The 72,089-nt window shown below is 47.6% G+C and overlaps 1 protein-coding gene across 15 annotated transcripts; it reads left to right on the forward strand.

Moving 5' to 3' along the window:
• The first annotated feature begins 26,607 nt into the window (after nt 1-26,607).
• Nucleotides 26,608-47,152, forward strand: LOC123038668 (putative F-box protein At3g10240). 15 transcript variants are annotated; one of them, XM_044462233.1, is made up of 6 exons: nt 26,649-26,991; nt 27,166-27,305; nt 32,564-32,677; nt 43,699-44,198; nt 45,725-45,928; nt 46,055-47,152. In XM_044462233.1, exons 4-6 carry the CDS (start codon nt 44,067-44,069, stop codon nt 46,835-46,837), a joined length of 1,119 nt encoding a protein of 372 aa, XP_044318168.1. In that variant the 5' UTR covers nt 26,649-26,991; nt 27,166-27,305; nt 32,564-32,677; nt 43,699-44,066; the 3' UTR covers nt 46,838-47,152. The 15 variants fall into 15 exon arrangements, 13 of the variants coding, with proteins under 13 accessions (XP_044318162.1, XP_044318168.1, XP_044318158.1 ...); XM_044462205.1 differs by having other exon boundaries at nt 26,653-26,991; nt 43,699-43,900; nt 44,033-44,198; nt 45,725-47,152; XR_006417934.1 differs by lacking the exon at nt 43,699-44,198 and having other exon boundaries at nt 26,610-26,991.
• Nucleotides 47,153-72,089: the final 24,937 nt, after the last annotated feature.

The raw sequence follows: 72,089 nt of genomic DNA on the forward strand, positions 1-72,089 counted from the left end.
TCTGGCTGGAGGTCAGGAGGTCAGAAGGTGCGTCGTTCACACTAAATCGTATCTGGAGTTCTACAATTACGGTAATTTCAGTTTTGTTAGTAGTAAGTGGTCAATTTAGTGTTCATTGGCAACAAAAGGAAGTGAATGATATCATGCCATAATTTAGTGTTGCTTCCCGGTCCTGGATAGATGATGTATTGTACTTCTGCATAAGCTAGCACTAGTAGAAAAACAGGCCTTTGGTCACAACGCAATATACATATTAGTCCCGGTTCGAGCGGCTAAAGGCATTAGTCCCAGTTCAAATGGAACCTTTAGTCCCGGTTTGAGATACGAACCGGGACTAAAGGGTGTGATGCACTTTATCCCGGTTCGTATGTTAAACTAGGACTAAAGGGCCCATTTCTCAAACTCTATCCCCCCCCCCCGCCCGGTGTATCATCATTTCAGTTTCGAAAAAACCAAAAGAAAATGGTAAGAACTTCAAAAAATAAAGTCATTCGAGATGTAGTTATATTACTACATCTACTAGTTAGGAAAATTAAAAAACTTAAATTTGGACATGTTTTGCAAAAAAGTGTTATGAAAAAGTAAAACGGCTATAACTTTTGCATATCATGTCGGAAAAAAATATAATATATCGCACGAAAATCCGCATCCAATTTTGACGGCCGTAGGCATGTTTGCAAATTTTTAGAATCCTTCTAAAAGGAAAAAGTTATGCTCAAATATCAGTTTTTTGAATTTTGGTTAAATCTGGTCAAACTGTGGTCAAACTACTCATTCAAGAAGTATTAGTGTTAGTAAATAATTATTCAAGAATATTAGTGTTACTAAATAATTATTTTAGTTTTCTAATTTTGGTTATATCTGGACAAACTACTAATTCAAGAAATATTAGTGTTACTAAATAATTATTGTTTTTTAGAATAATAGTTTCAAACTCAAACAGTGAAACGTGTGACTTCATGCTCAAGCTAAACTCCTCAGGGTTAATAGGATAGACATCTTACTATTGTCTGGAAATTAAATTGAGATGCGGGTGATTAGAGATTAAATTGTAAAATAATTTAGAAATTTGAAAATCAGAAGAAAAAAATATAAAAAAATAAAAAAATCGTAAAATTTCTGTTAGTCCGGGACTAAAGGTGGAGCTCCAGACAGCGGCCACGTGGAGGGCCTTTAGTCCCAGTTCCAGAACCTGGACAAATGGACCTTTTTCTACTAGTGTAGGAAATCTACAAATTGATTATATGTAAACTTTTTGTCCATACTTATCCAAGATCTGAACATATACCATCTTTGTTGATCGATTTTATTACTAACTAGCAGATTCCTCCTGGTGCTTGGGACATTTTCGGCTGGATTGATTTACTAGCTACGTCCAAGCAGGGCACTGGATAGATTTCATGAGGCTTACTAGCTACATCTCAATCAAGATAGCTGAATTAGGGGGTGTTTGTTTCCAGAGACTTTTTTGTGTAGGGACTAGAAAAAGTCCCTCTTAGAGACTTTTTTACCAAACGGGGGGAGGACTTTTTAGGGACTAAACTAGGTATTTGGGACTAAATGAAGAAGACTCTCAAGGAGAGTCTTTTTGGGACTTTTCCAATAATGCCCCTCCATGCTTCCATTGGCCCGCCACCCCATGGTGTTGTTTGATTGTTATTTTCCTATATACTAGAGGCAACATGGTCATTTAATAACCTTTAGGAAGGGACTAGGGACTTTTTAGTCTTTGGAAACAAACAGGGAGAGACTTTTTAGGGACTAGGGACTCCTCTTCTTTCTCAGAGTGGTCAAATAATTCTCTGTTTCCCACTGTTAGTGAGTGTATGAAGTTTTTCCGCCTACAGGCTCGCATCTTAGCATGAAAAAGCTTGGTGTTGGCATGGCACGCTCTTAGCCAGCCAATCCGAGAAGCTTGCCTCTTCCTGGCTCTGTCAATTGCAGCAATGCCAAGCACTTTGATCTTCAGCTGCTTTCTGAGTTGAAATTCAGTGCTTGAAAGTTGTCTCAATTCCTGGGTTGTGTCAAGCCGCAGAATCACCTCGTTGGCGGTGTGAAATTGCATTTTCATCTTGCCAAAGGTGGCCTTACTCCAGATCTTCAGATCATCGGCTACCCTGGCCAGCCTTCTCTTAATCCTGACGAAAGGGCAGTCGTGGTTGACAGGACGGTGCCAGGCATGTTGCACCATTTCAAAAAAGTGAGGAAACTTCGACCAGAAATTTTCGAATCTGAACCTGGCTGGTCTGATTGGAGCATATGCTTTGGTGAGCAGCAGAGGGAAGTGGTTAGAGAAGGAGGTTGAAGCTGCAGTTAGAATGAAATCCGGGTGGTTTTCCTCCCACTGAGAATTGCAGAAAAATTTGTCAATGCTGCAAAGGGTTGGGTCTTCTCGTTCGTTTCTCCAGGTGAATCTGCGGTTCTTGCATTTGACCTCTCTCAAATCAGCTAGATCGATCGCTCTCCTGAATTTCCCTATCATCCTCCTGTTCAGGTTGGAGTTGTTCTTGTCTCTTGCCTGGTAAATCATGTTGAAGTCTCCATTGATGAGCCACGGTTCACCTGCCAGGGGCGCAGCATCAGCTAGTTCAGATAGGAAATCCTCCTTTTGAGCATCATCAGTCGGTCCATAAACTGTGGTAAGCCAGAATCCTACACTACTGGAGAGAAGATCTATTCTAGTCGTGATCGCGAATCAACCTATCCTATGTGAGGTGATGTTGACAACTAGCTTGTCCCAGAAGATCGCCGCGCCACCTCTCGTGCCTATTGCCGGTAACACAATGTAGCCCTGCAGATTTGGGCCTCCTACCTCACATGCTAGCGACGATGACCACGATTCTACTTTAGTTCCCTGGAGACAAAGTACCAAAACTCTATGTGCTTGCACTACTTCGCGGATTGCCGAGCGACGAGCTGGGCAGTTCAAGCCCCGGATGTTCCAGGACATGTAATTCAGATGGTCGTCATTCATGGGGACACCAAGCGGTTCTCCGTCGTCTACACTTAGTAATACGAAGCAAATCACACATCTTACAACGATCCGGGGAGCGACGACGGCCACCAGCAGGCCCAAAACCCCGCCGTCGACAAGCTAACCTCAACCTTGGCACCTGATACATAAAAACTAGACCTAAATCGAACTGGTTTAGGACCAGCCGACGATGAAGACTAAAAGCAGATTGATGGCCAGGGACTTGTCTCGCCTTTCTCTAAAGCGGAAGTGTGGGCGGCGATCATTGCCTCTCCCTCTGAAAAAGCCTCGGGCCCTGACGGATTCACGGGGCAATTCTACAAGACTTGGTGGCCGATCATCCAAGACGAAATCATGGCAGCATTCCACAAATTCCATCAACTGGCTGGTCAGAACTTTGCAGAGATAAACACCACACGCTCATCAGCCTACTGCCAAAGAAGAATGGAGCAAGTCAGCTGGGTCACTACAGACCAATAAGTCTCATCCATTCTGTTGCAAAGCTAATTTCCAAAGTCCTCTCCATCAGGCTGGCTAGCATTCTCAGCAACGTCATCTCCCCGCCGCAATCTGCTTTTCAGAAGGGCAAGTGTAATCATGACAGTTTTTTATACATGCAAAGTTGCATCAAAATACAACATCATCACAAGAAAAGTGCTCTGTTTTTCAAACTAGATATCACCAAAGCATTTGACTCCATCTCCTAGGAGTACCTGCTCGACCTCATGCAACAGATGGGCTTTCCTTCTAAATGGAGGGATTGGATGACATTGATGTTCTGCTCAGCCTCTTCCTCATGCCTTCTCAATGGCATCCCAGGGCCTTCATTCAAGCACGGCAAGGGGCTGAGGCAGGGTGACTCCCTCTCCCCTCTGCTATTTATCATGGCGATTGACCCTCTTCACCGGTTGTTGGAAGCTGCCGGCGACCAGGCTTGCTGGCTCCACTTCCAGGCTGTGGAATGGATTTTAGGATAAGCCTATACACGGACAACGCAGTCATTTTTGCAAACCCAATCAAGGAGGAAGTGGACAATCTGCTTCAGCTGCTCATTTCATTTGGTCAAGCCACTGGGCTGAAGTTGAACCAAGAAAAATCTGTGGTAATCCCCATAAACTATGATGAAGTGTCCTTGCCGGATGTGCTACATGAGTTCGAAGGGAAGACTGCTGCATTTCCGACAACATATCTGGGCCTGCCTCTATCCCTGTGTAAATTACGTCTGGTGCAACTTTAGTTCCTGATCGATCGCGTCTGTGCCCGCCTTGCTGGTTGGAAGGGAAAACTGATGAACTTGGCTGGACGTCGAGTGCTGGTGCGCGCCATTCTCTCAGTGCTGCCCTCCTACGCCCTCACGGTGCTCAAGGTCCCCAAAAAGATCTTCAAGGAGTTGGACAAGTCGAGGCGCAGATTTCTTTGGGCACAGGAGGATGTGCTGGCCGGTGGCAAATGCAACGTGGCCTGGGATTCAGTATGCTGGCCGATCGACAAGGGAGGACTAGGCATCACAAACCTCCAACGGTTTGGATCTGCACTTCGCCTGTGTTGGCTCTGGCAGTCCTGTCAACAACCGTTCCGACCTTGGATGGCCTTCCCGATCGACGCTGACCCTAGGGACCAGCTTCTCTTTGCTCAGGCCACCAGGTCACCATCAGCAACAGGCAGTCTGCGAGCTTCTGGAAATGCTCTTGGCTCGGCCCGACCCCTCTCTGTTCAGTCTTCCCTGCCCTCTTCAAGCACTCATGAAGAAAAAAATAGAATGATGACAGGGGCCCTCCTCAATGAGCAATGGATTAGAGATCTGCAACATGGCAACACCCTGGATATCGTCTCGGAATTTCTGCAGGTATGGAGGAAAATTCAGAACTCGGGCATATTGATTCAGGAGGAGCAGCTGGACCAAATACACTGGACGGCGGGAGGAGGCAATGCATACAACACCCGGGCAGCTTAGAGCATCTCCAGCCGCGCCCCCAACAGGCCCTCCCTAGGCGTTTTTGCCGCGCCGGTGCCAAAAAAACGGCCCAGTCGCGCCCCCAGAAGCCCGTTTTTCGCCGGCTCGGGCCAAAACTGGTGCCGGCGGACCCAGGCCGAACCCGGTGCCCTGGGGGGCGCTTGGGGAGCCGGCACAAGCGAAAAAGGCGTGTGGGTCCGCCCTGGCGGCGACCCGAGGGCCTTTTCCCGCCGTTTCTTGACGCTTTTCCCCTCGCACCCCTCCCGCTCACTCGCCTTCCTCCCGCTATTCCCTCCCTTTCTCCCGCCAAACCCCCTCCCGCTCGCCTTCCAGTCGCCGCCATGCCGCCGAAGAAGTATGCCATGCCGCACACGGCGGCAACCACGACTGGCACCGTGGCCCAGCCGAAGCAGAGGAAGCCGAGGGCGCCGCCATTGAAGCCACCGGGCATGTCGAACACCGAGTGGCGGGTGGAAGTTCAGCGACGCGACGTAGTCACCGCCGACCGGCGGAACAGGGCCATCGCCAAGAAGGCCCGCGACAACGCGGCGTGCGTGGCGGCGTCCTCCTCATCGCTCGACCACGCGGGGATGATGAATCCACCCATCGTCAGCCACACCCAGTACGCGCCCTGGGGACAGCAAGGCGTTGGATCTCCATGGGGATCGTCGTCGCCCAGCTACACCGACGGCGACGCGCACGGTGGGTTCAACCCAAACGTTACCTTCCCCCATGGCCACCCCGCGACGCGCACACCCTCGCCCGCCTTCGTCGGTGTGCAGTACCCTCCATACAACTACTCGTCGTCCGCCTACGTGTCCACACCGACGCCCCATCTCCGTCGTGGACCGCTGCCCTTCTCGCACCTCGCCGACACCGATGACACAGGAGCCGACATGGATGACATCATTGCGACAGGATCGACCGCGGCCGCCGCGTCTCCTGGGTTCGCCACCCAGGACGAGGTAGTGGATCTCAGCGGCGACATGGAGGCCGAGCTCGGCTACGTCTACGGCGAGGACGCGCACGAAGCGCAGGAACCCGAGGAGGAGGAGGAGGACGAGGAGGAGGACGAGGCTCCTGATCCGACGAAGGGGCGCCAGAAGAAGAAGCAGGCGGCTAGGCCAGGCGAACCGCGCATCAAGTGGACATCCAAGGAGGAGGAATGCCTCGCCGAAGCATGGAAAGTCGTCTGCCTCGACCCGACCACTGACACGAACCAAAGCTTCGAGACGTACTAGGACCGCATCAAGGCCGAGTTCGACGAGCGGAAGCTCGTCGACCCCTACTTCAAAGGCGTCTACATGCAGCGCGGCTCCAAGGCGATGTCGAACCATTGGGGGCGTATCCAGGGGGCGTGCAACAAATGGCATGGAATCGTCGAGGAGGTCGCGGCTCACCCGGAGAGCGGCGCCAGCATTGAGGATCAGGTACGCACGCCGTTCGCCCGCATCTCTTCATCGTCTACGCCCGCCGCCCGCCAACTGTTTGTTCCTGCGCGCAGTTGCTGTGCATGTTCACCATGTATCAGCACGACAACCTCGACGCCGACTTCAAGTACCTCCACGTCTACAAACATATTGACAAGTGCGAGAAGTGGGCAGAAGTCCGACGTACTCTCGACAAGGCCAAGGAGACATACAAGCTGGACGCGACGACTCCGGGTGCGTCACAGGGGCAGCCGGACGACCACAAATTGGCAAAGAAGGGGGAAAACACCGACGCGGCAACCGCGCGAGTGCAGGAGTCCATCGAGCATTGCCTCGCCGACGCCCAGGCCCAGGCCGTCCTACGTGAAGAGAAGACCGAGGCGCGGTGGTCGTCGCTGATGACGAACAGCGCCATCAAGCTCGACCTGCTCCGGACCAACGTCAACCTGCTCCGGACCAACGTCGCCGCGAAGAAGAGGAACACCGACATGGCTTTCTGATGGGCGGGGCGAACATGCTCCAGAGCAACGACGAGTAGCTCAGGGCGTGGTACATGGCGGAGCGCGGCCCCATCCTGAACCAGATGCAGACGGCAACGCCGACGACACCGACGATGCCAGCTCCCGCGCCCATGGCCACACGGACGCCAAGCCCGAACGACGCCTCTACATCGCCGCCCAGCAGTACCGAAGCCGCGCCGACACAGCCCAGCACCGAAGAAGCTCCGACACCGCCGAGCTCGCGCACGCCGACTCCGCCAACGCCTCGAGCCGACCCCGCCGAGTGATTCGTTGCGCACGCGAACTTGCGGCATGCGGTGCTCTGTTTTTTGTAACGCCAGACTACATCCGATCGCCGGATTTGTGGCGTCTTTTGTGAGCGGGAACGACCTAGTTCAAATTTCCCGCATCCTGGGGCCGGCGCTTAGGGGCGTGACTGGGAGCTAGGTCGCCCCCAGGGGCCGAACTAGTGCTGGCACGCCCCCAGGCCGCTCTATTTAGGCGCCCTGGGGGCCGAACGGCTGGAGATGCCCTTATCGCTTCCAATTCCTTCAGTCCCCGACGGCCACTGGTTTGAAATCAAACATCTGGAAAGCTTGGGCCCTTGACAATGTGAAGCTCTTCACGTGGCTGCTTCACCGCAACAGATTGTGGGTCAATGATCGGTTGCAGCGAAGAGGTTGGCCGAATGGCTATTTCTGCCCGCTTTGCATGAGAAACTTGGAAACTTCCGAACACCTGATGTGGGAGTGCCCATTCTCTGCTGAAATCTGGCGTGGAGTGGCCTCGTGGGAGGGCTGTGCAGCGCTACTCTACCCGTGGGTGCCAGGCAGATCATCGATCTCCCACTGTCAGAAGATGATCAACCTCTCACCGCAAGCACACAAACGAGGCGTCAGATCTTTGCTCCTGATGGTGCCATGGGAAATATAGAAAGAAAGGAACAACTGCGTGTTTAGGGCGAAGACACTGTCAAGCGAGGATATCATCCGTGCCATCCGCACACACATTGAGCAATGGAGACTAGTTGGAGCAACCTTCTTAGAGCCCCCGTTTGGGGACCCAATCATGAGATAGGGGCCTAGCAACATTTAGCCTTTCCTTTGTTTTCCTTCTCTATGTAACACCCCCATTGATCACTTGATCACCATGTTTCCCACTGCTTCCTTCTAAATCAATGAAGCCGGAGAACCCGGATCTTTCAAAAACCATTGTCAACTAATAGAATTTGCAAATAATGCCAGCTCAGTAGTCATGTGGTATGTTCCCAATTGCAACAGAGAAGATTCTATTTTAGCTTGTTACACAAAATTTACATTTTTTTCTAGAAAAACTATTGCCTATAAATAAATTAAATAATAATGATAAACTTTAGCACAATGCAATGGTTCATATTTTTTAATTTAAGATGAAGGGCATGAAAGATAAAACGATGACCATACTAACGCACAAAAAAGGCACAGGATTTTCTTTCCTACATCAATGCCAACTAAAAATAATAAGAATTGTAATTAAAGAAAAGTGACCAAAAAAATTGTTAATAGCATTTGACTTGCACTCTGACTCAATGTTTTGCTGGCACATTTCCTCATGAACAAATTTGCTTTACTAACCCTCCTATAAACTTTCAGCTGGATGTCGGTACCACCGAACTACCCGCTCAATTGTAGGCTCAACTCCAACCAGCTCCATTCTAGGAATAGATGGATTTGTAGTTTTCGACTCCTACTTAAAAAAGTTTGTTGGACCTCTACTTTGAGTGAGAACCATACAGTCATACTGCAAATACATAAAAAGTAACGGTTGAAGTAATGCAGAATAATATTCTCAAGTTTAATATACACAGGAAAATGAAAATATCATTATAACAAACAAGGAAAAAGGTTTATAAGTTCTATATTGATGCTCACAATGTCTCTATCCAGCTCAGAAAGTCATTTTAATTACTTTTGAGAGCATCATTGATTTAATCTTTATTTTCTCAAGTGGATAACAATTCCTCATTGTCACCAACTGTCTCTATCCAGCTCAGAAAGTCATTTTAATTACTATTGAGAGCATCATCAATTTAATCTTTATTTTCTCAAGTGGATAACAATTCCTCATTGTCACCAACTACACAATAGGAAATGTGAATAAAAAGACTGCAGTAAGAATTAAGGGAGAAGTCCAGGGAAGTTTAACCCCCACTCTCAAATGAGGGATCCATGTGCTTTGCTTACTTTGCTTTCCATGTAGCTTCAAAATAATGTATTGCCTGTTGTAGATTTTTACTCGTTCTCACTGCCATTCTACCGGCAATTCCACAAGGAAAATATATGCCTTCTTCTTTCATAGCAGTGAATGTTGAACCTGGACCATCAAAGAGAAGATAATTTCTCATCAAATTGCCCAGCACTGTAATCAGAAGAGAAGCATCCATAAAGTAAGAAACAAACCGAATCTGAATGTACCTCATCAAATGAAGGTGGCAGAAGTGTGGCGACCTAGTATAGATGTTTCACAGCCTCAAGGCTTGCAGAATCAGAGAAGTCAGAAGCCTACTATGTATATTATGTAGGCATGTCTTCTTACTTCATGAGTCTCTTATCTACTTTCCAGTAGGCAAATTTTTGTAAACAGAATTATCTTACTTGAGAATCCTCACTTCTTTCCAGATTTCTTGAGAAAAGTGACCCCAGTGGTAAATCTGAAGTTGATAAATGCGCTAGGATGCTAAAAGATGCAGCTGAAAGCTCGATTTCATATTTTATTTAAAATAATAGTCAGTGCTATTACTTGCTGGTAGTGACTGCAAAATGTTTGAATTTTTCACTTTTTAGCACAAAACACAGCTACAGAAGAGTACTGGGGAAAGTGACACCAGGAACATTAAAAATTGTAGGAGTACAGAGTAAAGAAGCCCTACTTCCGGATATTAGCTTATGCTGATAAACACAAAAATGAAATGATAATTGCTGCTAACCAAGGCAAGCCCAGCATCTTCTCCCTTGTTTAAAGCTTTATCTATCTCTGGGTCACCAGAGTGATTCTTTGCCCAATCCTGTATAGTTTATGGTCATTGGTCATCATAACATCTACATTTTAGGGTGGGGTAATGAAAACAGAACATGGTAAATTTACCTGAATATGTCCCACAAATATTTGTACAACGGATGCTAGTTTAACTCGAACCAATTGCACTAAATAGAATAGAAAACTTGAAATAAGGTAAAATCAGCCTCTGCAACAATGACTTTCACTAAGTAGTAGGACATTCCCTTCCCCAGCAGCCACACACCAAGCCCTCGATGCGAGCTTCTGCTAAAAAACATAAAATGAAATGTGGCTTTACAAAAGATAATGATTTTCCATCAATGTTAGAATATCAAAACTGATTCAGTTCAAAGAACGGAAAGGTAAAGAAGGTGGACCTGTGGGAAAGATCAAGCCTTCCTCGGCAGTGCAGAAATCCGTGCCTCTCATAAAAAAACACATTTTTTCCTTTTTGAGAGGCACGGTCGTACATCTTGCGAAGCAAAATCCGTGCCTCCATGAGAAGCAAATCCATACCTCTCGCGGAAGAGAAAAAACACACTTTCCCCCTTTCTGAGGAGCATGACTGTGCCTCTCACGAAAGCAAATCCGTACCTCTTATGAAAGGAAAAAAACGTATTTTTTTCCCGAAGAGGCACACACAAAAGCAAATCCGTGCATCCAAGAGAAGTGAATCCACGCCTTTCACGGAAGAAAAAGAAAGTGTTTTTTTCCTTTTGCGAGAGGCACGACCATGTCTCTCGCGAAAGAAAAAAAATACATTTTTAGCGTATTTTTTATTCAAATTTTGTTTTCAAATCTTAGGAAAAACCGGGGGAAACCGAAAACCCCCGGAAAGAATCATCTAAAAGCCAAAACACGTACATAATTTTTTATTGAAAGGGAGCATTCAAAGCGTGACGTCTGGCGAACTTTTTTGCGGGTTACCGCTGGAGATGCCCTAAGGGCATCGAGAAAGAGAGTGAAGGCGTTCACGATGGCTCGCAATCTTCCCCTAATAATAACAAACCAGCGATTGCTTCTGCTTGTATGTCATCGGCAATTTTGTGGAAAAGAACCCGTAGTTTTAAGTAATCAACCCGCAATCCTCAACATAAGTCAGCTCGAATCAGTATGGAGAGAGAAAAGAAAAAAATTGCCCAACCACCGCACGGCCCTGCCTCCTCGATCCCATCTCGACCACCCCACCTCACGGCATGCCGTCCTTCGCTGCCACCCCGCTCGGCGCACCCAACTCGCTCGAGGTTGAGCGAGCGCAGAAGTAGAGTTCGGGATGACGTTTTCGGCTGGATTGATTTACTAGCTACGTCCAAGCAGGCCACTGGATTGATTTCATGAGGCTTACTAGCTACGTCCCAATCAAGATAGCTAACTTACTAGCTACGTCCCAAGCATGCCAATCCAATATGTTGATCAATTTGATTGTTCTGGCTGGAGGTCAGGAGGTCAGAAGGTGCGTCGTTCACACTAAACCGTACCCGGAGTTCTACAATTACGGTAATCTCAGTTTTGTTAGTAGTAAGTGGTCAATTTAGTGTTCATTGGCAACAAAAAGAAGTGAATGATATCATGCCATAATTTAGTGTTGCTTCCCGGTCCTGGATAGATGATGTATTGTACTTCTGCATAAGCTAGCACTAGTAGAAAAATAGGCCTTTGGTCACAGCGCAATATACATATTAGTCCCGGTTCGAGCGGCTAAAGGCATTAGTTCCAGTTCAAATGGAACCTTTAGTCCCGGTTTGAGATACGAGCCGGGACTAAAGGGTGTGATGCACTTTATCCCGGTTCATATCTTAAACTAGGACTAAAGGGCCCATTTCTCAAACTCTATCCCCCCCCCTCGCCCGGTGTATCGTCATTTCAGTTTTGAAAAAACCAAAAGAAAATGGTAAGAACTTCAAAAAATAAAATCATTCGAGATGTAGTTATATTACTACATCTACTAGTTAGGAAAATTAAAAAACTTAAATTTGGACATGTTTTGCAAAAAAGTGTTATGAAAAAGTAAAACGGCTATAACTTTTGCATATCATGTCGGGAAAAAATATAATATATCGCATGAAAATCCGCATCTGATTTTGACGGCCGTAGGCATGTTTGCAAATTTTTAGAATCCTTCTAAAAGGAAAAATTTATGCTCAAATATCAGTTTTTTGAATTTTTGTTAAATCTGGTCAAACTGTGGTCAAACTACTTATTCAAGAAGTATTAGTGTTAGTAAATAATTATTCAAGAATATTAGTGTTACTAAATAATTATTTTAGTTTTTTTAATTTTGGTTAAATCTGGTCAAACTATGGTCAAACTACTAATTCAAGAAATATTAGTGTTACTAAATAATTATTGTTTTTTAGAATAATAGTTTCAAACTCAAACAGTGAAACGTGTGACTTCATGCTCAAGCTAAACTCCTCAGGGTTAATAGGATAGACATCTTACTATTGTCAGGAAAAAAACAAGTGCAGACTTGGAAACGAAGCGGAATAGAACCCGAAAGTTAAGCGTGCTCAGGCTAGAGTAGTGAGAGGATGGGTGACCGGCCGGGAAGTTAGATGATGAGGGGTGATTAGAGATTGGAGATTAAATTGAGCGGTGATGCGGGAATGATGAGGAGTGATTAGAGATTGGAAATTAAATTGAGCTGCGGGTGATTAGAGATTAAATTGTAAAAGAATTTAGAAATTTGAAAATCAGAAAAAAAAATAAAATAAAAATAAAAAAATCGTAAAATTTCTGTTAGTCCGGGACTAAAGGTGGAGCTCCAGACAGCGGCCACGTGGAGGGCCTTTAGTCCCGGTTCCAGAACCGGGACAAATGGGCCTTTTTCTACTAGTGTAGGAAATCTACAAATTGATTATATGTAAACTTTTTGTCCATACTTACCCAAGATCTGAACATATACCATCTTTGCTGATCGATTTTATTACTAACTAGCAGATTCCTCCTGGTGCTTGGGACATTTTCGGCTGGATTGATTTACTAGCTACGTCCAAGCAGGCCACTGGATTGATTTCATGAGGCTTACTAGCTACGTCCCAATCAAGATAGTTGAATTAGGGGGTGTTTGTTTCCAGAGACTTTTTTGTGTAGGGACTAGAAAAAGTCCCTCTTAGAGACTTTTTTACCAAACGGGAGGGACTTTTTAGGGACTAAACTAGGTATTTGGGACTAAATGAAGAAGACTCTCAAGGAGAGTCTTTTTGGGACTTTTCCAACAATGCCCCTCCATGCATCCATTGGCCCGCCACCCCATGGTGTTGTTTGATTGTTATTTTTTTATATATACTAGAGGCAACATGGTCATTTAATAACCTTTAGGAAGGGACTAGGGACTTTTTAGTCTTTGGAAACAAACAAGGAGAGACTTTTTAAGGACTAGGGACTTTTTAGTTGGGACTAGAAAAAGTCCTAGGACTAGAGAACCAAACACCACCTTACTAGCTACGTTCCAAGCAGGCCGATCCAATATGTTGATCAATTTGATTGTTCTGGCCGGAGGCCAGGAGGTCAGAAGGTGCGTCGTTCACACTAAATCGTACCCGGAGTTCTACAATTACGTATGATTACAACTAGGAAGCTACCCTTCCTGGATAACTATTTTAGTACCTGTTTTTATTTACTAATGAGAACTAAATAAATTGGCTACTGTCATGTTTCTCCCTTAAAAAAAGATTCTGGTAGATGTGCTTGATAATAATAATGGTAATACCTAAAGGAGTTCTTTTGCTCCAAGTTAGCGCCTATATATTCTTAGCTACCATGTACTTGCGTTACTGGTTTGTGTTAAGGATTCCGCTACTGTTGCCAAGGTATCTACAGAATTTTGTTATAGTACTAGCCGAACAGAAAAAGAGATGGCCGCTAAACCTAAAAAAACGGAAATGTTAACGCCCACACATGTGGGCGTTAGCCAACTCACCCACACGCTTCCATCATCGTTCAGTAATTTCTGCACGAACTTGTGGGCGTTAGCCAACTCACCCACACGCTTTCATCATCGTCCAGTAATTTCTGCACGAATCTTGGCACGAATTAGCTGATTTTGTATGCCATATAGGACAACTCGCGTGTGTGGTGTGTAAGAGAGGTCGCCCACATATCCGTTTTACCACACGGAGGAGCCGGTGTGTGGGCGTTTAGCAGTTTGCCCACACACCAGTTTTCAGTCACGCACAAGGGCTGGTGTGTGGGCGTTTATCATCTCGCCCACACGTCTGCCTCCTCTCCCACACCCAAGCTGCCAGTTGCCATGCGTTTTGCAGTGTACATGGCAACTGCCCTAGTGTGATTGCAAGCAGATGGCAACTCTCTCTTTTTTTTATCCGAATATGTCAGTTGTCATATGTTTTGCATGATACATGGCAAACTGCCCTAGCGTGCACGTAAGCAGATGGCAACTCTTTTTTTTTAAATGACAACTGCCCTAGCGTGCTTGTGAGCACATGGCAACTCTCTCTTTTACCCGAACATGTTTTTTGCCACGCCTTTTCTTGTAGCGCTACATGACAACTGCCTAGTATTGGTAGGTGACAACTCCTAAAGTTTTGAAATCATGGCAACTGCAATAGACCAGACCACACATGGCAATAGTTGTAGTTGTCCAAAAAATGGCAATCTGGAACTTTGACCTGAGATGGCAACTGCAGTTGAGCAAACATGGCAACTGTAGTTCAGCGACATGGCAACTGCACTTAAACGAACATGGACGAGGGTCCGGCCCATGGCAACTACGGGGCGCGCAGTAAAGTGTCACGTGGGGCGTGCGGGACCACGAGGTACGAGGCCTGACGTACCGGGTGTGTGGGCGTTATCTATTTCGCCCACACGCACGCGTGTAAGAGGGACCGGGAGGGGGAAAAAAGGCGTGTGGGCGCTAGTTGTTTTGCCCACACACAGACGTGTGGGCTGGTCCTCTTAGGCACCACACAGAACATGTGGGCAGATTCCTTAACGCCCACACGTGTGGCAGTTATCGGCGTCCAAAAAAAATCAATCGACCATTAATTTACTGGACTCTATTTCAGTCTAATTAGTGGAGACTTAGAGAGTGGAAAAAATGTTTAAAAAACTAATATAAAAATATGAAATATTTAGTTATTCTCTATATCCGAGAAAGCAATAAAGAACTTTGTGTTAGGCAGTGCACTGCAGGAGTGTGTACTGCGACTATTTCTGCACTGCCGAGGAAGGCTTGATCTTTCCCACAGGTCCACCTTCTTTACCTTTCCGTTCTTTGAACTGAATCAGTTTTGATATTCTAACATTGATGGAAAATCATTATCTTCTGTAAAGCCACATTTCATTCTATGTTTTTTAGCAGAAGCTCGCATCGAGGTCTTGGTGTGTGGCTGCTGGGGAAGGGAATGTCCTACTACTTAGTGAAAGTCATTGTTGCAGAGGCTGATTTTACCTCCTTTCAAGTTTTCTATTCTATTTAGTGCAATTGGTTCGAGTTAAACTAGCATCCGTCGTACAAATATTTGTGGGACATATTCAGGTAAATTTACCATGTTCTGTTTTCATTACCCCGCGCTAAAATGTAGATGTTATGATGACCAATGACCATAAACTATATAGGATTGGGCAAAGAATCACTCTGGTGACCCAGAGATAGATAAAGCTTTAAACAAGGGAGAAGATGGTGAGCTTGCCTTGGTTAGCAGCAATTATCATTTCATTTTTGTGTTTATCAGCATAAGCTAATATCCGGAAGTAGGGCTTCTTTACTCTGTACTCCTGCAATTTTTAATGTTCCTGGTGTCACTTTCCCCAGTACTCTTCTGTAGCTGTGTTTTGTGCTAAAAAGTGAAAAATTCAAACATTTTGCAGTCACTACCAGCAAGTAATAGCACTGACTATTATTTTAAATAAAATATGAAATCGAGCTTTCAGCTGCATCTTTTAGCATCCTAGCGCATTTATCAACTTCAGATTTACCACTGGGGTCACTTTTCTCAAGAAATCTGGAAACAAGTGAGGATTCTCAAGTAAGATAATTCTGTTTACAAAAATTTGCCTACTGGAAAGTAGATAAGAGACTCATGAAGTAAGAAGACATGCCTACATAATATACATAGTAGGCTTCTGACTTCTGATTCTGCAAGCCTTGAGGCCGTGAAACATCTATACTAGGTCGCCACACTTCTGCCACCTTCATTTGATGAGGTACATTCAGATTCAGTTTGTTTCTTACTTTATGGATGCTTCTCTTCTGATTACAGTGCTGGGCAATTTGATGAGAAATTATCTTCTCTTTGATGGTCCAGGTTCAACATTCACTGCTATGAAAGAAGAAGGCATATATTTTCCTTGTGGAATTGCCAATAGAATGGCAGTGAGAACGAGTAAAAATCTACAACAGGCAATACATTATTTTGAAGCTACATGGAAAGCAAAGTAAGCAAAGCACATGGATCCCTCATTTGAGAGTGGGGGTTAAACTTCCCTGGACTTCTCCCTTAATTCTTACTGCAGTCTTTTTATTCACATTTCCTATTGTGTAGTTGGTGACAATGAGGAATTGTTACCCACTTGAGAAAATAAAGATTAAATCGATGATGCTCTCAAAAGTAATTAAAATGACTTTCTGAGCTGGATAGAGACAGTTGGTGATAATGAGGAATTTTTATCCACTTGAGAAAATAAAGATTAAATCGATGATGCTCTCAAAAGTAATTAAAATGACTTTCTGAGCTGGATAGAGACATTGTGAGCATCAATATAGAACTTATAAACCTTTTTCCTTGTTTGTTATAATGATATTTTCATTTTCCTGTGTATATTAAACTTGAGAATATTATTCTGCATTACTTCAACCGTTACTTTTTATGTGTTTGCAGTATGACTGTATGGTTCTCACTCAAAGTAGAGGTCGAACAAACTTTTTTAAGTAGGAGTCAAAAGCTACAAATCCATCTATTCCTAGAATGGAGCTGGTTGGAGTTGAGCCTACAATTGAGCGGGTAGTTCGGTGGCACCGACATCCAGCTGAAAGTTTATAGGAGGGTTAGTAAAGCAAATTTGTTCATGAGGAAATGTGCCAGCAAAACATTGAGTCAGAGTGCAAGTCAAATGCTATTAACAATTTTTTGGTCACTTTTCTTTAATTACAATTCTTATTATTTTTAGTTGGCATTGATGTAGAAAAGAAAATCCTGTGCCTTTTTTGTCCTCTCATCAACCATTGTATTTTTGAGTCATATCAGTCTATGTAAAAGAATTCAGTACCTTATGTTTTGTATATTTGGAAATGTCTAAAGGCTTGGTGTTATATATAACTGTATGGTATGCTTTGTATGCCTTTCCATGTAGCCTTAGTATGGTCATCGTTTTATCTTTCATGTCCTTCATCTTAAATTAAAAAATATGAACCATTGCATTGTGCTAAAGTTTATCATTATTATTTAATTTATTTATAGGCAATAGTTCTTCTAGAAAAAAATGTAAATTTTGTGTAACAAGCTAAAATAGAATCTTCTCTGTTGCAATTGGGAACATACCACATGACTACTGAGCTGGCATTATTTGCAAATTCTATTAGTTGACAATGTTTTTTGAAAAATCCGGGTTCTCTGGCTTCATTGATTTAGAAGGAAGCAGTGGGAAACATGGTGATCAAGTGATCAATGGGGGTGTTACATAGAGAAGGAAAACAAAGGAAAGGTTAAATGTTTCTAGGCCCCTATCTCATGATTGGGTCCCCAAACGGGGGCTCTAAGAAGGTTGCTCCAGCTAGTCTCCATTGCTCAATGTGTGTGCGGATGGCACGGATGATATCCTCGCTTGACAGTGTCTTCGCCCTAAACACGCAGTTGTTCCTTTCTTTCTATATTTCCCATGGCACCATCAGGAGCAAAGATCTGACGCCTCGTTTGTGTGCTTGCGGTGAGAGGTTGATCATCTTCTGACAGTGGGAGATCGATGATCTGCCTGGCACCCACGGGTAGAGTAGCGCTTCACAGCCCTCCCACGAGGCCACTCCACGCCAGATTTCAGCAGAGAATGGGCACTCCCACATCAGGTGTTCGGAAGTTTCCAAGTTTCTCATGCAAAGCGGGCAGAAATAGCCATTCGGCCAACCTCTTCGCTGCAGTCGATCATTGACCCACAATCTGTTGCGGTGAAGCAGCTAGGTGAAGAGCTTCACATTGTCAGGGGCCCAAGCTTTCCAGATGTTTGATTTGAAACCAGTGGTCGTCGGGGACTGAAGGAATTGGAAGCGATAAGGGCATCTCCAGCCGTTCGGCCCCCCAGGGCACCTAAATAGAGCGGCCTGGGGGCGTGCCGGCGCTAGTTCGGCCCCTGGGGGCGACCTAGCTCCCAGTCACGCCCCCAAGCGCCGGCCCCAAGATGCGGGAAATTTGAACTAGGTCGTTCCCGCTCACAAAAGACGCCACAAATCCGGCGATCGGACGTAGTCTGGCATTACAAAAAACAGAGCGCTGCACGCGCAAGTTCGCGTGCGCAACGAATCACTCGGCGGGGTCGGCTCCAGGCGTTGGCGGAGTCGGCGTGCGCGGGCTCGGCGGTGTCGGAGCTTCTTCGGTGCTGGGCTGTGTCGGCGCGGCTTCGGTACTGCTGGGCGGCGATGTAGAGGCGTCGTTCGGGCTTGGCGTCCGTGTGGCCGTGGGCGCGGGAGCTGGCGTCGTCGGTGTTGCCGTCTGCATCTGGTTCAGGATGAGGCCGCGCTCCGCCATGTACCACGCCCTGAGCTGCTCGTCGTTGCTCTGGAGCATGTCCACCCCGCCCATCAGAAAAGCCATGTCGGTGCTCCTCTTCTTCGCGGCGACGTTCGTCCGGAGCAGGTCGACGTTGGTCCGGAGCAGGTCGAGCTTGATGGCGCTGTTCGTCATCAGTGACGACCACCGAGCCTCGGTCTTCTCTTCACGTAGGACGGCCCGGGCCTGGGCATCGGCGAGGCAATGCTCGATGGACTCCTGCACTCGCGTGGTTGCCGCGTTGGTGTTTTCCCCCTTCTTTGCCAATTTGTGGTCGTCCGGCTGCCCCTCTGACGCGCCCGGAGTCGTCGCGTCCGGCTTGTATGTCTCCTTGGCCTTGTCGAGGGTACGTCGGACTTCCGCCCACTTCTCGCACTTGTCAATGCGCTTGTAGACGTGGAGGTACTTGAAATCGGCATCGAGGTTGTCGCGCCGATACATGGTGAACATGCGCAGCAACTGCGCGGAGGAACAAACAGTTGGCGGGCGGCGGGCGTAGACGACGAAGAGATGCGGGCGAACGGCGTGCGTACCTGATCCTCAACGCTGGCGCCGCTCTTCGGGCGAGCCGCGACCTCCTCGACGATTCCATGCCATTTGTTGCACGCCCCCTGGATACGCCCCCAATGGTTCGACATCGCCTTGGAGCCGCGCTGCATGTAGACGCCTTTGAAGTAGGGGTCGACGAGCTTCCGCTCGTCGAACTCGGCCTTGATGCGGTCCCAGTACGTATCGAAGCTCTGGTTCGTGCTGGTGGTCGGGTCGAGGCAGACGACTTTCCATGCTTCGGTGAGGCATTCCTCCTCCTTGGACGTCCACTTGATGCGCGGTTCGCCTGGCCTAGCCGCCCGCTTCTTCTTCTGGCGCCCCTTCGTCGGATCAGGAGCCGGCTCCTCCTCCTCCTCGTCCTCCTCCTCCTCCTCGGGTTCCTGCGCTTCGTGCGCGTCCTCGCCGTAGACGTAGCCGAGCTCGGCCTCCATGTCGCTGTTGAGATCCACTACCTCGTCCTGGGTGGCGAACCCGGGAGACGCGGTGGCCGCGGTCGATCCTGTCGCGATGATGTCGTCCATGTCGGCTCCTGTGTCATCGGTGTCGCCGAGGTGCGAGAAGGGCAGCGGTCCACGGCGGAGATGGGGCGTCGGTGTGGACGCGTAGGCGGGCGGCGTGTAGTTGTATGGAGGGTACTGCACGCCGACGAAGGCGGGCGAGGATGTGCGCGTCGCAGGGTGGCCATGGGGGCAGGTAACGTTTGGGTTGAACCCACCGTGCGCGTCGCCGTCGGCGTAGCCGGGCGACGACGATCCCCATGGAGATCCGACGCCTTGCTGTCCCCAGGGCGTGTACTGGGTGTGGCTGACGACGGGTGGATTCATCATCCCCACGTGGTCGGGCGATGAGGAGGACGCCGCCGCGCGCGCCGCGTTGTCGCGGGCCTTCTTGGCATTGGCCCTGTTCCGCCGGTCGGCGGTGACTGTGTCGCGTCGCTGAACTTCCTCCCTCCACTCGGCGTTCGACATGCCCGGTGGCTTCAATGGCGGTGCCCTTGGCTTCCTCTGCTTCGGCTGGGCCATGATGCCAGTCGTGGTTGCCGCCGCGCGCGGCACGGCGTACTTCTTCGGCGGCATGGCGGTGACTGGAAGGCGAGCGGGAGGGGGTTTGGCGGGAGAAAGGGAGGGAATGGCGGGAGGAAGGCGAGCGAGCGGGAGGGATGCGAGGGGAAAAGCGTTAAGAAACAGCGGGAAAAGGCCCTCGGGTCGCCGCCAGGGCGGACCCACGCGCCTTTTCGCTTGTGCCGGCTCCCCAAGCGCCCCCAGGGCACCGGGTTCGGCCTGGGTCTGCCGGCACCAGTTTTGGCCCGAGCCGGCGAAAAACGGGCTTCTGGGGGCGCGAATGGGCCATTTTTTTGGCGTCGGCACGGCAAAAACGCCTGGGTAGGGCCTGTTGGGGGCGCGGCTGGAGATGCTCTAAGCTGCCCGGGTGTTGTATGCATTGCCTCCTCCCACCGTCCAGCGTATTTGGTCCAGCTGCTCCTCCTGAATCAATATGCCCGAGTTCTGAATTTTCCTCCATAGCTGCAGAAATTCCAAGATGATATCCAGGGTGTTGCCATGTTGCAGATCTCTAATCCATTGCTCATTGAGGAGGGCCACTGTCATCGTCCTATTTTTTCTTCATGAGTGCTTGAAGAGGGCAGGGAAGACTGAACAGAGAGGGGTCGGGCCGAGCCAAGAGCATTTCCAGAAGCTCGCAGACTGCCTGTTGCCGATGGTGACCTGGGTGGCCTGAGCAAAGAGAAGCTGGTCCCTGGGGTCAGCGTCGATCGAGAAGGCCATCCAAGGTCGGAACGGTTGTTGACAGGACTGCCAGAGCCAACGCAGGCGAAGTGCAGATCCAAACCGTTGGAGGTTTGGGATGCCTGGTCCTCCCTTGTCGATCGGCCAGCATACTGAATCCCAGGCCACCTTGCATTTGCCATCGGCCAGCACATCCTCCTGTGCCCAAAGAAATCTGCGCCTCGACTTGTCCAACTCCTTGAGGATCTTTTTGGGGACCTTGAGCACCGTGAGGGCGTAGGAGGGCAGCGCTGAGAGAATGGCGCGCACCAATACTCGACGTCCATCCAAGTTTATCAGTTTTCCCTTCCAACCAGCAAGGCGGGTGCGAACGCGGTCGATTAGGAACTAAAGTTGCACCAGACGTAATTTACGCAGGGATAGAGGCAGGCCCAGATATGTTGTCAGAAATGCAGCAGTCTGCCCTTTGAACTCATGTAGCACATCCGGCAAGGACACTTCATCATAGTTTATGGGGATTACCATAGATTTTTCTTGGTTCAACTTCAGCCCAGTGGCTTGACCAAATGAAATGAGCAGCTGAAGCAGATTGTCCACTTCCTCCTTGATTGGGTTTGCAAAAATGACTGCGTTATCCGCGTATAGGCTTATCCTAAAATCCATTCCACGGCCTGGAAGTGGATCCAGCAATCCCTGGTCGCCGGCAGCTTCCAACAGCCGGTGAAGAGGGTCAATCGCCATGATAAATAGCAGAGGGGAGAGGGAGTCGCCCTGCCTCAGCCCCTTGCCGTGCTTGAATGAAGGCCCTGGGATGCCATTGAGAAGGCATGAGGAAGAGGCTGAGCAGAACATCAATGTCATCCAATCCCTCCATTTAGAAGGAAAGCCCATCTGTTGCATGAGGTCGAGCAGGTACTCCTAGGAGATGGAGTCAAATGCTTTGGCGATATCCAGCTTGAAAAACAGAGCACTTTTCTTGTGATGATGTAGGATTTTGATGCAACTTTGCACGTATAAAAAACTGTCATGAATACACTTGCCCTTCTGAAAAGCAGATTGCGCCGGGGAGATGACGTTGCTGAGAATGCTAGCTAGCCTGATGGAGAGGACTTTGGAAATTAGCTTTGCCACAGAATGGATGAGACTTATTGGTCTATAGTGACCCAGCTGACTTGCTCCATTCTTCTTTGGCAGCAGGCTGATGAGCGTGTGGTGTTTATCTCTGCGAAGTTCTGACCAGCCAGTTGATGGAATTTGTGGAATGCTGCCATGATTTCGTCTTGGATGATCGGCCAACAAGTCTTGTAGAATTGCCCCGTGAATCCGTTAGGGCCTGGGGCTTTTTTAGAGGGAGAGGCAGTGATCGCCGCCCACACTTCCGCTTTAGAGAAAGGCGAGACAAGTCCCTGGCCATCAATCTGCGGGATGTGTATCGCATCCCCGTTTAACACTTTCTCCCGCTGCTCCCTTGTCCAATCCCAGCAGCAAAATGCTCAAACACCGCCTCTTCTTTCTCAGAGTGGTCAAATAATTCTCTGTTGCCCACTGTTAGTGAGTGTATGAAGTTTTTCCGCCTACAGGCTCGCATCTTAGCATGAAAAAGCTTGGTGTTGGCATCGCCCGCTCTCAGCCAGCCAATCCGAGAAGCTTGCCTCTTCCTGGCTCTGTCAATTGCAGCAATGCCAAGCACTTTGATCTTCAGCTGCTTTCTGAATTGAAATTCAGCGCTTGAAAGTTGTCTCAATTCCTAGGCTGTGTCAAGCCGCAGAATCACCTCGTTGGCGATGTGAAATTGCATTTTCATCTCGCCAAAGGTGGCCTTACTCCAGATCTTCAGATCATCGGCTACCCTGGCCAGCCTTCTCTTGATCCTGACGAAAGGACAGTCGTGGTTGACAGGACGGTGCCAGGCATGTTGCACCATCTCAAAAAAGTGAGGAAACTCCGGCCAGAAATTTTCAAATCTGAACCTGGCTGGTCTGAATGGAGCATATGCTTTGGTGAGCAACAGAGGGCAGTGGTTAGAGAAGAAGGTTGAAGCTACAGTTAGAATGAAATCCGGGTGGTTTTCCTCCCACTAAGAATTGCAGAAAAATTTGTCAATGCTGCAAAGGGTTGGGTCTTCTCGTTCGTTTCTCCAGGTGAATCCGCAGTTCTTGCATTTGACCTCTCTCAAATCAGCTGCATCGATCGCTCTCCTGAATTTCCCTATCATCCTCCTGTTCAGGTTGGAGTTGTTCTTGTCTCTTGCCTGGTAAATCATGTTGAAGTCCCCATTGATGAGCCACGGTTCACCTGTCGGGGGCGCAGCATCAGCTAGTTCAGATAGGAAATCCTCCTTTTGAGCATCATCAGTCGGTCCATAAACTATGGTAAGCCAGAATCCTACACTACTGGAGAGAAGATCTATTCTAGCCGTGATCGCGAATCTACCTATCCTATGTGAGGTGATGTTGACAACTAGCTTGTCCCAGAAGATCGCCGCGCCACCTCTCGTGCCTATTGCCGGTAACACAATGCAGCCCTGCAGATTTGGGCCTCCTACCTCACATGCTAGCGACGATGACCACGATTCTACTTTAGTTCCCTGGAGACAAAGTACCAAAACTCTATGTGCTTGCACTACTTCGCGGATTGCCGAGCGACGAGCTGGGTAGTTCAAGCCCCGGATGTTCCAGGACATGTAATTCAGATGGTAGTCATTCATGGGGACACCAAGCAGTTCTCTGTTGTCTACACTTACTAATACGAAGCAACTCACACATCTTACAACGATCCAGGGAGCGACGGCGGCCACCAGTAGGCCCAAAACCCCGTCGTCGACAAGCTAACCTCAACCTTGGCACCTGATACATAAAAACTAGACCTAAATCGAACTGGTTTAGGACCAGCCGACGACGAAGACTAAAAGCAAAAGAGATAGCTAACATCAGACAACTACTTCCTCCTCGCCGCTAGCCATCCCAGCCATGCCAGCGGCCTGATCCAGACCTGTGAGCTTTGCGATGGCAGCAATGTCATCGTCGGAGAGAGGCTCTTGGAAACACTTCATCAGGGCGGCCTCCGCCTTGGGAGTCATCTTGTCCTTGGGGCCAAGCTTACCCAGTTCCTGGACAAGCCTGAGCACCGCGCGTTGTGCCACCGGAGTTGGGTTGGCCGTGCAGCCTGGTGTGCACTGCGGCGAGAAGGGGTGGACGAAGCACGCGTCTTCGGAGGAGCAGAGTGCCGTGGACGGGGAGACAGCGCGTCGATTAGTGGTGGGGGGGGGGCAGTGGAAAATAGCTCGGCCGGAGCACTTTGCCCTGGGCTGCCCGCGAGCTGGATTGTGCCCACGCGCGCAGTAACAATGGCGAGCTTGAAGCCGACGGAGGCCACCGCGGGGGAGTTGATGCAGGGGAGCAGGCAGGGCAGCATTTCCGGGCTGGCCATTTCCTCGGGGCAAGCAGTGGGGCGGGGAGGGGAGCGGCCGCCGTCTTCAAAGGCAAGCGGTGTGCTCAGCGCCTCCACCATGGCGTTCTCGATCTCGAGCTGCATGCAGTCCGTGCGCGGTGGAGGAGACAGAGCGCGTCCGGAGTCGGAGAAGGTGAAGAACTTGGCGACAGGGTCTTCCTCCTGTTGTGGCGGCGCAACCTTGGAAGGGCGAAGCGGAAGGGGCGGCATGACATGCAACGACGGAGGGTGGCCATGGCTCCCAGAGCCGTGGCGGCGACCAGAGGGGGTGCGGCTGCGCTGGCGTTGCGCATCGACTACCACGTCAACATTGCTTCCCTTGGCGTGGCAGCCGCGCCCGAGCAGCCGATCCCTCCAGGAGCGGCCCTGACCACCCGCGCTGGCACCGTCTTCAGGGTCGCGCCTCCCCACACCAAGGATGGGGCCACCGCAGCTGGCGCCCGTGGACCGGCCAGAACAGCTGCCGGACCGGCCTTGACCATCCTCCACGTGGGCCACCTAGGTGCCCGGATAGATGCGCGGGAGGGAGCGATCGTCTTCGTCTTCGGAGGAGGGAAGCCCGCTCTACCCCGAGTGAGAGGAGCGGGATGAGAGCGGCGACCAGTCTTCCACCAGTTCCACGTGCACCAACATGTCGAAGCAGCAGGCCCCAGGTGGCAGCGGGACACGCCGGGCGAGCGGAGCGAAGCCGAGCGCCTCGTCAGCGCGGCCCGCGCCCCGCGCGAGCACCCATAGCGCGCACTTGGTGGGGATGTGCGCGACATCCCAGACCCAGAGCTAGCAGGCGAAGGCTTTGGAGTGGTCGCCCTCCAGAGTGCGGGAGTCGAGGCGGTCAACGCGGCCGAAGTCGCCCAGAGCTTCCTCGGCCCCCGCCAGGGACCAGAACTGCATCGGAAGATCTTCGATGATGACGCGAACGTGTAGGGGAAACTTGACCGTAGCAGCATGATCGTCTTCACGCCATGCCCGGACGAAGAACTTGCCGCCGTCCACCTTGAGCATGCCCCGACGCACGGCGGCGTCTCGATGGGCAGGGAGCTCGAAGTGGACCAGGAACGCCTCCGGATGGTGAGCGATGACGCGCAGCAGGTGGGGAGGGGTGCAGAGCTGCTCGTGAATGGCCTTGCCCACCGCCATCGGGTTGGTGAAGAGAGCGCGATCGACAGCGACGAGCGTGGTGTTGTGCTGGCGGAGGAAGAACTCATCGTGCTCTAGAGCAGGCGTGGATATCACCACCTTGTTGTTGAAGCGAGGGCGCCTAGAAGGGTCGGTGTGGTAGGAGCCGTCCATCGTGATCGAGGAGGGAGGGGTAGCAGGCAGGTCACGAGCCGGCGATGAGGAAGGCTACGACCCTAGCCGATCCCAGACCGCCCCCCCGGTCCCTTGTTGCGAGGATTTTGGGGGCACTCTTTGCCGAAGTGGCCGAGGCGCTCGCAGATGATGCAGCGCAGAGGTTCGCGACAGTCGACGCGACGGTGGTGCTTGCTGAGGCAGCGGAAGCATTTGCCCTTGAACCTGCTTAAGAAGGCCTCGCCCCCGCCCCCGCATTGAAGGCAGGACGGCGGTCCGAGCGAGGGGCGCGGCCGCGCCGAGGACAGACCGACGGGCGATAGGCGGCCCTCTTGTTGACCTCCGTCCATCCGTCCCCATCCACCTCGGTCCGCCCCGAAGGGGAAAGTTGACCAGAAAGAGGGAGGGAGGGGGGAACCACAATGGACCGAAGGCCAGGGGGAACGGCCGGATCCGGCGGTCCGAGAGAGGCTGCATCGCGGGAGGACACCGCCCGAAGCATAAAATGCGGCGTGGACGCTGGATCTGACGCCGCCAGGATGGTGGCTGCGGACCTCGGGGAGGAGGGCGGCGAAGGACCCCTCGTTCTGGAGCCGTAGCAGGAGGGCGAAGGGGAGCGTCGGGTAGGGGGACCAGGCCCCGGCGAGGAGGACGCGGCGAGGAAGGCGGCATTGAAGGCCGGATCTGTTGGCCGCCGCAGCCGAAGTGGCCAGCGGCACGGGAAGGGGACGAGGCATGATGAGACCCTTTCGCTTCCTAGTTGACAATATTGATGTGTATCTTTGACACCATTCAGTTGAACCACTAAATAATAAAAGTTGTTTGATTGATAAAATATTTTTTAGGTTTCTAACCACACACTTATTTATTTGGGGGTATTCGCTGGAACGCATGGTCTTTTGTGCTATAATATAATGTCAAATCACTAAAATTTATATGCCCTGTTGCCACGCACGGGCCTTGTGTTAGTTTTCAATAATGAAAGAATGCATCGACGTTGCTATTTTGACGATTTAGGATTCGTGCAAAAAATCCAGTGGTTCGGAAGACTTTCGGGCTGAAATCCAATAAATCTCCCCGGAAAAAAGGGAAATCCAATAAATCTGAAGTTCGGATTTTAGTATTTTCCGAAAATAAAAGAGCGAGACGGCGGGCGACTCCGATGCGGTCGCACGGTGGGGGGACGAGGCGAGGCCATGTGCAGAGAAGCGAAGGGCGGGCGACGCGGCCGTAGGGTTCCATCGAGCGCGCGACGGCGCGAGAGGTTCTGCGACGCGGCGCTGCGGCTGTCCCGTGAAGCTGATCCGCCGAAATGCGCCACTTTCCGCCGGCGATCAGTGGAGGTATACGTTTCGGTTTCCCCACGCTTTAGCTGCTTCGTCCCATGACGCCCTCCCGTCATCCTCTTTACTCCGGCAGCAGCACCTCCAGCAGCAATTGCTCCTGGCTAGGTTAATTAACTCTGGTTGTTCATCCTGGTTGGGGTCTATTAATTCGGGCATTTGTGTTTGTTTCAGTTGATTATTAGGAACAACGTAGTCTGATGAGATGATAATGCAGCTTCCGAATCAATTGTAGCCTCCGTCAGTGGCCACGCCGAGGGATCGATCCCATTGTGTTCTCATTCTCAGCAGAAGATAAATTATATCTGTTTCCGGTGAGAAATTTTCCCAGTATGATGCAAGTTCACCTCTTCTGCACATTGACGGCTGGGTGCTTTTGTGACTCATTGCTCCAGATTATCTTTCCATGTAGAATTTGTGGACTCATTGACCCTCATCAACACATATGTACCGACCTACCGACCTGTTGCTAACTCTACTTGATCATGTATGCCCCTGTATCACAGGATTTATTCATCTCTATCCACACGTGCCCATGTTCTTATTTGTGAGCAGTTCCACTTCTACATACAGTCCCATATCAGAACACAACACATGGTCATGTCTTTTCTTAAATAGTTAAGTTACTTGGAACTTTTACATGCGAAAACCATATGAAATTAACCTGTCAAAACTGTCGAGGAGTGCTATGAAAGAAAAATCTTCCATCCTGAGCTACCGGAATTTCGGTATGTCTTGGCTTGCTTCTTCTGTAGGACTTCTCTAGTAGATGAACTATAGTCCAAATCAATTTATAGATACATTACAGCTATCATTATGTCACTCTGTTTCTTCTACCTTATTGGTACTTTTCTTACGTGCCAACTTTCTATTTGTATCTCTATATTCGGGGCTGTGATGTGTTACCGGAAAAGGCTCTCGCCCCCACTTTATATATAAAGCAACGATCATCAACACCCGATACAAACGCATGCCACCACAGCACATGCACACACCCAAGGTAGGATACATAGGCGCTGAGCGCAGCAACACCACCCCGAGCACTACAAGAGCAGCCGGGGTCCTCGACCGTGAACACACCACCGCGAAGAGATGAAGCCACATACGATGAACCGTGGGCTCCAAGGCGGCGCCTTCAGGAAGGATACGACACCGGAGCGCCGACACCGCCCGACCCGATGGTCAGAGTTTCCCCTGGAGCGACACGATGGGCAATGTGAGCCGCGACGACGCCTTCAAGAAGGGAACGAGTTTCGCCGTCGCCGGTCCGTCCGAAGATAGAACATGTTTTCACCCCGGCCAACAGTCATCGCCACCGAACGCCACACCCCCGCAACCACGCCGCCCACACGGCCATGGTCACCGGGCAGCATTGAGCCATGGGCTCTGCCCCTGAGCACCGCGCTACCATCCCCAGGGCCACCGCCCCAACATCCAAGACCTTGACACCACCTCATCCGAGGCATGCCGCTACCCCAACCAACTTGGGTGGCTCCCAACTTCGAGACCCAATAGGCCGGCCAAAATGGCCTCCATCGACCCGTCCTGCGGCACCGGGCGCGAGACGAGCTCAGTCCTGCTGCCGGGTGTGAGATGAGTTCGGTCCTGCAGCACCGGGCGCGAGAGGAGCGATGGACCGCAACTAGGAGAGAGCCAACCCTTCGACGAAGGCAGTGCCCGGGCGATGAGGAGAGGGATCGAAGGCCAACCCAGGCCGCTGCCGGAGATGACCAGCCGCCGCCGTGAAATGATCCAGACCACCGCCATGAGCCACCACCATGCTGTGGCAGCCCACATCCACGCGGGGACCCCGAGGGACAGCCCTGAGTCGCCCACCGACGACCATGGGCCAGATCCGAGCTGATTTGGCTGTCAACCACCGCCGCCCCCACCCGCAGCCCCGACCATGATGAGCCCCTTCCCTCGTCCCGTGCCACCAGCCGGGCCCCCAGCGCCAGATCCGGCCGGATCTGGCCGGAATCCAGCTCGCCCGCAATCACCTGCACCTCCGCCACGTCAGATCCATCGCCGCCATGACTGCGTCCACCACTGTGAGGCCCTCCACGCCACCACCACGAACCAGCAGCCCCGTCGCCGGACCGTGTAGCCATGCCACCGCCCCCCCCCCCCCTGGATAGAGCAGCGCCGCCGCCCGAGCAAGGAGAGATGAATCCCCGCCACCGCCAGCACCAAACGGGCTACGCCCGACGGCGCGAACGGGCGGCGGCGAGGGAGGAGATGGAGGGAGGGGGTCCCCGGCCGGCGGCGCCCTAGGGTTTCCCCTAGGTCGCCCGCGGGGACGACACGGGAGGAGGGGAGTCTGTGTTGTGTTCTCTCTCTCTCTCTCGCTAGTAGAAAACGGGCCTTTAGTCTCGGTTCTAGAGGGCCTTTAGTCCCGGTTCTGGAACCGGGACTAAAGCCCCCCCCCCCCCTTAGTCCTGGTTCTGGAACCGGGACTAAAGGCCCTCCACGTGGCCGCTGTCTGGAGCTCGGGACTAAAGGAAATTTTTTGGATTTTTTTTTGAATTTTTTTCCTGATTTTCAAATTTTTGAATTATTTTACAATTTAATCTCTAATCACCCCTGATCACTGTTCAATTTAATCTATAATCTCTATTCTCTAATCACTCCTCATCATTCCAAATCGTCTAACTTCCCGGCCGGTCACTACTCCAGCCTGAGCACGCCTAACTTCCGGGTTCTATTCCCCCTCGTTTCCAAGTCTGCACTTGTTGTTTTTCTGACAATAGTAAGATGTCAATCCTATTAACCCTCAGGAGTTCAGTTTGAGCACGAAGTCACACGCTTCACTGTTTGAGTTTGAACTATTATTCTAAAAAACAGTAATTATTTTTTTGAGGGAAAAAACAGTAATTATTTAGTAACACTAATATTTCTTGAATAGGTAGTTTGACCATTGTTTGACCACAGTTTGACCATAGTTTGACCAGATTTGACCAAAGTTCAAAAAAACTGAAATAATTATTTAGTAACACTAATATTCTTGAATAATTATTTAGTAACACTAATATTTCTTGAATAAGTAGTTTGACCAGATTTGACCAAAATTCAAAAAAACTGAAATAATTATTTAGTAACACTAATATTCTTGAATAATTATTTAGTAACACTAATACTTCTTGAATAAGTTGTTTGACCAGATTTAACCAAAATTCAAAAAAATTGAAATTTGAGCATATCTTTTTTTCCTTTAAGAATTTGAGGAGTCTAAAAATTTGCGAACAGGCCTACGGTGGTCAAAATCAGATTTGGATTTTCGTGCTGAACATTTTGATATATTATACATTTTTTTCCGACATCGTATGCAAAAGTTATAGCTGTTTTACTTTTTCCCTACACTTTTTGCAAAACATGTCCAAATTTAAGTTTTAAAATTTTCCTAACTAGTAGATGTAGTAATATAACTACATGTCGAAGGATTTTATTTTTTGAAGTTTTTATCATTTTTTTTTTTCAAAACTGAAATGGCGATACACGGGCGGGGGGGGGGGGGGGGGGGGGGTAGAGTTTAAGACATGAACCCTTTAGTCCCGGTTTGAGACACGAACCGGGGCTAAATGGCATCGCACCCTTTAGTCCCGGTTCGTGTCTCAAACAGGGACTAAAGGTCTCATCTTTAGTCCCGGTTTGAGATAAGAACCGGGACTAAAGGGCATGGCACCCTTTAGTCCTGGTTCGTGTCTCAAACCGGGACTAAAGGTCTCATTTGAACCGGGACTAATGCCTTTAGCCGTTCAAACCGGGACTAATGCTCACATTAGTCCTGGTTCGTAATGCAACCGGGACTAATGTGTATATTGAGCTGTGACCAAAGCCCTATTTTCTACTAGTGTCTCTCTCTCTCTCTCTCTCTCTCTTTTGCAATACTACACTAGGGTAGCATACTTGAGTTCAGATATGCTACATGGCAGAAACGGTTGTTTTTCAATTTTCTGTAGTATTTATCGTGATGAAACATGCCATGTTTGTTCTCTTATATTTGGCTCAAAATCAACTGTGGACAGCCTAAGCTCATAATTATCACGTACCATGCTAGGAAGGATCCAATCCAGTTGGCATATAAAACTCCAGTAAAATGCAAGATAAATGAAATTTTGTTAGTTTTGATCACTTGGGAGGTTGTTTTATTCTAGGGTGAAAAAAGATTCATGATTTTTTTTCTGAACCAAGTAGCATATCAGGTAGGAAGGTGAATGCTCTATTGAATATTGATAACAATATGGGAAAAAATTACTATGGATTGGTTTCGGGAAAAAGAATCTGTCTATATGGATTGTTAGGCTTGGATCAATATGCCATGCATGACTTGATTTGTCTTAACATCTCTTTAGAAGAAACATTATCAGATAAAGAGAGTCCATTGGTTGTCATTTCGTAATCATAAGAGTCCATTAAATTTGTGGCCAACATCTTTTTTTTGGAATTTTCTATTTAGATGAATGTGGAGATTTTGTAATACTATACGAGTGTAGCAAGTCTTGAGTACATATATGCTAAATGGCATAACATACATTTTCAGTTTTCTGTAGTAATTTGGCTCAGTGTGGAACGGAATCAACGGATTATACTCATAATTATCATCTACCATTGTCATATCCTTACTGAGGATTTCTCGCTCAGATTTCGGATCGAGAAGGGGATACTTGGGGAAGAAGAAGAAACCAGAGAGATAGGAGGTAGGAGGAGATGTGAGCTATTTCATTTAGTCGCTGCCAAATCCAGCCAACGGTCTAGCTTATATATAGCTCGTACATTTTCACAAACTCAGCCCACCAGGCCCTCACACTTACATGGCTGAAAGCCCAAATGAACAAGACACTCTCAGATGGCCCACTTGTTATTCAAACATTTCCCTTGGTGCCGCTCTCGGCCTCCTTTAGCTTCCTATTCCCTGGTTCTGCAGCTGTGAGGGTGACAGTACTACAACCATAATTGGAAGGGTATAATCAAATTGTTATATGTGCTCCCATAAAAAGCAAGAGACGTGGAAAATTGGTAGTTTTGATCACCTTGCAGGTTGTTTGTTAAGGTGGAAAAATTGTATCGGGTTCCTACCTGCACGGAATGTTGAATGATAAATAGAATCATGTGCATGCATTAGTTTCCGCAAAATAACTCGACTTATATGCATTGGTAGTTTGGACCAATATGGAACTGTGGCCATGATATTGTCTTGAGAATTAGGCGAATAGTAAATCCATTATGTGGCGAATGTAGTGCAGCTGTAGCTCTTTTATTCTCATATAGAAGTTCACCCTGACGATCGTCAAAATTACTATGAATTCAATTTTTTTGTGAAGAGACTTATCATTTTCACTATCTATTCCTGATCTGTTTCTATGTATTTCCGTAAAATGGTTCACAAAGTATCAGAATGAAAGTGAAGGGACTAATTAGTGAAGTTGTAACTAACCACTAGATTTTACTCCCTCCGTCCCAAAATAAGCGTCTCAATTTTGTACTAACTTTAGTACAAAGTTGCACTGAAGTTAAGACATTTATTTTGGGACGGAGGGAGTACTTATTTCACATTCTCTCTCTTTGCATACAGATGGCTATGGGGCTCAAATTTTCGAAATTTGTTGGTTCCTGCGGTTATGCCTCAAGGATATTAATTTCAGATGGCTGAAGTGTTTTGTTTGACAGAGAATGTGCTTCAGTATTAGTGAGTGTCTACCTCTTTCCCAGTTAACCCTCTTCTTTTCATAGGATTTCATGAAAGTTAATACCTTGCTGTAAAAATTGTAGAATGATCATATTTGTTATTTGTATCCGGGGACTAATTTAGGATCTCTTGTGTCTTATGTTAGATGATTAATACGGTGATTTTTATGAAAAAACTAGCATCTTAGGCACCTTAATTTGCCGAAAAAGGCTTTCGCCCCGCTTTATAGATAAAGCAAACCACCAGAGCCACAAAGTACAACAAGGTACACCCACACACACACAAAGACCACAACACAAAGTACAAACGGTTCTGCTGAGGGCACAGCTCAACAAGCCCTGGAAATAAACAAAGGAGGCGGGTCAACCGCAGCATCCGAAGCAGCAACAAAGGATCTAATCCGGCTCAGGAGGTGGCGGAGGGAGCGGCGGCGCCAAGCGGAGAGCCATCGAGCGAAGGTCGGCAATGATGGAGGTGATGGCATCGCGATCCTGGTGACGGCTAAGCGGCCGCCAAAGCTGCAAGTAGCCACACATTTTGAACACAGCGTCAGTAGCATGTCGAAGGGGGACCCGTTGAATGACAAGCTTATTTCGCACAGTCCACAGCGTCCAAGCGAGCACCCCAATGAGCAGCCACCTAATGTGGCGGCCTGTCGAGGGGGAGGTCTGAACCTCAGAGAGGAGATCGGGGAAGTTAGTGTGACACCAGTTACCACCGATGACCTCTCGGAGGCAGCCCCAAAGAAACTGGGCGGACACGCACGAGAAGAAGATGTGATTCGAGGTTTCTACCGTCCCACATAGGGGGCAGATACCGTCACCGGGACCCTGGCGCTTCAGGACCTCCACGCCCGAGGGGAGCCGGCCACGGATCCATTGCCACATGAAGATTCTAATTTTGAGGGGCACGCGGATAGACCATATATAATCGAGGACAGCCGGTCCAGGAGAGGGAGCGATGGCGCGGTACAGAGACTTCGTGGAGAAGCGGCCAGAGGGCTCGAGATGCCAGGACAGGCGGTCATCGTGGTGCTGCGACAAGTCCGGCTCATGGAGAGCCACAGAATCAAGGAGCTCATGCCAAGGGCAACCTCCGGTGGCCCAAATGGCCTCCGGAACGCGAGGCGCCCTGAGTCAATAAGGGCCGACTCGACGGAGATCCTAGGTTCGACCGCTATGGAAAAGAGGTCAGGGAACCGGGCCGCGAATGGGAGATCACCGGCCCAGCGGTCGAACCAAAACAGCGTGGTCGATCCAGTGCCAACCGAGATGGTGGTCCCAATGCGAAGGACCGGGAGGAGCTAGACGACAGACTGCCAAAACTGGGAACCGCCCGTCCTAACGCAGAATGCGAGGGGCTGGTCGCGCATGTATTTGCGGCGGATGATCTGCAGCCACAAGCCGCCATCGCCGTTTGCAATGCGCCACAACCATCTAGTGAGGAGGGCCAGGTTCATGCGTTTGGAGGACATGATGCCGAGACCACCCTGGTCCCGGGGCTTGCAGATGTCAGTCCAGCGGACCATGTGGTATTTCTGCTTATCACCCTCGCCAGCCCAGTAGAACCTAGCTTGGACCGAGCCAATCTCATGGTGGAGCGTTTCGGGGAAGCTGTAGAAGCTCATGATGAATAGGAGAAGACTGGAGAGGGACGAGTTGATGAGGATCGTGCGGGCCGCCTTAGAGAGCCACCTGCCCTGCCACGGCTCGATGCGGTGCTGCAGCTTGTGGACCGAGGGTCGCAGGTCGGCCACTGTCAGGTGCGAGTACTAATGGGAATCCCCAGATAAGTAGTGGGGAAGGACCCCAACCGACAGTTTAGGCGGTTAGCGATACTCTGGCTCTCTGAAGGGGAATAGCCCAAGACCATCACCTCGCTTTTAGCGAAGTTAATTTTGAGGCCCGACAGATGTTGAAAGCAGAGCAGGAGGAATTTGATGTTCGCGATCTCAGCCTCTGAACCCTGCATCATAATGATGGTGTCATCGGCATATTGGAGGAGCGAAACAGCCCCTCCTGCCACCAAGTGCGGGACGATGCCGAGTATGTGGCCGGCGGCCTTGGCCTTATCCAGGATAGCAGCCAAGGCATCGACCACCATGTTGAACAGGAACGGGGAGAAGGGGTCACCCTGTCTAACCTCACAAAAGGTGGGGAAATAGGGGCCGATCTCCCCGTTGATGTTCACCGTGGTGTGGCCCGACGACACCAACTGCGTGACCCGGGAGACCCAACGATCGTCAAAACCTTTCCGAAGCAATACTTCCTGAAGGAAGGGCCAGCTAACCGTGTCGTAAGCCTTATGGAAGTCAATCTTCAGGAACACTGCTTTGAGGTTTTTGGGTTTGACCTTGTGAAGGACTTCGTGGAAGACCAAGACTCCATCAAGGATATAGCGACCCTGAATGAAGGCGGATTGGTCTGGATGAGTGATGCGGTCGGCCAAAGGGGCCACCCTATTGGCGTACCCCTTTGCGAGGATGCGGAAGATCACATTGATCACTGTAATGGGGCGGAACTGGCGAATGTCGGAGGCGCCCGGGACCTTGGGGATCAAAGTAATGATCCCGTAGTTAAGGCGGTGGAGGTCAATGGTGCCCACATAGAACTCCTCAAAGAGAGCCATGACCTCCGGCTTAATAGCGTGCCAGAAGGTCTGAAAGAACTTAACTGGCAAGCCATCAGGCCCCGGGGCGGACGAAGGGTTCATGCCCTTAATCGCAAGCCAAACTTCCTCCTCCGTGAACGGAGCTGTGAGGGCCGCATTCTCCGCGTCCGAAACACACTGGGCGCCCGCCCAGAAGAGGGGAGCAAGAGCCAAGCCCCCACGCGGGGGAGCGGAAAAAAGGGCTTTATAGAAGCCATCTACGTGAGCGCGAAGCTCGGCCAGTCGCTGCAGGAGGGTCTCACCATCCCACAGGAATGGGATGGTATTACGGTGACGATGATCATTCGCGATGGCCTCGAAGTATGTGGTGTTAGCATCCCCCTTGAGAACCCACTTTTGGGTCCCCTTGAGCCGCCAGTAAGCCTCCTCATCCGTATAGATGACCGTGAGCCGGTCCTCCAGGTCATACCGCTGCAACCACTCATTAGCGGATAGACCAAGCGAGTCAGTCCGGAGGTCAAGAGCCTGGATAGAGGCGAGGAGGGCCTGCTTGCAGTCCCGGAGATCCCGCCCCAGGTTGGCACCCCAGCCCTTCATGAATTGGCGGGAGCGCTTGGCACAGAAGTGCCAATCATCCACCACAGAGATGGACCTGTGAGGAGCACTGCGGGCCTCCAGCCAACGATCACGGACGGCCTTCGAGAAGTCGTTCTGGTTAAGCCAGAACGTCTCGAAGCGGAACCTGGGGGCGACGGGAGGGCATTCGTCCTAAGAAGAGAGCAGCAGGGGAACGTGGTCCGAGCCAATACGAGTAATGGCGCGGAGGGAGGCAAGGGGGCACCACATCTCCCACTCAGGCGAGACCAAGACGTGGTCCAGGACGGAGCGGGTCGGGACGGCCTGGCGATTGGTCCAGGTGAATCTGGCACCAATCCTATCTAATTCCCGCAGACCGAGGTCAGCAATGCAGTCATTGAACATCTGCATCCGCGGGACGTTCACTAGATCGTTGTTTTTGTCCTCCGCAAATCGGAGGAGGTTGAAGTCGCCGCCCACGACGACCGGGAAGCGGGCGGCGGACACCTTATTCTTGAGCTCCTCAAGAAATGTCGCTGAACGACGGTGGTCGGCAGGGCCATAGACTATGATGATCTCCCATTTGAAGTTCAGCGCCCTCTCGAAAAGCTCCATGCTCACAAAGAACTCACCCCGGTCCATGCTACCCACCTCTTAGGTGACATCCTTGACACCTAACAGGATGCCACCAGAGTGCCCGGCGATCCCACTAGAAGGGAGCCAATGCCAGGCAAACAGGTGAGAGATAAGATGGTCAAGCTCGGACAGGGTGAACTCAGTTCGCATGGTCTCTTGGATTGCTACAATGTCTATCCGCTCATCACGCATGTACTCGATGAGCTGGCGGTGTCGGCCATCCTGGCCAAAACCGCGAATGTTCCAGAAAAGGGTCCGCATTAAACCACCATAGAGGGGCTGCTTGACCCCAGGACACGGGAGGCGCTTTGGGCGCGGAGAGCGGCGGTGCGAGACCGGGTGCGGCCGCGGATCTCCAGGGGAGCGGGCGCGGCCTGGCCGGATGGCTGGGAGGCCGAAATGGGGCCACCCGCCACCGAAGCGGGAGTAGCTAAGCGGGCATGGGTTTCGGCCAACCGCCCATCGAGAACTTCCCGCACCTGGATTGTCGTGATTTGGACTAAGGGGGGATCGACTTCCCCCCTAAACACTATATCGGAATCTGCTGCGACTTTGGCGAGATGACCGAGCGGAATAGACTCCAACGCTGAGAACGAACATGTAGCGGAACCGGCGGGGATGACTGGAGTACCTGGCTCGAGGTTGCGCGCCGCGGCGCGGAGCTCAGCCCGCTCGGAGATGGGCACCTTAATTTCTGTTCTTCCTCAGCTTTCGAGAAGTTTCTGGGTCCGTCACTGTTTGCATACCTATGATTTATATTTTTAGAGACTCCCTAGAAAATTTAATGGTTATCAAATAAAAAGAAAAAGATCTAACCATCTATCTGGTGGACGCAAGTTTTAACGGCTTGAATTTAATCTGGACTACTAATCTACAACAAAATAAGAGGTGTATGTAAAATAAGGAGATTGATATAATTTGGTGTGTGATGCCAGAATAAAGTTACTAAATTTATATAATTTGGTACGTTCTGACATTTTTTTACTAAATTATAGTATTTGTTCTCAGAAGTGCACTATTGTTCTTTAGGCTCAGACACTATTGACAGAATAAAGTTCATTTTGTTTGATTTATATTGCAATTAAGAAGGATGTTGGGTTTGCCAACCAATGTTGCTGGTATGTAGATTTATGTTTTACCACCATATGGTCCATTTTATGGTATATAAAGATTTTTAGTTGTCTAAATTTCTTAAGTGTATTTTATGTTGGCTTAATAAGGTTTGTTACAGCAAATGTGATTCTTTTGTATTATCAGTATGCAATTTTTTCTATTTAGGGTCTCTGACAGGGAAGCTTCGGGAGCTAGTTGATGCAGCGGTGAGGAGAGGTGTTGATATCTTTGCGTCCAAGAAACCAAATGGAGAGGACAGAAGGCAAAGGAGGTGGAGGATACCGGCTTCAAGCTGTGGTACACGGGGACGGCTGCAAACAGAAATGGCATAGGCATCTTGATCAACAAGAGCCTCAAGTATGGAGTGGTAGACGTCAAGAGACGTGAGGACCGGATTATCCTGGTCAAGCTGGTAGTTGAGGACTTGGTTCTCAATGTTATCAGCGCGTATGCCCCGCAAGTAGGCCACAATGAGAACACCAAGAGGGAGTTCTGGGAAGGCCTGGAAGACATGGTTAGGAGTGTACCGATTGGTGAGAAGCTCTTCATAGGAGGAGACCTCAATGGCCACGTGGGTACATCTAACACATGTTTTGAAGGGGCGCATGGGGGCTTTGGCTATGGCATCAGGAATCAAGAAGGAGAAGATGTCTTAAGCTTTGCTCTAGCCTACAACATGATTGTAGCTAACACCCTCTTTAGAAAGAGAGAATCACATCTGGTGACTTTTAGTAGTGGCCAACACTCTAGCCAGATTGATTTCATTCTCTCGAGAAGAGAAGATAGGCGTGCGTGCCTAGACTGTAAGGTGATACCTGGAGAGAGTGTTGTACCCCAACATAAGCTGGTGGTTGCCGACTTTCGCTTTCGGATTCGTGTCCAGCGGGATAAGCGTGCCAAAGTCGCTAGAACGAAGTGGTGGAAGCTCAAGGGGGAGGTAGCTCAGGTGTTCAAGGAGAGGGTCATTAAGGAGGGCCCTTGGGAGGAAGGAGGGGATGCGGACAATGTGTGGATGAAGATGGCGACTTGCATTCGTAAGGTGGCCTCGGAGGAGTTTGGAGTGTCCAGGGGAAGGAGAAGCGAAGATAAGGATACCTGGTGGTGGAATGATGATGTCCAGAAGGCGATTAAAGAGAAGAAAGATTGCTTCAGACGCCTATACCTGGATAGGAGTGCAAACAACATAGAGAAGTACAAGATGGCGAAGAAGGCCGCAAAGCGAGCTGTTGGTGAAGCAAGGGGTCGGGCATATGAGGACCTCTACCAACGGTTAGGCACGAAGGAAGGTGAAAGGGACATCTATAAGATGGCCAAGATCCGAGAGAGGAAGACGAGGGATATTGGCCAAGTCAAATGCATCAAGGACGGAGCAGGCCAACTCTTGGTGAAGGACGAGGAGATTAAGCATAGATGGCGGGAGTACTTCGACAAGCTGTTCAATGGGGAGAATGAGAGTTCTACCATTGAACTGGACAACTCCTTTGATGAGACCAACATGCGTTTTGTGCGGCAAATCCAGGAGTCTGAGGTGAAGGAGGCTTTAAAAAGGATGAAAGGAGGCAAGGCGATGGGCCCTGATTGTATCCCCATTGAGGTATGGAAAGGTCTCGGGGACATAGCGATAGTATGGCTAACCAAGCTTTTCAACCTCATTTTTCGGGCAAACAAGATGCCAGAAGAATGGAGACGGAGTATATTAGTACCAATCTTCAAGAACAAGGGGGATGTTCAGAGTTGTACTAATTACCGTGCAATTAAGCTGATGAGCCATACAATGAAGCTATGGGAGAGAGTCATTGAGCACCGCTTAAGAATGACAAGCGTGACCAAAAATCAGTTTGGTTTCATGCCTGGGAGGTCGACCATGGAAGCCATTTTCTTGGTACGACAACTTATGGAGAGATATAGGGAGCAAAAGAAGGACTTGCATATGGTGTTCATTGACTTGGAGAAGGCCTATGATAAGATACCGCGGAATGTCATGTGGTGGGCCTTGGAGAAACACAAAGTCCCAGCAAAGTACATTACCCTCATCAAGGACATGTACGATAATGTTGTGACAAGCGTTCGAACAAGTGATGTCGACACCGATGACTTCCCGATTAAGATAGGACTGCATCAGGGGTCAGCTTTGAGCCCTTATCTTTTTGCATTGGTGATGGATGAGGTCACAAGGGATATACAAGGAGATATCCCATGGTGTATGCTCTTTGCGGATGATGTGGTGCTAGTTGACGATAGTCGGACGGGGGTAAATAGGAAGTTAGAGTTATGGAGACAAAGGCTTAGTAGAACTAAAACCGAGTACATGATGTGCGGTTTTAGTACTACTAGGTGTGAGGAGGAGGTTAGCCTTGATGGCCAGGTGGTACCTCGGAAGGACACCTTTCGGTATTTGGGGTCAATGTTGCAGGAGGATGGGGGTATTGATGAATATGTGAACCATCGAATCAAAGCCGGATGGATGAAGTGGTGCCAAGCTTCTGGCATTCTCTGTGACAAGAGAGTGCCACAAAAGCTAAAAGGCAAGTTCTACAGGACGGCGGTTCGACCCGCAATGTTGTATGGCACGGAGTGTTGGCCGACTAAAAGGCGACATGTTCAACGTTTAGGTGTGGCGGAGATGCGTATGTTGAGATGGATGTGTGGCCACACGAGGAAGGATCGAGTACGGAATGATGATATACGAGATAGAGTTGGGGTAGCACTAATTGAGGAGAAGATTGTCCAACATCGTCTGAGATGGTTTGGGCATATTCAGCGCAGGCCTCCAGAAGCTCCAGTGCATAGAGGACGGCTAAAGCGCGCGGAGAATGTCAAGAGAGGGCGGGGTAGACCGAATTTGACATGGGAGCAGTCCGTTAAGAGAGACCTGAAGGATTGGAGTATCACCAAAGAGCTAGCTATGGACAGGGGTGCGTGGAAGCTTGCTATCCATGTGCCAGAGCCATGAGTTGGTTGCGAGATTTTATGGATTTCATCTCTAGCCTACCTCAACTTGTTTGAAACTAAAGGCTTTGTTGTTGTTATTGTAAATTTTCCATTGTATAAGCATACCTACTCATTTAGATTACATCAGACATTTCTACCCTGACCATGGGCTGCTTAAACTAACATGAGTTTCCTTTCTACAAATATTTATATATTTAAGTGTGTTTAGCACATTGTTTGTTTATAATAACTGTGGGCATGTACTGGGGAGAATTTGCATAGGATAACAACATATATTGATACTGATATTGTTATGACCGGCATATTAAGGGCTTAGCCCAGTTAGTTGTGGCCCAGTTTATCTTATCGTTATTAGGGGCTTAGCCCAATTATCTTATTAGGAGGATTATATAAACTCGTGTAAGGACCCGTTTTGGGATTAAGCAAGAAGCAATCATATTTGGTCGGCTTCCTTAGGGAACCGGGAGACCTAACCCTAGCCGTCGCCCCTACTCTCTCTCTCTCTCTCTCTCTCTCGCGCGCGCATGCAACGACGGCGCCTCAGCGCTGGCGACCACGCCTTTCTCAACGCCATCCCTCCTTCCACCCTACAACCTGAGACCACGCCCTGGTAGGGATCCGGTTCCTACCACTTTGGTATCAGATAGCTTTGGTGCGATCATGTCCTCCCTGCCGCCCACCCTGACCCTCCCGCTGCCGAACGCGAAGACCGCCCCGATGGCCACCACGGCCAGTGCCCCGCTCTTGCTGGTACCGGTCACCTCCGTCGCGCCCGTCCCTGTCGTCTTCACCCCGGAGGAGATGACGGTTGTCATCCGGGATCTCACCCAGGCGGTCACGGGCATCTACACGTTCCTCGCGAGATCCTATGGGCCGCAGCCGCCTGTGCCCTTCGCCACTGCCCCGCCGCCGCAGCAGCCGTCATGGCAGCCACCATCCTCGGTGACCCCTGTCGCCGCCGCCATGCAGCAGCTGCCGTGGTAGCCGTCACCAGTGACGAACCCCGGCGCCTCCACCATGCAGCAGGGGCAACAGCTGCAGCCGCTGCCACCGGCGACCGCGGCCCTGGGCATCCCGACGATGGGCCCGGGGGTGCCCATCCACCAGGTCCAGTTCCCCCCGTCGCCGTCTTCGTTACCGGGCTGGCTCGCTGGGTCCCTTGAGTCGGTCTACACGACGACCTTGGTCGGGCCGCATGTGCTGCCCCCGCCGGCGACGCACCCGGCCATGCAGTTTGGCGGGTCCTCGGGCTCCGCCGAGCCCTTTGCCAGCGTCGACGGGCCCTTGTTCCAAGGCGGCACCCTGATGCCCGCCTACTCGGCCCCGTCATCCTCGCTGCTCTGTGTTGACGAGGCGCACCCGCCATCGTCCACGTCCAGACGCCGCTGAGATTCTCCAAGCTGGAGTTTGCGACCTACGACGGCACCGTCGTCCCCCTGAATTGGCTCAACCAATGCGACCAAGTTTTCAGGGGACAGCGCACGCTCGCGTCCGACCGCACCTGGATCGCCTCGTATCATCTCCGAGGAGCCGCACAGACGTGGTACTACGCCCTCAAACAGGGCGAAGGTGGCATGCCACCATGGGAGCGCTTCCGCGATTTGTGCCTCTTGCGCTTCGGTCCGCCTATACGCAGGAGTTGTCTAGCGGAGCTTGGGCGTCTTCCGTTCCTCACCTCGGTGCAAGACTTCGCCGACCGCTTCCAGGCACTGGCGTGCCATGCCCCCGGCGTTTCGGCTCAACAGCGGGCTGAGCTCTTCGTCGGCGGCCTACCGGACCACATCCGCGTGGACGTGGAGATGCGCGGGCCACAGGACCTTCAGACAGCCATGTACTACGCCCGCGCGTTCGAGCGTCGCGCGGTGGCCATCCAGCAGGCGCCACCGCCCCGGGCCGTTGGGCCGCCACCCTAGCCGGAAGTTCCCACGCAGGGTCGGCTTGCCCAGGCTTCCGCGGCACCCCTCGCCGTGGCTGCGGCATGGCAGTTCCGCCGGCTCACCTCGACCGAGCAACTCGAGTGCCGCCGCCAAGGGTTGTGCTTCAACTGCGAGGAGCCCTACGTACCTGGCCACGTCTGCTCAAGACTCTTCTACCTGGAGGCTGCAGACTACATTGAGGAGGACCCCGCCGCCGCCGGGCTCGGCAACCAGCCCGCCCCAGTTGACGTGGAGGTGTTTGGCGACCGTTGATCTTCCCCGCCTTCCAGCTCGAGGACGAGCTGTTTGTGCAGGCGGGGAGAGATGTTATGACCAGCATATTAGGGGCTTAGCCCAGTTAGTTGTAGCCCAGTTTATCTTGTCGTTATTAGGGGCTTAGCCCAGTTATCTTATTAGGAGGATTATATAAACTCGTGTAAGGACCCATTTTGGGATTAAGCAAGAAGCAATCATATTTGCTCGGCTTCCTTAGGGAGCCGGGAGACCTAACCCTAGCCGCCGCCCCTGCGCTCCTCTCTCTCGCGTGCGCACGCAATGACGGCGCCCCAGCGCTGGCGACCACGCCTTTCTCAACGCCATCCCTCCTTCCACCCTACAACCTGAGACCACGCCCTGGTAGGGATCCGGTTCCTACCAGATATACTCCCTCCGTTCATAATTATAAGACCTTTTAGAGATTTCGACATGAACTACATACGGACCAAAATGAGTGAATCTATACTTTAAAATATGTCTGTAGCAGGAAGGGTGTACTCACTCTTGTTGAGTTGACACACATTACAGTGAAGAACAAACTTGGAGGGAGAAAAATAAACCAGAAGGGACCCATTGTTTCTGTGCACCGTGCATTTTTCCTCTTCCTTCCATACTGTGCACGAGGCCTTAAGTAGCAAGCGTGGTTAGAAAAGTTGCCGTAGCGCGCCCTACAGAGTTGTACAAAGTCAGCAACCGTTTTGGGGCGCAAGCATAGGCAACACAGGACTGATGACGGGGTGGGGCGCGCAGTGAACTAGTTTTCTAATATACGTCCATATTGAAATCTCTAAAAGGTCTTATATTTAGAAACGGAGGGAGTAGAAATTACTTAGCTTCTATCCATTTCCCTTTATTCAGCCACGCGTATCACATTCTTATGAGTAAGCATGGTTTGTAAATACAAGTGTTCAGAAAAATATTAATGATCGTGTCGTTTTTCAGGAATTGCAATGGACCAAATTGTTGTCCAAGGCCTGGATTCAAAACATGTAGTTGTAATGCTAATCAATCATCATCATTGCTTATCAGTCATAATCAATTCCTACTTTTTTTAACTTTCTCCTTTTTGGAAAAAGCGGAAGCATTATCAGTCAACTGAAAAGAGTATGTTATAAGTACAATGAAATCTGGGAAAAGAACTATGGTAATTCTTTCTCTTCTATTTGACCGTCATACAATCTAATTCGCAACAAATTGGAGGAAAGTAATTTATTTTTCCCTACATTTATTTCTATAAGCAAGAATTTCACACACTTTTCCCCTTCCCAAACCCTAGAGTTCGAGGCACTGATCCCCAAGCCAAGGAGCCGATGCCGCCAGGAGGAGGAGGCGAGCATGGCTGCACGGGGCAGCACCATCCATTGGCGACCGGTCGCCGTGACGAGGGCGCTTCGTCCTATCCTATGCCGCCGCCTCCCCTCATTGTTCCCGTAGCTTCTGAGGTTTGCTCTACCGCCTGTTTCTTGTTCCAATCTTTGATTCATGAAAGGGAACCCGCTCGTGCGACTCGGACGGAGCCCCAAATCCGGCAGGATCGCCATACCTCCTATCCTCCCCTTTTGTCGCCGCTCGAGGAAGCCGCCGGGTGAAGCCCTGTCGGCTGATTGGGTGGTGCGGGCACCCAAGGGCGCGGGGGCACATCCCTCAGATCTAGGTCACGGCGGAGTGAGGCGGTGGCGTGGTGGTGGGTCGATGCGGCGGAGCTGCAGGGGCGCCGTGGGAGGGTTGGTGGTGCGGCTGTGCTGGTGTCGCGCAGGGCCAAGCGGGGGCCGGGTGGTTCCAGATCGGGGGGGTGGGCGCCTTCGTGGTCTCCGATCAGATCCTCTCGGATCTGGCCCCTAGGCGTCGGTGTGCGGCGCGGGGTGTTGGCAGCAGCCATGTTGGCAACTGCGTGGGTGTAGGCTGTGATGACGTGGTGGCGGTCCATGGTGATGGTGCGGGTCGGTTCGCGGAGGCTGCGGGACATGCTCCGGCATCTGGCCGTTGGCGAGCTACTCTTGTGGAGGTCCCTGGGTCCTCTCGCGGCAACAGGGTGTGGCCGTTCGGGCACCTCACGTCGCTGGGCGTGTGGCCGGTCCCTGCCAGATGCAGATCCAGGCCGGGAGTTGAGGTTGGGTGTCGCAAGAGGGTCACGTCTGGGAGAGGTGGGTGGCGCTGAAGCGGTCGGGCCACCCGTCACCGGCAGGGGTGCCGGTCATCGACATGGTCCGCTCCCGCTTCACCTCTTCTTCGATCTGGTGGCTCCCCGATCGATCTGGTTGTTCTAGTCGCTGGCGGCTTTGTCGGCGGTCGGAGATTGCCAATCGGCACATTGTTCGCAGCCTTGGAGGGCCTATGGGGTGTCTTGTTCCCCGGGCAGCGGCCCGGGTGGTGGGAGCTGCGATGCTGGTGGGCTGAGCTCGCGGCTTAGGTGCAGGCGACTAGCGTCCATGGCCGCGTGGGCGGCGTGGTGGTTGGTGTTTTGACGTTCTGTGGCCGTGTAGGTGGAGTATGCTTGCCAGGGTGAAAACCATGTCTGGCTTTGGCTAGGCCGATGGAGGCGGCGCCCAGAGACGTCGTCATCTTCCTGAAGTCTCCCTTGTGGTTACTCCTTTCCCTTCGTCGTGCTCTGGATGAAAATCTGGATCACTGGATTGGGTGGTGGCGGCGCTTTGGTGGGCACCGTCTTGGAGCTCACGGTTCGTCGACATTCAACTTCACCTCTTTACGGTTTCTCCGGGAAGGGCTCCGGCGGCTCCTTAGTGATGCTCACTGTCGATCTGTAGTCTACTTCGAGTTGTGTGGGGTGTTGTTGTTGAAGGTCTTTGGCACCTATGTATCTGGCCTTGGGTGAGTGTGGGTGTTGGTATGTTGTGTTGTGGTTTGTATCGATTGGTATGTTGGTTGTTGCTATATATATAAAGCAGAGCGAAAGCCTTTTTCTGTAAAGGGTATCAGGAATCTAAACGCCCGTCTCTATTATTTGTAGAAGAAGAAGAAGAAGAAGAAGCAGGAGCAGGAGCAGGAGCAGGAGCACGAGAAACACCCTGCTGGGAGCCTTCCTGAGGGCCCCCTTGTCGAGATCCTATCCCGGGTGCCCTACAAGTCACTGTGCCGCTTCAAGTGTGTGTCCAAACCGTGGCTTGCCCTCTGCTCTGACCCCGACATCCGCAAGAGGTCACCCAAGACCATGGTAGATTTCTTCCTCCGCAACTATGGCATCGGCCCCTGTTTCATTAACTTGTCTGGAAGAGGCCAGCCCCTGGTCGACCCTTCTCTCTCTTTCTTGCGTGAGAGCTTTACACTTCTCATCCCCCAGCAGTGCTGCGGTGGCCTTGTTCTCTGCAAATACTGGGAATCGCGTTATGTTGAGGAATATGAGTACAATCTTGTCGTGTGCAATCCTGCGACCAAGAAGTGGGCCGAGCTGCCTCCTAATCCTATACAATTGCAAGACGAAGACGAAGATGAAGTCGAAGAATATTTGTGTTTTGATCCAGCCGTCCCCTCCAGTTTCGTGGTACTCACACACACTTGGGATTTCACAGAAGTGGCAATCTACTCATCAGACACTGGACGATGGACTACGGTGGAGAGTGGTTGGACTGATGAGGCTCCTGTTGGTCTTCCTGTCTTCCTGAATGGTACTTTACATTTGATGACCCCTGAATATTCAATAGTCACAGTAGACACAGAGGGGAAGGTTTGGGGGCAAATTGATATTCCAGGCAACATGCGAGACAGCTCTGATTATCCGTTCATTGGACAGTCTCAGGGACGATTGTATGCTTGGTGTATAAATGATAATATTGATGTTTGCCAACTTTCAGTTTGGGCTCTTGAGGATTATGGTGGTGCAAAGTGGGCCTTGAAGGATACTGTTAACATTTCAGAACTGTTTGGAAGGAATTGTTGCAAATATGTGGAGCCCTTAGCAATTCATCCAGATTGTGATTTGATTTTCCTTGCTGACCGGAGGGGGAAGGCTATCTCATATGATATGGACAGCAAGAAAGTGCATGTTATCGGCACTTACAAAACATTCGTTGGTGCTGTACCTTATGTTCCATGTTTTGCGGAATGGCCGTCAGATGGTCACTGACCTTGCTGGAACTATATTGTCTTCATAAATTTAGCCATGGAGAATATGCAACACCTAGCAACACCTTCCAGTAGCTAATGCTTACTTGTATGAATGAGTCTAGGTATTTGATGTATCGGCTGCATCTAGTGCTAATCATTATGGTCACCTGTTAGCTCTTGGTGTGGGGTAACTGTGAGGGTATATTATCTATGTTTGAAATTGGTTGGATTTTCACCTCTTTATTTTTCGTTTAAGACTGGAGATGCTTATCTCTTGTTGCAAGTACATTTATCTTTTATGGACAACTTGTTATCCATCAGTTCTGAATATTGATATCGCCTTGTTCTTATATATGCACATGTTAAAGACTGGAGATGCCTATCTCTTGTACGTTTATTATTCTTCCATTTTATTTCACTTCATTAGGGGAAGAGGATTTTTCGAGGGGAGGAGAATAACATGACCCTCCAGTGTATTTTTAGTTCTTGTTTCGACGGAGCTCTGTGTGATCATTCTCCTACTTGAATTCTGACTATGCTGTCAGAGTAAATCTATTTTTGAGCATCTTGCGATTTTGTTTACTGTGATGTTAGTTTACAGATTTTTCTCATCTTGTTCCAAAATTGTGCAGTGAGTTCCTAAATATGCAAATTGAATTGTTTGCATATTGTCCGAGATTATAACTGTTTGTCCAAGATGACATTTTTCCTTAGTGAAATATAATTACCAAAGGTTTTGATCAGTCAAGGCATTCATTTTCCCCTCATAAACCTAAACACTCCTTCCATGTGTCACTGCCATTTGGCAGCATCCACTAGAACGTAAAACATACACTGTATGACCACCAGTTCCTGGGCATCTAGCATTGCGATTGTCAGTGTTGGTTCCAGCGACAGTTTTCTTTACATGTATATATAAGCGTGAGCCTGAGAGACTATCTAGAGGATGGTCACTGACAGAGAAAATAAGCCAAGAACTATAGTCACCAAGGTGTCTCTTTCTTGCTTTCAAGCCCAAAACGCCGTTGCATCCCGAACTCCCGGTTCCTTCCAATCAGATACTAGTAAGGATTACAACATGGAAACCCTCTAAGTATTGTTCATAATTAAGCGGAAACTCTATCTTTCTTTGGCAGAGAAATAACAGGGTGCTGTAGTATTGATCCAGTTAACAAACATCATAACAGAGATGAAACTATTTTGACATCTCCTAATAAGGAATTAAAGAGCACGGGTGCCTTGCTTTACTAACCCAAAGCATTCTAAGGAAACAAAATAACCAGAGCCATTTGCCTGGTAATCCTGCAGAAATGCAATGGACTACCAAGGCAAAATAAATAAATAAAGTGATGCCACTTTGCATCTCCTTATAAAGCAAGCACATAGGCATTCATATACCAACAGAACTACCTGATACTGTCACAAAGTCTGGAAACCAGGCAAGTACCCATTGCAACTAAAATATCTAATGTTAAAGATCTAGAAACCATGAACTATTAGCATTGCCAAAATACTGGGCATCACTCTGCCAAGGGCATGGCAATCAACTTCATCACAACAGATGGGCAGCTCATATACACATGCTGGAAGCTTTCAGTGGCCACAACTGCCCTCCAGTTTGCAGGGGAGCTGAGAAAATCAAAGCATGCCTTCTTCAGGCCAACACAGTGGTGCTGATCAGCGAGAGCCAGGATGGTCGCAACTGTGCCTACATTGATGTACCCGCATAGCTTTTCCTCGCAAACCAGCTTCAGCATCTCCATGTCATACCTGTCTGCCGCGACAAGTAGATGCTGGAACATGGTATCTTCATCTTCTTCTTTTGTCTCTAATAACTTGTCAGTGTAGGCGAAATAGAGCAACGCATTTGAACACGGTATCCACATCGATGTACTCGCATAGCTTTCCAAAACTGATGATATTTTTGAAACACGAGAACATTTTTTAAACTTCGATGAATTTTTTTTAATTTGTGATTTTTTTTAAATTGATGAACTTTTTTCAAATTTTATTATTTTTTTATGAAAATTGTGAATGTTTCTAATCGATGAACTTTTTTCCCCAAAATTGATGAACTTTTTTTTTTCAAATTGATGATTTTTGTTGAAACTCGTGAATATTTTTCAAGTCAATGAACGTTCTTCAAAACACCAGTGGTTTTTTAGAAATTCGTGAGTTTTTTTTTCAAAATCGTTGAACTCTTTTCAGATTTGTGACAATTTTTTCAAATTCGATGTTTTTTTTATTTTCTAAATCTTTTGGAATTTAAGATTTGTTTAACATTTCGTGAACTTTTTTGTAAAAGTTAATAGCCAGACAACGTTGTCAATTGTGCATGATTACGGTGAACAGTCAACTACTACTCTGTTGTGTCAAAAAACATTTTACACTGTGAAACGGAGAAACGCCAACTAGCGACCTTTTTTTCTTTGAGGTGTGGCAACCAGCGACATGGGATCTAGCAACGAGCGACCCGAGCGAGTGAGAGGAGGGAGCTCCTAAAGGGCGCGTTAAGCGCCAGTTGGCCAGCCGGCGCTCACGTGGCTGGTGTATTGGACCAGCCCACCAAGAACCAGCGACCGCTCGATCTATCGCTGTACACGCAACTCGCTCGAGCGCCCTCGGTCGGTGGTTGCTAAAAAAAACGTGCCAATGCACCGTTGACTTTTCAAACATTGAAACCAGTTCATGAATTTGAAAAAAGTCGTGAATAAAAATAAGTCAGGAATTTGGAAAAAAATTGTGCATTAGAAACAGTTCATGAATTTGAAAATATTCGTGAATCTAAAAAAGAGTTCACATTTTTTTAAAAAGTTCATTAAATTGAAGAAAACTTCATCAATTTCGAAAAAAGTTCATCAAATTATAAAAAAGTTCACAAATTCTAAAGCAGTTAATCAGTTTTCAAAAAATGTTCCCTGACTTTGGAAATAGTTCATCGAATTTGAAAAAAAGTTCACCGATTTTGGAAAAAAAGTTCATCGATTTTGGAAAAAAGTTCATTGATTTTGAAAGAAGTTCACTGAATTTGAAATGAGTTCATCAAATTGGAAAAAAAATCATTGTTTTGAAAATAAATTCAAAACAAAAATGCTTGTGGAATTTTTTAAAAAGTTCACCGATTTTGAACAAAGTTCATTAAACTTTGGAAAAAAATTCATGAATTTTAAAAAATTCATCGACTTTGAAAAAGGTTCACGAATTCTGGAATAAGTTCATCGACTTTGAAAAACGTTCACGAATTCTGGAATAAGTTGGTCGATTTTGAAAAAGTTCAAAAATTTTGAAATCTTTTTTTTTTGCAAAAAGATCATGGATTTTGTAAAAAATGTATCTATTTGAAGAAAAAGTTCAAGAATCTGAAAAAAGAAAGAGAAAGGGACAGAGAAAAATAGAAAAAAATGAGTATGGAAGAAAAGAGTTCAAACATGAAAATAATCACACGGAGCTATGTTGTGCAGTGACTATCGAGTCGACATGTGAATTCGCGGGGCGCAGGTTCGAGTCCATGTCTCGCCATTTTTTTTTTGCAGTTTAGAAACACAAAAAACAAGTAAAAGTGGGCCGGCCCAAATTAACGAGGAGGTGTGCACCGTATTGTAAATAAGGAAGAAACGGGCGCTACAGGCGCCATTTAGGAAATACCGTGAGAGGAGCAACGATGGAGCGCTCATGCTTAATGGGCCGGACCAATCAACTTTCTATGTGGGCGCCGGAACCACGAATCGGCACTGAAGAGACCCATTTGATGAAATCATTAATTGAGGAGTACTGATTTCAAAGATCACTTCCACCTCGCCAGGTTGCGAACTATGAAATTTTTTCTTTTTCTTTTTAGATTAATTTATTCAAAATATTTTATCTCTTAAATCATGCATTCAAATCTTAAACCGTTTTCACCGTTAGATTCCTTGTATTGAGACCTTTAAAACTAGATCCATGTTGATAGGTTTTGATGAATTTTTTTTCACGAAAGAACCGGATAAAAAAACAGATGAAAAAACCGAACCGGGAACACGCTTTTTTCCCTTTCCGAAAGCCTTTTCCGAGAGGCACGGACGGAAGCAAAGTCGTGGCTCTCACGGAAGAAAAAAAAATAAAAACACATTTTTTTCTCCGTTTCCGAGAGGTACGGCCATGCCTCTCGCGGAAGCAAAACCGTGCCTCTTACAAAAGAAAAATTGTGCCTCTCACGGAAGGAAAACATTTTTTTCTGATAGGCACGGCCGTGTCTCTCGCGAAAGCAAAATCATGCCTTTACGGAAGGAAAAAAATAGAAAACACATTTTTTTATTCTGAGGCATACGGCCGTGCCTCTCGTGAAAGCAAATCCATGCCTCTCGCGGAAGCAAAGCCACGCATCTTGCGGAAGTAAAAGAAAAAAAAGAAACACAAGTTTTTTTTTGTTTTCGAGAGGCACGGCCGTGCCTCTCACGAAAGCAAATTCACGCCTCTCTCGGAAGCAAAAAAGAAAAAAGAAAACGTGTTTTTCATGTGGAAAGTATTTTTTTTTATTTTTCCGCCCAAAAGCTTAGAAAGGGCGGTGGAAGACCCAAAAGCAAAAAACCCAGAAGAAACCCGTCCAAAAAGTCAAAAATGCATGCGAAAAAATATTAAAAAATACGAGGGGAGTGCCCAGAGCGAGACACGTGACAAACAACTAAGAGCGTGCCAAGTGACGCGTTCTCAGCCACCCCAAGTGATTGTTGGGAGGCTCCCGAAGGAGCGATCGCCTGCTCTCCTTACTGGAAATTCCTTCAAATCCGACACACTACTATTTTTGATGTTTCACGAACGCAAAAAAATGGGCCAGGCCCAAGGTGGAGCTTGTGCGCTAGTTTGCCGGAAACGAAGAAACAGGCGCTTCCCCTAAATAACCCCAAAGAAACGGGGGCTTAAGGCACCAGTAGAAAAATGCCACCCTTTTTTGGTTTACTAGAACAATGCACGTACGTTGGAACGAAAAATAAGTATTTTAGTATATTAGTTTGTGTTTTATTTGTCAATAATAATGCGATTGTGTAAATAAATGTTTATTAAATTTTGCTCATGAATTACCTTACATTTTGATTAGAAGCTTAATAAGTAAATTAAAGTAGAATTTATTCAGAAGATAAGTAATTAAGGTGATTGATTATCATATACATGGAAGGTTGGATGATGGGGTGGTGGAAAGAAAGGTAAAATGTCAACCTTACGTTTTCATGTACTTAACTGGAACAGTGCCTGTGCGTTGCAACAGGATATAGATGTCGTAGTACGTTATCTTGTGATTTATCTGTTAATAATAATGAGATTGTGTAAATAAATGTTCATTAAATTTTGACCGTAAATTACTTTTTATTTTAGTTAGAAGTTTGGTAAATAAATTAAATTGAAACGAGCAGACGAGGGAGTAGCTACCTTTTCTTTTAGAAATGCCAACTAGCGACTTTTTTTCTTTGAGGTGCGGCAACTAGCGACATGGGATCTAGCAACGAGCGACCCGAGCGAGTGAGAGGAGCAACGATGGAGCGCTCATGCTTAATGGGCCGGACCAATCAACTTTCTATGTGGGCGCCAGAACCACGAATCGGCATTGAAGGCACCCATCTGAGGATTGTGGGAGTTTAGACCTATCAGTTTGTGCAACGTTCTTTATAAGATTGCATCAAAGGTGATAGCTAATAGGCTGAAGAGTATTTTACCGGAGATCATATCTACAGAACAGTCCGCTTTTGTTCTGGGAAGATTAATCACAGACGACATTATCTGTGCCTATGAGTGTTTGCATTTTATGAGGCGGACGAAATAAAAAACAAACAACTTTTGTGCACTAAAACTTGATATGATGAAGGCCTATGACATATTGGAGTGGTCTTATCTGAGAGCAATTATGGCCAAGATGGGTTTTGCAGCACAATGGATTGAGGTTGTTATGAGTATGGTCTGCTCAGTTTCTTTTTCTGTGATGTTTAATGGAGAGAAGCTCCATGGATTTAGGCCGTCAAGAGGAATCCGGCAGGGAGACCCAATTTTCCCTTACTTGTTTTTGATTGCAGCAGAGGACCTTTTGTGCCTCCTGAAATCCAGTTCTCAGTCATCGGATTTAGCAGGTATTAAGGTGGCACCCACGACACACATCATTAACCATCTTTTATTTGCAGATGATAGCCTGTTGCTTTTCAAGGCGAGTGTAGCAGGATCAGTTGCAGTGTCAAACCTATTGAAGACTTATTGCTTAGCCTCGGGCCAGAGGATAAATCATGAGAAATCATCGATCTTTTTCAGTAAAGGATGTCCGGGACCGGTAACAGAAGAGGTAAAAAGTTCCTTGCATGTTCATAATGAATCCCTCAGTGATCGCTATCTTGGTATGCCGACTGATGTTGGTCACTCCAAGAATGGGACCTTCAAGTATTTGCGAGACCGAGTATGGGAGAAGATAAAGGGATGGATGGAAAAGCTCCTGTCTGCTGCAGGAAAGGAAGTGTTGATCAAATCAGTTGTGCAAGCCATCCCGGTCTTCTCTATGTCTTGCTTTAGGTTACCGCAAGGCCTTTGTGACAATATCACTTCAATTATCAGGCAGTTCTAGTGGGGTTCAAAGCAAGGAAAAAGAAAACCAAGTTGGGTGGCATGGGATGTAATGACAAGATCAAAACATCTTGGAGGCCTGGGCTTTCGAGATTTGGAGATTTTCAACTTGGCACTTCTTGCGAGACAAGCGTGGCGGATAATCACTGATGAAACTACACTGAGTTCCCGGGTGCTAAAAGCTATATATTTTCCCGGATGCGAGTTGTTAGATGCAGAGCTTGGGTCTCATCCTTCTCAGATATGGCGAGCGATCCTGGATGGGCGCGATATTCTGGCACAAGGCTTAATTCGCAAAATTGGTGACGGCGAGAGCACGAGCATATGGACACATAACTGGATACCAAGGGACAGTTTCAAACGGCCTATTACGTCCCTGGTTCCAAACCCGCCGGCCAGAGTTTCACAGCTCATCGACGCAACATCAGCGAGCTAGAAAGCGGACTTGGTCAGATCAGTGTTTACACATTTTTATGCGGAGGAGATACTTAAGATACCACTGTGCACGAGGAGAGTGGCTGACTTTTGGACATGGCACGAGGAGAGCAAGGGTATTTTTACAGTACGTTCTGCTTACCGTATGATAATGCGTACCAAACTTAGCAGGGAAAATTGGCTAGATGAAGAAGCTGGCACTCAGTTGCACAAGCCGGGCACAACCATTGGCCGTCCATTTGGCACATTCAGGTTTCATCAAAACTACATGTATTTGTCTGGAGATTAGCAAGACAATCTACTCCATGTGGTGTTTTATTACATCATCGGAACATGGCAACGACAGACACTTGCATGATATGTGGGGCGAGGGATACGTGGAGGCATGCCCTTCTCTCCTGTCCAATGGCTGGGAGCGTGTGGGCTCTCGCATCAGAACAGATTGTCGAGCTGATGAGCATCCATTCGGAGGAAAGCATGAAGGACTGGCTGTTTGCAATTCATGAGTATTTAGCAAGCAGTGATTTTATCTGAGTTGTGGTAACCCCATGGGCGATCTAGGAGGGCGAGGAGAAAGGCCATTAATGAAGGAATTTTCCAATCACCATATACAGTGCACGGATTCATCAACTCATTTTTGTCGGAGCTGCAGGTGATCAAGTCGATCTGAAGTGGAACGCCCATTAAGCCGGTGTCCTCAAACGGGCATATGTTGGTGGTTGTTGATGACATTCAGAAGCTTCACCGGTCAAGTTATGGAGCGGTAATCCAGGAGATCATTACTCACTCTTCTTCTTTTACGTCGTGTAAAATAGTTTATGAAAATTGGAGCTCAAATGTTGAGACTCACAATTTAGCGAAGCATGCTCTTACCCTGGAAGGTGGCCGCCATGTTTGGTTAGGTCACCCGAGAAATCTTTCGTCCATTCCTGTAAACAATGTGACAAGTTAATAAAGCTTCGGTGAATTGTCTCAATTTTTTTTGATGAAATCATTAATTGAGGAGTACTGATTTCAAAGATCACTTCCACCTTGACAGGTTGCGAAATATGAAGTTTTTTCTTTTTCTTTTTGGATTAGTTTATTCAAAATGTTTTATCTCTTAAATCATGCATTCAAATCTTGAACCGTTTTCATCGTTAGATTCCTTATATCGAGACCTTCAAACTAGATCCATGTTGATAGGTTTTGATGAACTTTTTTTTCATGAAAGAACCGGATAAAAAAACAAATGAAAAAACTGAATCGGAAACACGCTTTTTTCCTTTTCCGAAAGCCTTTTCCGAGAGACACGGGCGGAAGCAAAGCCGTGCCTCTCACGGAAGAAAAAATAATAAAAACACATTTTTTTCTGTTTTCGAGAGGCACGGCTATGCCTCTCGTGGAAGCAAAATCGTATCTCTTACAGAAGCAAAATCGTGCCTCTCATGAAAGGAAAAAACACTTTTTTCTAAGAGGCACGACCGTGTCTCTCGCGGAAGCAAAATCGTGCCTTTACGGAAGAAAATAAATAGAAAACACGTGTTTTTTTCTTTTCTGAGGCGTACGGCCGTGCCTCTCGTGAAAGCAAATCCATGCCTCTCGCGGAAGCAAAGCCATGCATCTCGCGAAAGCAAAAGAAAAAAAATAAACACAAGTTTTTTTCGTTTTCGAGAGGCACGGCCGTGCCTCTCACGGAAGCAAATTCATGCCTCTCACGAAAGCAAAAAAAAAGAAGAAAACGCATTTTTCATGTGAAAAGTATTTTTTTCATCTTTTTGCCCAAAAGCTTAGAAAGGGCGGTGAAAGACCCAAAAGCAAAAAACCCAGAAGAAAGCCGTCCAAAAAGTCAAAAACACGTGCGAAAAAATATTAAAAAATACGAGGGGAGTGCCCAGAGCGCGACACGTGACAACAACTAAGAGCGCGCCAAGTGACGCGCTCTCAGCCCACCCCAAGTGATCGTTGGGAGGCTCCCGAAGAAGCGATCGTCTGCTCTCCTCATTGGAACTTCCTTCGAATCCAACACACTACTATTTTTGATGTTCCACGAGTGCAAATAAATGGGCCAGGCCCAGGGTGGAGCTTGTGTGCCAGTTTGCCGGAAACGAAAAAACATGCGCTTCCCCTAAATAACCCCAAAAAAATGGGGGCTTAAGGCACCCGATAGAAAATGCCACCCTTTTTTGGTTTACTAGAACAATGCCCATGCGTTGGAACGAAAAATAAGTATTTTAGTACATTAGTTTGTATTTTACTTGTCAATAATAATGTGATTGTGTAAATAAATGTTTATCAAATTCTGCTCGTGAATTACCTTATATTTTGATTAGAAGCTTGGTAAGTAAATTAAAGTGAAATTTATTCAGAAAGTAAGTAATTAAGGTGATTGATTATCATATATATGAAAGGTTGGATGATGGGGTGGTGGAAAGAAAGATAAAATGTCAACCTTACGTCCTCAAGTACTTAACTAGAACAATGCCTATGCGTTGTAACATGATATAAATGTTGTAGTACGTTACCTTGTGATTTACTTGTTAATAATAACGAGATTGTGTAAATAAATGTTCATCAAATTCTGACCGTAAATTACCTTTTATTTTAATTAGAAGTTTGATAAATAAATTAAATTAAAATTGGTTCAGAATGTAAGTCAATTAAGGTGATTGACTATTATATATATGGAAGGTTGGATGAATGGATGGTGAAAAGACAGGTGGAAATCTTACTTTTTAAGTAGTAGAGATTGAGATTATTAATAGATAGTAGAGATAAAGTTTTTTTTTCTTTAGGATACTTTTGGTTTACTAGCAAAAGAGGTCGTGCGTTGCAACGGGAGAGAAAATATAACAGACGCTCTTAACTCAACAACCATCACTCAAGACCACAATAGGTCCATCTTCTTTATTTTTGCGAGGCATCATATTTGTGTTGCCGCTTATCCTCCTTCTCATCCTCGTCGGCGATGGCCTCGGTGTTCACACAAAACAACAAAAACGTGTGTTGAATATGGTTAATCTTAAGGCGTCTCTCTCTCCTTCTCTCTCCTCTCCCTCTCTCTCTCTCTCTCGCTTTCTCTCACTCCCGCAATGAGAAATATGTTGTTTTCCCCTGCGACATTTTTCAGAGGTATGCATGTGTAGTTATCGATGTTTTCTTTTCCCTATATGATTATATGGGGGTGTTTATTTGCAATCTGGATCGCCGCCGGTATGAAAACAAACGGATCTTGCGCTATAAATTATAAGTTTGCATCCATAACAATATTTTAAAAATATTTAACAGGTAAAATTAACATTATTTTAGATTTCACACATTTTTCTAATAAATTTCATATATAATATGTTAAAATCGAAGTTACGGTTTAAAAGATACAGATAATTTAGAAAATCATTTGGTTTGACTCAAATATATTCTAAAATAATATTTAAAAATACTTACAGGTAAAAATGATCTCATATTCATATTCTACATATTTTTCTAATCAATTTTCATATATAACATGTTTAAATCAGAGTTACGGTTTAAAAGATATGAATGATTTTAAAAAGCATTTGTTTGACTTAAATATGATCCGCGGATGAATTACCTAAAACATTAGGGAGGTTTTTGGAAAATGTAAAATAACGGTTCGGGTGTGACTTAAATCCAGACGTCGGGTTGATTCAAGAAAAGACAAGGACTTTTGTGTAAAATACGAAAATTACGATTCTTTTAACTTACAACAGGACTGCGGGTTGAATTTTCTGAAATAGAGGGACTTTTCTGAAAAATACCATGACGGAGGAAAGAAACTCAATTTGTTTTATTATTTTTGGTTTATGGTTTATTCGTGTGAACCGCGAGTGCTAACAACGGTCGATTGACTAGCAAGAACACTTAATGGGCCGCGGCCCACCTAGCCATACGTGCGAGAGCCAGCGGCGCGTTAAGCACCGAGGAGGATGTCGCACAGACCTTTGCCTCCGGAAAAATAAAGGACGCCGCTAACTGAGACACGTGTGGCAGGAAGGGAGACGCACCACACGTCTCTAATACAAACAGATTGCCACGTCATCGCATGTATGCATGTAGGAATCTTTTTGGATTTTCAGTTTTTAAAATGTTTTATCTCTTAAACGAAAAATCCGATTGAAGATCCGTTTTCACCATTAAATCCCTCGCGATGAGATCTTCGAAACTAGATCCCATGTTGATATGTTTTGATGAATTTTTTTTGGATTAAAAGTTGCCATGTCTATTGCATATGAATTGCCATGATGTTTACACTGAAGTTGTCATGATATGTTTCAGCTATTTTCTTCTACATTTAAAAGTAAAATTTGACATTTATAAAACGGGGAATTAAGAAACTAGACTTGCCATGAACCATAAACTAAAATTGCCATGATACATGCACATAAAATTGCCATGGTTCATACAAAAAATAATTTTCATGGTCAAAGTACTGGAGTTGCCATCATCAAAATACTAAAATTGCCATGATTTATAAACTAAAATTGCCACATGACAACTTTAGTTTAAGCCCTATGGCAACTGCAGTGTAAACATTATGGCAACTTCTGGGCAAAAAAAAATTCGCCGAAACATATCAACATGGGGTCTAGTTTTGAAGATCTCGTTGAGACGGATTTAATGGTGAAAACGGAATTTTAGTTCGCTTTTTTATTTAGGAGATACAACATTTTTAAGCCGAAAACCAAAAAAATTCTGCTAATGTCATCTATTCATACGTGGCAAAATGAGTGGTGATGGAGGCGTGTGGGCGATGTTCAAACGCCCACACGTGTGGGCGTTAACATTTTCGAAAATAAAAAGAGCGAGACGGCGGGTGACGCCGCCGCCGTCGCATGGAGGCGGGCGACGCGACACGGTAGCGGGGGACGAGTGACGCGGCCTCAAGGTCCCATCGAGCGCGCGAGAGGCTCTGCGAGGCGGCGCTGCCGCTGTACCGTGAAGCTGATCCACCGAGGAAGCAATCAACCATCAGTGGAGGTATACGCAGGGGCGGAGCCAGGATTTGGACATGAAGGGAGCGAAAAGCCAAAGTTCACAAAAGTCATGGAATATCACAATATTTTAAGTCTCACGATAGCGTTGATGACAAGTCATAAAATATTTGTTTGAAACTACAAAAGAATGGTACTTTTTAAGGGGAGATTGGTACATTTCTATTAACTTAAATTGAGCTCTACTACCACCAGCGTTAAACAAATTGATAATGTGAACTTTGGTATGTTCCTTACCATTATTACTATCATGCAATGTCAAAGAAAATCTTTTTGTTTCAAAAACGTGTCTTGACTAGGCGAAGAAGTTCGTTCGGTTGTCGCGGCTGAGACTAGAAGATTTATGACCAACCATAGTAATCTATCAACGAACTATGTTGTAGTTTTACTTGTTTAAAATTATCCAACGGTCAACTCGGCAACTGAAAATGAGATTTTTAGCTCTAAATGATTGCAAATATCTAGCTACAAATGGGCAAGTTGATATTCTAGTTGAGTCCGTTCTTGACTAGAAAAGACTATATGGTAAAAAAAATCCATCATTGTGCATGTATTAGACTCATCAAATAAGTCATTTTTTCTAGAACGCGCCCAAAGGTATTATTTATTAAAGAGGAGAAAGGTTGCATCAAGTAAGTCATGTCGTGGATTGAAAATGCACAAGATACTATTATGCTAATTTACCAGACTAAGATCACAATCCATGAAAACAGGTTAATTATTAATACCTACGGGTGGCGTAGTGTTACCTTCTGCCAATATATTCAATCCTGGTCATCTGGTTAGCGACTTCTAGCTGTATTCTGATGATTGATCTGCATGCATCTAGTTGATCATATGCGGACAGCGGACAAGGAGTCGTCGTCATGGCCACCAGTGGATAGCTGCCGCAGCAATCGTAAATGCCCTAGCAGAACACGCACAACAGCAGATGGCACGAGTGGCGGCTGGCGATGGTGATAAATGCCCTAATCGGCCTAGGAAAATAGATCAACCAATCGGATCGATTTGATTTTCTGTAGGCCAAACAATAGCCAGCCACGTACATATCCATGGGCTATTGGGCTAATGATGTAATTAGCTGCGGCCATTAGCAATGTACAGTACACGGCCTACCAAAATTTGTTGAGGGGGGCGACCGATTGGCAGGGGTCTAGCCCCTGCTCGCCCCCCCCCCCCCCCCCCTGTCTCCGCCCCTGGGTATACGTTCCGCTTCCCCACAAGTTAGCTGCTTAGTCCCCTGGCGCCCTCCCATCACCCTCTTTAGTCCGGCAGCAGCAGCTCCAGCAGCAATGGCTCTTGGCCAGGTTAATTGATTCTGGTTGTTCATCCTTTTTGTGGTCTATTGATTCGGGCATTTGTGTTTTTCCAATTGATTATGAATAATGTAATCTGATTATTACTATTTTTTGAGGGGATGTAATCTGATGAGATGATAATGCAGCTTCCGAATCAATTGTAGCCTGCTTCAGTGGCCACGTTGGGGGATCAATCCCATTGTTCCATTCTCAGCAGAAGATAATTGATATCTGTTTCTGGTGAGAAATTTCTCCTGTATGATGCAAGTTCACCCATTCTGTACCTGGACGGCTGGGTGATTTTGTGACTCATTGCTCCAGATGATCTTTTCATGTAGGGTTTTAGGACTCAAAGGTCATTGACCCTCATTGACGCATATGAACCGACCTACCGACCTGTTGCTAACTCTACTTGATCATGTATGCCCCTATATCACAGGATTTATTCATATCTATCCACATGAGCAAATGTTTTTAATTTGTGAGCAGTTCCACTTCTACATACAGTTCCATATCAGAACACAACACATGGTTATGTCTGTTCTTAAATACTTGGAACTTTTACATGCGAAAAACCATATGAAATTTACCTGTCAAAACTGTCCAGGAGTGCTCGGAAAGAAAAATCTTCCATCCCGAGCTACCGGAATTTTGGTATGTTTTGGCTTGCTTCTTCTGTAGGACTCCTCTAGATGAACTACAATCCAAATCAGCTTATAGACACATTTCAGCTATCATTATATCACTCTCTTTCTTAGGCTACCTTATTGATACTTTTCTTACCGGCCAACTTCCTATTTGTATCTCTATATTCGGGGTCGTGATGTGTTCTCTTTATTTTGCAATACCACATGAAGGTAGCATACTCAAGTTCAGATATGCTACATGGCAGAAACAGTTATTTTTCAGTTTTTTGTAGTAATTATCATGATGAAACATGCCATGTTGTTCTCTTATATTTGGCTCAAAATCAATTGTGGCCAGTCTAAGCTCATAATTATCATGTACTTCCTCTGTCCCAGAATATAAGAACGTTTTTGACACTATGCTAGTGTTAGAAACGTTCTTATATTTTGGGACGGAGGGAGTACCATGCTAGGAAGGATCCATTCCAGTTGGCATATAAACTCCAGTAAAATGCAAGAGGAATGAAATTTTGTTAGTTCTGATCACCTGGGAGGTTGTTTAATTGTAGGGTGAAACAAGTTCATGATTTTTTTCTAAACCAAGTAACATATCAGGTAGGAAGGTGAATGCTCTATTGAATATTGATAACCATACGGGAAAAAAATACTATGGACTGGTTTCGGGAAAATGAATCTGTCTATCTGGATTAGTAGGCTTTGACCAATATGCCATGCATGACGTGAGGTGGCCAAGGGGAACGACCTCAAGCACGGAAAAGAAACAACCGGAAGAACTGGGGGGGGGGGGGGAGGGGGATTGGATCCACACCTGGCTTGAGGTTCCTGGCCGTCGCCCGGAGCTCAGCACGCTCGGGGACGGACAGGGCCGGGGAGTCCGTCAGATGGGCCGCATCGAGGCGGGCACTGCGGCGGGAGGTAGTCACCGGCGTTGAAGTGGAGCGGGGCCATCGGGCGTACGCCACCGTCCGTGGGCGGTGCGCATTGACAGGGGTGGTCACGACTCACGACATCGGGCACCCCCATAGCCAGTGGTCCTGGAGAGGCGAGTGAGTCATCGGGGGCCACCAGCGGAGGTGGCAGGGTGGGGGAGGGGGGCGGGGGGGGGGGGGGGGGTCCAGGGTGCCCCCGGCCGAGTCCTCAGCAGGTGGAGGGGCAGGCGGAGTCGGGGCGAGCGGGCACCCACCGTCGCCACCTGTGGGAGCCGAGGGAATTGGTCCAAGGGGGGCGAGGGCAGCGGCCTCAGAGGAGTCGGGATCTAGGCGGAGTCGGCGGATGGGGAACAGGGTGATAAGGGCGGGAGAACGAGCAGGCCCACATTGGAGATGTCACTGGTCGCCGCCGACGAAGCTGGAGAGGCCGGAGGAGGGGCGGCTAGCCGAAGAGCAGCCTCGAGGGCGGATGCCGTCACCCGGGTGCGCCCGGCTCCGGAATCACCACGGCCCGAAGGTGGGTTGGATGGCTCCCGGGACAGGGAGCGGGAATGCTCCGACATGTCGTCATCGTCCTTCGGGTCATTGTGGCGAGAGGGGCGAGGGCGTCGGTGGTGGGGGGCGTCGGCACCACCCGGCCCACCCCCTGGTGGCCGTCATCGGAGAAGCGGGGGCGGCTGACATGGTTTGGCGGCTCGGGGCAGATCTTGAGGTCAAAGCCCTCGTCCTTGAAAAACACGCGGACTGTGGCGTGGAGCTTGGAGGAGTCCAGGGATTTCACCTTCACCCGGACCTCCTCCTCCTTACGAAGAGAGAGCTCGTCGACCACCACCACCTTGCCGAGGATCTTGAAGATACCGCGGATGACCCGCTCAGACCGGGCAACATCGGGCAGGCTGGTGATGAGGATCCAAGCTGTGTCCAGAACCGCCATTGCCTTGGGGTACCACTTCGGCTCGGAGATGGCCACCACCAACTAGTTGAGAACCAAGGTGATGGTGCCGCTGTGGGTGCAGTACCCCATGCTGATGGCGTCTGGGAAAACCACCGTGAAGGTGTTAGCGGAAGTGGGGGCCACCTGCCAGTCCCACTTGCACTTACACAGGTGGTTGTGAAGGAAATATGCCCTAGAGGCAATAATAAATTTGTTATTTATATTTCCTTATATCATGATAAATGTTTGTTATTCATGCTAGAATTGTATTAACCGGAAACTTAGTACATGTGTGAATACATAGCCAAACAGAGTGTCACTAGTATGCCTCTACTTGACTAGCTCGTTAATCAAAGATGGTTAAGTTTCCTAGCCATGGACAAAGAGTTTTCATTTGATGAACGGGATCACATCATTAGAGAATGATGTGATTGACTTGACCCATCCGTTAGCTTAGCACGATGATTGTTTAGTTTGTTGCTATTGCTTTCTTCATAACTTATACATGTTCCTATGACTATGAGATTATGCAATTCCCGAATACCGGAGGAACACTTAGTGTGCTATATGTAAGTGCATCTAGTGCCCCTTAGTGATTTTGGTGTATTGAAGACTTATAGGTTAAGGGACTAATGCGTTTGTGAGTGTACACAGGTCTATAAGTCTATAAGGAGTTTGATATTTACAGAGAAAGTCGACCCCTAAAAATGAAGTTCTTCGACTGAAGACTTTGGATTTCTGAAGACTTTCTAAAGACTTTGAAAGTGAAGAAATTGGTGTGACCTTGAAGACTTGGTATTCATTCGAGGAACATGAAGCGTGAAGACTTTTGTTTTCGTAGTTTCATTTTCTCTTTCTTGAGTCATAGGAAACACCGTACTGTTAAAGGGGGTCGAGGAAATACTAAGGAAAATTTCCATGTGATGCTCAACTCAAAATCCTACACCTACCAATCCCTTCGAGTGAGGCCATTGGAAATCTCATACAGTTCAGTCAATTTCTTCAGTGACAGAGACGGAGTTCTTCTGGTCTCTGAGGAATTTGTTCTGACTGAGGAGTTAGGAATTCGCCAGTGCGGAATTCCTACACAGTGAGGAACATGATAGCCCTGAGGATTTTGCTACTCAAAATTCCGACCGTTGCTGTGCTATGCGCCAGCTGTCCCAAAATATCTATCCATCTAACGGTCATATCATTGAAGGGCATTTATGTCTTATCATGTCGGGCTGCTCCCTAGGCTATAAATAGCCGCCCCCTACAACCACTAGCTGGTTGGCTGCTCCGAGAGAAACTGACACTTGTCATTTGAGAGCAACCCATCCTCTGAGGACTTTGAGTGAAAATCATCAAGTGAGGAAAAACCCAAACCAAAACCCAAACACCTTCAAACCCCAGGTGATTGAGCATCACTGAAGAGATTGATCCTGCGTGGATCCGACGCTTGTTACCTTTGAAGACTGTGCTTCTTCCAGACGGTTAGGCGTCATGGTCTAGAGCATCCAAGGGGAATTGTGGATCGCCGAGTGACCAAGTTTGTGAAGGTTTGGAAGTCGCCTGAAGACTTACCACGAGTGATTGGACGAGGTCTATGTGACCTTAGTTCAAGGAGAATACGGTGAGGACTGGGTGTCCTGAGCTGCGTGTTCAGGACTGTGTGTCCGGGACTGTGTGTCCTCGAGTTTAAATACTCAGCCGCTCCAACCAGACGTACAACTGAGACATCAGTTGGAACTGGTCTACCAAATCATTGTCTTCACCAAGCTTACTGGTTCCATTTCCTCAACTCTTTCATTTCCTCATAACTGTGTTGTGTGCTTGTTCATATCTGTGCTTGAAGACTTTGACTGAAGACTTTCTCAATTTCCTCAGTTCAATTTCTTCACTCTGATTGTTCTTATCATGTGCTTATGCTTCTTGTACTCTGTGCCTGTCTTCATTTCATCATGATGACTATGCTTGTATTCTGTTATGTTTACTTTTGAGTACTTATTCCGCTTCTAGTAGTTCTTCGCTAAGGAATTTCCTCTCCGGCAAATTCCTCAGTGAAGAATTTCATAAAAATCGCCTATTCACCCCCCTCTAGTCGATATAACGCACTTTCAATTGGTATCAGAGCAAGGTACTCCCTTGTTCTGTGTGATTTTGGTTTAACCGCCTGGAGTTTTAGTTATGTCGACCGCAGGTATGATCAAGGTCTCTGCTGGGTGTCCTACCTTCGATGGGATGGACTACCCCTACTGGAAAAATAAGGTGCGAATGCATCTTGAGGTAATTGATAACGATCTCTGGTATGTTGTGGAAAATGGTGTTCCCTTAGTCACACCTTCTCTGAATACTGCTAATGTGAAGAGATTCAAGCAACTCGACTCTCAAGCGAAGAATATCATATGTGTCCATCTGAGCAAAGGACAGTATGGCAGAGTGAGTGCTTTGGAGACAGCGAAGCTTATCTGGGACAGGTTGTCCAAAGTGAATGAAGGAGTCTCAACACAGCGTGACTCTCGAGTTGATGTTCTTCGCAATCTCTTCAACTGCTTCAAAAGACTCGACAATGAAAATGTTCAACAAACCTTCGATCGCCTCACTGACATCTCAAATGAGCTTCAAGCACTTGGTGCCACTGACATCACCGACCATGAGGTGGTGAAGAAATTGCTGAGATCACTTGATTCCTCATTTGACACTCTGGCATTGATGATACAAGAACGTGCTGATTACAAGTCACTTGATCCCGCTGATATTCTCGAGAGGCTAAATACTCATGAGTTCCAACTTGCTGAAAAAAGAGATCTCTATGGTTCAAGCTATGGCAGATCACGTGCACTGAAGGCCAAGGCAGTATCTGAGTCTGAAGATGAAGACTCTAGTAGCAGCCTTGGTGATCCTGAAGAACTAAGCTATGATCTGGCTCTGCTGGTGAAGAAGTTCCAAAAGTTCTCAAGACGTGGTCGCCTTGGAAGACCCTCAAGGAGCAGTGATTCCTCATCCAGTGACTATAAGAGGAGGCTCTGCCACAAATGCAAGAAACCTGGACATTACATTCAAGATTGTCCTCAGTGGGAAAAGGAATCAAAGAAGAAGAAATACAAGAATTACAGTTTTGATGATGTGAAGAAAAAGAAGAAATCCACAAAATCTTCATCATCAAAATCCTCAAAGCCTTCATATCACAAGAAGAGCAGCTCCAAGAAGGCCAGGGCATTCATTGGCAAGGAAATGGACTCTGAGGTTGAATATGAAGAAAATAAGGAAGAGGAGTCATCTGAGGAGTCCGAATCCGGAGTGGCGAGCCTAGCTCTCGCTACTGCATTCGTCAGCAAGTCTATCTTCAACACTGAAGAAAATGACCTCACCAACAAGGCTGATGAAGGGGATGATGACTACGCTCCCACCTATTGCTTCATGGCAAAGGGTGCCAAGGTACTCAAATATACCTCATCTGAATCAAGTGAGAATGAATCTGATGAAAACCTTAAGCCCAGCTATTCTAAACTTGCTAAGATCGCCGTAAAGCAACAAAGAGCTTTAGAAAAGGTTCAAAACATGCTAGACAAAAGTGATGATATGTTGGGTGAAGAAATGGATCGCACTAAAGCCTTGACTGAAAATCTTCAGAGATTTCAGACTAGGTTTGACAATCATCAAAGTCATCATAACACTCTCTTATCCGATCATGAGAAGCTTTCTTATGAATTTCTTCAAAGAAAGCAAGATCTTGAGAAGCTAAGAGTGAGTTATGAAGATCTTCAGAAGGAGCGCGATTCATTACTTGCTCAACAAATCAGCGCTTCTCAGGAAGAATTTGTTCCTCCATGTTTGAAATGCATTGAACGTGAATCTGCTAATTCTTCACCTGAATGTTCAAATGCTGCTAATGTTTCAAATTCTTCACATGCCTCTGCTATCACTAATTCCTCATCTGAGGACATTGCTAGTATCACTGACGATGCAGGGCTGAAGGAATTGTACATGACAGGCATGTACAAAAGCCTCAAAGGGCATCAGACTCTTTGTGATGTGCTTAAAAAGCAGATCCTCAACAGGAACCCTAGGAAAGAGGGTATTGCCTTTGAGAGGAAACTCAACGCTGATGGTACATATTGGAAGCCTGAGCAGTACCCCAAAACCACATGGGTTGCTGCAAAGGGACCTCCAGTTGATCCATCTAACTTATCTGGATTTGCATGTGAATCTCCTCATTTTGATGATGAGTCATTTGACTTCAACTATAAACTGTTCAAAAATCAGAATGGTGAAGTATTTGCTAGATATGTTGGCACTAACTGTAGGAATGGTTCCCCTATGAAGAAAATCTGGGTTCCCAAAAGATGCCTTGAAAATCTTCAGGTGAATGTCATCATGACGTCACCTGTGAAGAATAGGAACCCCAGATCAAATTCTTCATATGGACCAAATTCTTCATATCGATCAAAGTCCTCATATGAACATCATCGTGCTAACCCGTCTGTTTCGCAGGGAAGATCTAAGGATTATGGATATGTGCATTATTCTTCAAATCATTATGTCCATAAGTCCTCGAAGAATTTCTCTGCTTACTCTTATGCTTATTCTAACCCCTCTTATGTGAAACGAAATGGACTGGCTTCTATGCCATCCTTCTCGTATGTAGCTCACAGAATGATGAACTCTTTGCCATCCCTTCAGATGTGGGTGGTGAAGAAAAAGAACTAATCTCTTCTGCAGGGTCAAGTCTCCAGACGTATGTAATCGTCTGAAGAATTTGCTAGAGACCTGAGCATGCCTGATAGGACGCAGGCTAATCATGAAGAAATGAACTCTCATTTGTCACGTCCTCATACTGCTTTATCTATTCTGTTGTTTGATGAAATTGATCTGATGAATTGATGTCATATTCTTCACTAATGAAGTATATGAGTTTGTAAGCTGCACTAATTCATCTGCAGGATGATCAACCCAAAGCCACTGAGTGGGTCCTCGATAGTGGATGCACAAGTCACATGACTGGTGACAAGAATCTATTGATGGATGCTCCATTGTCTCCGTCACATCTGAAGCATATCATCTTTGCTGACAAAGGCAAAAGTCAGGTATTGGGTCTAGGTAAGATTGCGATCACAAAGGATCGACACATGGATAAGGTCATGCTTGTTGAGTCCTTAGGATACAACCTTATGTCTGTCTCAATGTTTTGTGATCTTGATATGGTTGTTGTCTTTGGCAAGTACCGCTGTGTTGTGGTTATGGAAGCTGACAATTCCAAAGTCTTCGAAGGCTTTAGGAGAGGAGACATGTATATTGTTGATTTCTCTACAGGACCACAACCAGCCGTGTGTCTACTTGCAAAAGCTTCAGAAGGCTGGCTCTGGCATCGACGACTTGGTCATGCAGGCATGAGGAATTTGCACACGCTTGCGAAGAAGAAGCATGTCATTGGCATTGAGAATGTCAAATTCCTCAAGGATCACCTATGCGGAGCCTGTGAAGCTGGGAAGATGACGAAGGCCAAGCATCCAGCGAAGACTATCATGACCACCACTCGCCCATTTGAATTGCTTCACATGGATCTCTTTGGTCCTAATCATTATTCTGCTATTTTAAATGAAGCATCTCAATATGGCTTTGTTATTGTTGATGATTACTCTTGTTACACATGGGTACACCTTGTTAGTTACAAACATGAAGTGCAGGAAGTCTTCAAACGATTTTTCTCGAGGGCTTCAACCAACTTTGGTGTGAAGATCAAGCACATCAGAAGTGAAAATGACACTGAGTTCAAGAATTCTGGTCTCGATGACTATCTTGATGAACTTGGTATTACTCATGAGTTATCTGCTCCTTATACTCCTCAGCAGAACGGCGTCGTGGAGCGCAAGAACATGACTCTTGCTGAGATGGCTCGCACTATGCTTGATGAATACAAAACACCTCGTCGTTTCTAGACTGAGGCAATTGATACTGCGTGCCATATCATCAACAGAGTATATCTTCACAAATTCTTCAAGAAGACTGCCTATGAACTCCTCACTGATAAGAAACCCAATATAAGTCATTTCAAAGTCTTCGGTGCTAAATGTTGGATTAGAGATCCTCATCACAACTCAAAATTTGCACCGAAAGCACATGAAGGTTTTATGCTTGGTTACGGAAAGGACTCGCACACCTACAGAGTCTTCAACAACGTTCTTCACAAGGTTGTTGAAACTGTAGATGTGCGGTTCGATGAAACTAATGGCTCACAAAGAGAGCACCTACCTACTGTGATAGATGAACCAACACCTGAGGAAACTATCAAGTTCAAGGCTACTGAGGATGTCATTCCTACTAAAGAATCTGCTGAAGAATTCATTCCAGAGCATGAAGAACGTCGAGCTAATGCACCTGAAGAAAATACTGAAGAAAATGGTGCTGAAGAAAATGTTGATCAAATTCTTCAACGACAACCAGCTCATCCTCGCATTACAAAAGAAGTGCAAGTTGAAAAGACCATCAATGACATCAAAGCGCCAGGTCCTCTCACACGCTCGAAAGCTTCACATTTATCTAACTTTTGTGGGCACTATGCTTTTGTCTCCATTACAGAGCCCACTAAGGTAGATGAAGCATTTCTGGAGCCTGAGTGGATTCAGGCCATGCAAGAAGAATTACATCAGTTCGATCTCAACAATGTCTGGGAACTGGTCAAACGTCCAGATCCTCGCAAGCATAATATCATTGGCACAAAGTGGATCTACTACAACAAGCAAGATGAAAATGGCCTTTGTGATGGGGAACGTTGCAGAAAACAAAAAATTTCCTACTCGTTTCACCAAGATCATCTAGGAGTTCATCTAGCAACGAGTGATTAGATGCATCTACATACCTTTGTAGATCGCGAGCGGAAGCGTTCAAAAGAACGGCGATGATGTAGTCGTACTCGACGTGATCCAAATCACCGATGACCAGCGCCGAACGGACGGCACCTCCGCGTTCAACACACGTACGGAACAGCCACGTCTCCTCCTTCTTGATCCAGCAAGGGAGGGAGGAGAGGTTGAGGGAGATGGCACCAGCAGCAGCACGACGGCGTGGTGTTGATGGAGCTGCAGTACTCCGGCAGAGCTTCGCTAAGCACTATGGAGGAGGAGGAGGTGTTGGGGAGGGAGAAGGAGGCAACCAAAGGCCAAGGCGTTCAGGTATGAAGTCCCTCCTCTCCCCCCACTATATATAGGAGGGCCAAGGGGGGTGGCCGGCCCTAGGAGATCCAATCTCCTAGGGGGTGCGGCGGCCAAGGGGGGTTTCCCTCCCCCCCAAGGCACCTAGGAGGTGCCTTCCCCTCCTAGGACTCTTTCCCCCTCAAACCCTAGGCGCATGGGCCTATGTGGGGCTGGTGCCCTTGGCCCATTAGACCAAGGCGCACCCCCCTTACAGCCCATGTGGCCCCCCGGGACAGGTGGACCCACCCGGTGGACCCCCGGGACCCTTCCGGTGGTCCCGGTACAATACCGATAACCCCGAAACTTGTCCCGATGCCCGAAACAGGACTTCCTATATATAAATCTTTACCTCCGGACCATTCCAGAACTCCTCGTGACGTCCGGGATCTCATCCGGGACTCCGAACAACATTCGGGTTACTGCATATACATATCCCTACAACCCTAGCGTAACTGAACCTTAAGTGTGTAGACCCTACGGGTTCGGGAGACAAGCAGACATGACCGAGACGACTCTCCGGTCAATAACCAACAGCGGGATCTGGATACCCATGTTGGCTCCCACATGCTCCACGATGATCTCATCGGATGAACCACGATGTCGAGGATTCAATCAACCCCGTACGCTATTCCCTTTGTCTATCGATATGTTACTTGCCCGAGATTCGATCGTCGGTATCCCAATACCTCGTTCAATCTCGTTACCGGCAAGTCACTTTACTCGTACCGTAATGCATGATCCCGTGACCAGACACTTGGTCACTCTGAGCTCATTATGATGATGCATTACCGAGTGGGCCCAGTGATACCTCTCCGTCATACGGAGTGACAAATCCCAGTCTTGATCCATGTAACCCAACAGACACTTTCGGAGATACCCGTAGTCTACCTTTATAGTCACCCAGTTACGTTGTGACGTTTGGCATACCCAAAGCACTCCTACGATATCCGGGAGTTACACGATCTCATGGTCTAAGGAAAAGATACTTTGACATTGGAAAACCTTAGCAAACGAACTATACGATCTTGTGCTATGTTTAGGTTTGGGTCTTGTCCATCACATCATTCTCCTAATGATGTGATCTCGTTATCAATGACATCCAGTGTCCATAGTCAGGAAACCATGACTATCTGTTGATCAACGAGCTAGTCAACTAGAGGCTCACTAGGGATATGTTGGTGTCTGTTATTCACACATGTATTACGATTTCCGGATAACACAATTATAACATGAATAAAGACAATTATCATGAACAAGGAAATATAATAATAATGCTTTTATTATTGCCTCTAGGGCATATTTCCAACAGTCTCCCACTTGCACTAGAGTCAATAATCTAGTTACATTGTGATGAATCGAACACCCATGGAATTCTGGTGTTGATCATGTTTTGCTCTAGGGAGAGGTTTAGTCAACGGATCTGCTAAATTCAGGTCCGTATGTACTTTACAAATCTCTATGTCTCCATCTTGAACATTTTCACGAATGGAGTTGAAGCGACGCTTGTTGTGCCTTGTCTTCTTGTGAAACCTGGGCTCCTTGGCAAGTGCAATAGCTCCAGTGTTGTCACAGAAGAGCTTGATCGGCCCCGACGCATTGGGTATGACTCCTAGGTCGGTGATGAACTCCTTCACCCATATTGCTTCATGTGCTGCCTCCGAGGCTGCCATGTACTCCGCTTCACATGTAGATCCCGCCACGACGCTTTGCTTGCAACTGCACCAGCTTACTGCCCCACCATTCAAAATATACACGTATCCGGTTTGTGACTTAGAGTCATCCAGATCTGTGTCGAAGCTAGCGTCGACGTAACCCTTTACGACGAGCTCTTCGTCACCCCCATAAACGAGAAACATTTCCTTAGTCCTTTTCAGGTACTTCAGGATATTCTTGACCGCTGTCCAGTGTTCCTTGCCGGGATTACTTTGGTACCTTCCTACCAAACTTACGGCAAGGTTTACATCAGGTCTGGTACACAGCATGGCATACATAATAGAACCTATGGCTGAGGCATAGGGGATGATGCTCATCTCTTCTATATCTTCTGCCGTGGTCGGACATTGAGCTGAGCTCAATTTCATACCTTGTAACACAGGCAAGAACCCCTTCTTGGATTGATCCATATTGAACTTCTTCAATATCTTATCAAGGTATGTGCTTTGTGAAAGACCTATGAGGCGTCTCGATCTATCTCTATAGATTTTGATGCCTAATATATAAGCAGCTTCTCCAAGGTCCTTCATTGAAAAACTTTTATTCAAGTAGGCCTTGATGCTGTCCAAGAGT

The sequence above is a fragment of the Triticum aestivum genome, chromosome 1A, assembly GCF_018294505.1.
Source record: "Triticum aestivum cultivar Chinese Spring chromosome 1A, IWGSC CS RefSeq v2.1, whole genome shotgun sequence".
Taxonomy (NCBI): Eukaryota; Viridiplantae; Streptophyta; class Magnoliopsida; order Poales; family Poaceae; genus Triticum; species Triticum aestivum.

What these genes read in the sequence shown, in the direction of transcription:
- LOC123038668 (XM_044462204.1), top strand. Translation starts at nt 26,845, where the DNA reads ATGTGCAGAGAAGCGAAGGGCGGGCGACGCGGCCGTAGGGTTCCATCG. An exon ending in TCCGCCGGCGATCAGTGGAG is followed by an intron (nt 26,992 to 45,724) that starts GTATACGTTTCG and finishes TATTATTTGTAG; the next exon opens with AAGAAGAAGAAGAAGAAGAA.